Source organism: Neofelis nebulosa, chromosome 5 (assembly GCF_028018385.1).
Source record: "Neofelis nebulosa isolate mNeoNeb1 chromosome 5, mNeoNeb1.pri, whole genome shotgun sequence".
Taxonomy (NCBI): Eukaryota; Metazoa; Chordata; class Mammalia; order Carnivora; family Felidae; genus Neofelis; species Neofelis nebulosa.
Window position 1 is genome coordinate 85,136,949 of NC_080786.1, and position 64,435 is coordinate 85,201,383.

A 64,435-nucleotide genomic window follows, 5' to 3' on the forward strand; every position below is an offset into this window, starting at 1 on the left:
AAAAAAAAAAAAAAAAAAAATCATCAAAATACAAAGAGTGTGGCATGAGCCGAGCCCTTCCAATGCATAATTAGTTCTAGATGAAGGATTTTCAAATAGGGTAGGGTAAGGTAGGGGAAAGACATCATCATCTTTTTAGGGGGGTTTTCAAACCACACAGGCCACCCACACGCCCAGTTCCGGAGATTCTGGCACATGCCTCAGTGGCTCTCAAACATGAGTAGCATTGGAGTCACAGAGGGTTTGGTAAAACACAAACCGCTCCGCCCACCTCCAGAGTTTCTGATTTAGTAATTCTGAGATCGGGATCAAGAATGCGCATTTCTTTTCTTTCTTTCTTTCTTTCTTTCTTTCTTTCTTTCTTTCTTTCTTCCTTTCTTTCTTTCTTTTTTTTTATGTTTAGTTTTGAGAGACCGCAAGTGGGGGAGGGATAGAGAGAGGGGGACAGAGGATCCGAAGTGGGCTGTGCGCTGACAGGCTGACAGCAGTGAGCCCGACACGGGGCTCGAACTCACGGACTGTGAGATCACGACCTGAGCCGAAGTCTGACTCTTAACCAACTGAGCCACCCAGGCGCCCCAAGAATGTGCCATTTCTAACAAGTCCCCGGGGGGATGCCGATGGCACCGATCCCCGGTCCGGGACCATGCTAAAATTCCTCAGATGTTTTGAGGTAGAAAATGGTGAAGAACCATCGGTTTCAAAAAGAAACCATCTGCTTCTGTTTATTGCAAAGGAACAAGATCAAACTTCCCTATCACTTCTCTTGCTGCTGAGAGATCCGCACACACAAAAAATATTGGGGGACAATGGCTTTGAGATGAGCATATGACCAAGACACTAGCTCCGTCAGGGCCAGTGGCTCTCTTCGTTGCAGACCACGGTCAGGCTGGAAAGTTCCCGCTGGTCAGGGGCTGAAACAAGGCTGGGAATCACCAGCTGCTTTTTTAGCCGGAGCCTGGATGTGAGAATAGGGTGGAAGGAGGCCAGGAAGCTTGGCCTGTCCTGTGGCCATGGTCGGGGGCCTCTTAGGGGTCAGTCCTCAAGCCCTAGGGGAAAGCAAGGTGGACGCCCCTCGCAGACAGCCAGTCCCCTGCAGAGCTACCCTGGTCCCTGCAATAACTTTCCCCTTGGAGATGAACGCCACATTCTCAGAATTCAGAGGGGACTTCGTGGCAACCGAACTTACAGCTTTTAAGCCTAAGTCATGCCCTTGACCCCAAGGGTAGCAGTCACGATGATAGAGAAAGGAAGATGGCCTGGGGTTCCATGGAAGGAAAACCACAATCTGGGAGAAGAATTTTTTAGAACTTGCTTTCATCTCCTCTTATGGGCTCATCACATAGGAGGTTGTATTGCCTCATCACAATATGGAGGGGGAATGGATTTCTCCACTTCCTCCAGGGCTGGGAACCACATGGCAGAGCCTCTGGGGCCTAGCGCAGCACCTCGAATACGCTGGGTCCTCGGTGAAAGATAAACGAATAAATCCTTTAAATTTGGTTTACTAGTCAATGCCTCCCCAAAGGGGGCAAAAATACCATCACAGGGCAGAGCTGTGGGGGCCTGTGAGCTGTGTTCAGCTCAGGGGGACTCAGCTCAGTCTAACAAGGAACCCCACAGTCATGGGGCAAAGATTCCTTCTCCCGATTCTGTTGGCTCTCCCGACTCCATTGTAAACATTCAGTAATTGGAGTAATTGAGGCTATCACCCACAGACGGTCACCCTGAGCATTCAGAAACTGTCCTGTTATTCTTCCAAAGAGTTAATGACCTTCAGACCTTGAAAAGACCCTCTACTTTGGCTGGTTATCAAAATTACCGACAGAGGAACTGATTCCAGGAAACTGAGTCTTCTCCGTGGCGGTGTGTATGTTGGGGGCGAGGGGGAGAAGTAGGCAGGGGAAGAAGGGCTTGTATTCACATCCACTCACATACATGCATGGCCACGGACACCAACAGCAAACAAAACTTAGTTATTAGCTGTTCAACCAGATGATTCATTTTCTGCTCAGTGCGGCGGGGGAACGGGGCACAGGAAGGAAAGTTGGCCACATGTGGAGTTAGTGACTCCCTGGAGATAAGCCTTTAGTAGCTTGTGTTTCGTCTTTTTTTGCATCTAACTTGAAGTGCCCTTCAGTAAGGAAGGCATGATATACGTGCCAGATGATTTTACCAGTGCTCTTCGGATTTCCCACATACCAGGGGCGCCTGGGTGGCTCAGTTGGTTATGCGTCCGACTGCGGCTCAGGTCACACGATCTCACGTTCCGTGAGTTCAAGCCCTGCGTCAGGCTCTGCATTGACAGCTCAGAGCCTGGAGCCTGGTTTGGATTCTGTGTCTCCCCCCCTCTCTGTGCGCCCCCTTCACACACACTCTCTCTCTCTCTCTTAAAAAGAAATAAATGTTAAAAAAAATGAAAAAAAAAAGAATTTCCCACATTCCATTGTACCCCAAGATCCTTCCACTTCCCAGACTAGTCTTAGTGGTGTCCTAAATGCTGGCCAAGATCATGATAGAAAATATTCATGCATTTAGCATAAAACTGTTGCTGACACACTGGTCCACTGTATCACCCTCCAGGAGCCCCTGAAAAAATTAGAACTCAAAGACAAGATAAACTTTATCTCCCCTAAGGAGTCAATCTACTTCCTTTTTTTTTTTTTTTTCTAAATTGGCTACTAGGAGCCTCAGAGTTCACTTTCATAATAGTTTTAAGTTTTGTATTTTCACTCCCCTCCTCCTTCCTGTGGTCCTGAAAATAGGACAATTTTAATAACCTTATTGAGTGTGTGTTCTTTGTTCTAAAGCACCCAATTTTTTTCATGTTTTATTTTTGGCTAAATTCAAGGTATCAGTCATCTTAGTGTAAGGCAGAGATAAATGCAAGATCCTACTCTCAGAGAAGAAACCAGCTGCATAAATGACGATTTTCCATAAACAAAAATCCCTGAAAACGATGAAGGGGTCAAAGTGGGGCACAAGCCGATGCTACACCAATAATCTTGTGCAAGGGGGCTATTCCTTCTCCAGACCACTATTTTCTTGCAATTTTCCATGAAGCTTGAGTTTTAGTCTCACACTGGCCTCAGAAGAAGATATTGGTTTTACTAAGACTCGTAGGAAAAGACTGTATCACGCTTAACTGAAATCCTTCTGCATAGGAGAGCTTGTTTAACATCCATTAGACACCTACTGTTTTCAGAATCCTGCCCAAGTTCTAGAAAAGGGAGCATCAGGAGGACAAAGAAAACAGTATAGGTTTTCTCCCACTTGCGGTCACCAGTGTTGATAAACGCCTCTGGAAGCAGGTTTGCCGGCAGCATTTCCTACTGAGAGGGCTGGTCAGCTCCTGGTTGGGTGTCCGAAGGCTTTAGATTCTCCTGTTTGCCCAGGCTTTTAGAAAATTGTCATGTGATTGGACTGGCCTGGTCCCTCAGGACTCCTGCTCTGCACGGCCCAGGTCACACCATTGGCCTGGCCTCAAAAGCATGCTGCGAACTCCCAGAAGGCTGGCGTGAAGCATCACCATACCGTACAGTCCTGATTCTCTCCTCTAATCCTCCCCAGCCTTCTTTCCTGGAGCTGCCGTGTTGGGGGTTCTGGCACCAGTGGCCATGTGAGCTGTGCTGGCTGGCCCCTTTCCCTGACTTTTTTTTTTTAAATATAAATTTTAAAATGTGACTTTGAGATGAAAGCAAGAATGCCAAAGGAGGCCGATGCTTTCTTGTGTTCAATTACAGCCCTGGGGAGTACCCCACAGAAGGAGCCGCTCAGAGCTCCAGCCAAGATGAAATCTGCTTTTCCAATAAGCACTTCAAACAGCGAAGGAGGTTTTTGGCTACATTCAGCACCTGGGAAGCCAACAGTTAATGGGGCTGGGCACTGAGGCCGGGCTCCCAGCCATCAGGGGAGATCTGAGGTTGCCTTTACCGCCGCTTTCACAGCAACTGAAGTTACAAGGCACTTGTCTGCTTCCCCCAGACGAGAGCACGAACCCCACCTTTGGACCTCATTGAGCAGATCTTCCAAGATTAAAGATTTCAGTACCCCAGTTAATTACTCTCCATACAATTTTTCTACGTTATTTTCTCAGGCCAAATTCTTTTATAATAAGTTCTAGGCATGGAATGGGCCACATTAGAAATGCAGATAATAATACAATAAGGAAATTGATGGCAGTGGAGATGACTGGTGAGGGAATGGATGGGCGGATGGATGGATGGATGGACTGATGGGTGGGTGGATGGATGGATGGATGGGTGGATGGATGGATGGATGGATGGATGGTTGGACTGATGGATGGGTAGATGGATGGATGGATGGACTGATGGGTGGGTGGATGGATGGGTGGATGGATGGATGGATGGTTGGACTGATGGATGGGTAGATGGATGGATGGATGGACTGATGGGTGGGTGGATGGATGGATGGATGGACTGATGGGTTGGTGGATGGATAGATGGATGGATGGATGGATGGATGGACAGACAGATGGATGGACTGATGGATACACAGACTGGCTGGTGGCAAAGTTGAAGCAGCATAGTGACATAAGTAGGGGAACCTTCAGCAGCTCCATTTCATAAACCTGGAAGTTGAAACTCCTTAAAGTGAATGACCTGCCCAAGCTCACCACAGTCAAGCCCAGTCTAGACCCCAAGTCTTCCAAGTCACACCCTTCTCATGACACCGGCCTGTAGCTTCAAGAAGCTGGGTTGCCCCTCGACTTGACAAAATCAACATCTTGCCCTGCACTAAGGGCTCTCCAGACCCGCTCATGGTCAGGGGTGTGTTTTGACTGCTTGAGTTACTAAATATTAGCCAATTATCAAGTCAGGATCCTGGAGTTTAGCGGCACTCTTTTTTGTTTGTTTTTAATGTTTATTTATTTTTGGAGACAGAGAGACAGAGTGGGGGAGGGGCAGAGAGAGAGGGAGACACAGAATCCAAAGCAGGCTCCAGGCTCCGAGCTGTCAGCACAGAGCCCGACGCGGGGCTCGAGCCCACGAAGCGCGGGATCATGACCTGGGCTGAAGTCAGACGCTCAACCGACTGAGCCACCCAGGCGCCCCTCCAGCTGCACTCTTAAACTCCTAAAGTCACACATAGATTTGGGCCAATATTTCCTGAACTGTTAGGTCAGAGTCTTTTGCATGGAGAAAAAGCACCAGGGTGCCAAGCAGGAATTTCCCAGTTTTGGTGTGCCTAAGTGACTTGTCAAAAAGTACATATTCCCAGACCCCACTCCTGGAGGCTCTGAGTGAGCCGGTAGGTCTAAGTAGGTACAGGAAACACGGGGTCAAGAGTAAAACACTGGCCTCTCAAGTCTTGGTTCAATGCCACCTTCTCAGTAAAGCCTATCCTGACCATTACATTTAAAACCACAACCCATACACCACCTCCCTGGTCCCCATCCCCTCCCCTGCTCCTTCTCCTCACAACACTACACCCTCCGTCACGCCATTGCTGGAGACTGCACGTTTGCGTCCTCCCCACAAATTCATATGTTGAAGTCCTAACTCCAAATGCGATGGTATTTGGAGGGAGGGCCTCTGGGAGGTGATTAAGTTGAGGCGAGGTTATGAGGGTGGAGCCCCCATGATGGGATTAGTGCCTTTATAAGAAGGAGGGAGACCAGAGCTCTCTCCCCGCCCTGTGAGGACACAGCAAGAAGGAAGACATCTGCAAACTAGGAAGACAGTCCTTATCAGAACCCCAAATCTGCTTGCACCTTGATCTTAGACCTCTCAGCCTCCAAAACAGTGAGAAATAAGGGTTCGTTAAGCGACCCAGTGTACAAGATTTTGTTACGGCAGCCCAAGCTAAGACAACTGTATAACAGATTTGTTTCTTATAATTATTTTGGTCTCCCCAGTAACGCAAGTTCCACAAAGGGAGGACCGGTCTTGTTTCCTGCTGAATCTCACGAGCCTGGATCAGTGCCTGGGTCGGTCCTATCCGTTTAACAGAACTGACTGAATGAAGAAGGGATTCCAACGCAGGGGGCCCGCGACAACTCCTGAGAAACCCTGGTCAAGGAAGAGCATGCTTTGGTATTGGCCAGACAAGAGTTCGGATGCCAACTGTATCCGCCTCCATATCACTTCAGGCAGTGTAAGCCCCCGGAGCATGTGTTCTCTCATCTGTAAATGGAGACAATACCCAAATCTTAGGGTCATAACACAAGGATCCAGTGAGATAACGGGGCTCAGAGCAGTGCTCCGTGCATTCCTTCCTTCCTTCATCCTCCTCTTCTGGGTGGAATTTTGCATTCAATGTCCTCTGAGCAGAAAAGGTGCTTGAAGCCTCCCAGGTGGGAGGGAAGTGCATTCTGCTTCGCATCAGGTGGAGAGAGGCAGGGAGGAAGAGTTCGTAGAGGTCACTGTTGGAGGGAGGTGATAAGTCATCCCTGCTGGCTTCCTCTGCAGCTCAGAGGACACGTGTTCACCGCCCTCCGTCCCCCATCCCTTCCCACCGGCAGAAGTGAACAAGCAGTGTCTGGGGGAAGCGGGCAATAAATCACTAGCTGGGATCAGCGCCCCCAAAAGCAGCACCATTCAAGATCCCAGGCAGAGAGAGCATGTGCTGGAGACAGCAGTGTGGACACCCTGAGCAGGCATTCCTCGGGAAACAGCCTGGCCCATTTTCCTGGGGGCCCTTGGAACATGTCCCAGACTCTGCCAGCCCCACCTGGAAGGACTTAAACTAGAGCATGGCAGATTCGGGAGAGGTGGGGACAAGGGTTTCCTGATAGTGATCCTGGAATCGGTGGCTAAGGTCTATAGAATCTCTTTTCTCTGGGTTTTCGTGAAGCAGAGAGAGGATTTGCAGGCAGGCATACCGGAAACAGGAAATGTCTGTGCACGTGCACATGCACATGAACACAGATACATTCATTACAGACCCCAAAGGGAGGAAAAGAGGCAGCCCGCATAGGGTGGGGTCAGGGCCTCTTTCCACATGGGAAACAGGACAGTGGTGGGACACATGACTCAGAGTCCAGAGCCTGTGTCTAAGCGCTGGCTCTAACTGTTCAGGGACCTGGGCCAGCCCCCTCCTGCCACACCCACATTTCTCACCCATATGCCATGAACACGGATCTCCGTGATCCTTTCCATGCTGATGGCACAGGAGTCCCTGATGCCGGATGGGCTGCTGGGGCAGCAGGGACACAAGTCCAAATGCACCAGTGTCTAGATATCCTTGCCCCCCACCCCCACCCCAGACCCATCTGAGATCCAATTCAAGGCTCAGGCCCTCACTATCAGAGGCTACACTGGAAGGAGCAGGATGTGTACTCCCCTGGCCTTCTGTCCCTCTTGAAGGCCATTGCGGGGCAGGCTAAATTCCCCGAGTCCTGGGGAGGCTGTTTCCACCCACACCCCTGCTGGATCGGTGACTCAGTGTTGCCCTAAGTTCAGGCTAAGCCCAGAAATGACATCTGCTTTGACAAGAGGTCACTCATCTGGATTCAAGGAGAAACTAGATTTCTTCAAATTAAACCCAATTGGTTCCCTTTGGATCCCAGCCACCACTCCCTCAACACTGCCTTAAAATGTCATACCCGGGACCTAGTAGGAGCTCGGAGGGGCCTTGGCAGGGGCTTCTGAGGAATTAGCTTGAAAAGGGCTCTGCCAAGAACCAGTTGTGTGACCTTGAGCAACTCCCTTCCCCTCTGTGGGCCTCTGTTCCCCTCTGAGCTGGCTGGCTCTCCGCCATTGGCCCAGTGTTGACACCTTCCGCCAACGTCCCTCACCAACGTCCAAGCAGCCACCCTCCTGTGGGGCTGCAGGGACACCCACCTCACTGGCTGGTCATGGCCGGGGGTGGATGCTGTGGGACTCAAATGAGAGAAACTAGGAACAGGTACTTGAAGGCAAGGCCAGAGGGAGAAATGAAGCCTGCTTCCTGCTTCCCAGAATTACCTCTTCCCCTCTGAGAAGGAGCTGTCAAAGCCATAACGGTCATGAGGCATCATCCAGACCAGAGGTAGTCAAGCTGTTTTTACCCACATAGTCTTTCTCCAGATGAAATCTCACACCAGTGAGCCCAGACACCAAACAGATTTGAGGGGGTGGGGGGACGTGCAGAAGCAGGGATGAAATGGAACGTTTATGATAAAAAGCAACACTGGCGTGGACGCTGGGAAAAGCAACTCCAGGGAAAGGAAGAGAGTCTTCAGCCAGTGAGGGAAGTTAGGACAGCATCACTGTACCTGCCTGGGCTCTCATCTCCAGAATAAATTCCCGCCTCTGCTTGAAGGGGTACTTCTTTTTTTTTTTTTTCTTTTTAATTACATCAACAGTCAGAACTCACCCAGCTCCCACCCACCAAGAGAGCCGATGTTGCTTACAAATGGCACTGCCTTATCTGTCATACGAAACCGTGGCAATTTGGCCCCATCTATGCCACTCCTGCGTACGAAAACACAGTAGCCTGGAATATCTGATCCACACAGCTCAGATAAGACAGAAAAGGGAAGGGCAGGCAGTAAGGAAGGAACTGAGCAGAGGAGAGTCAAGGAAAAGAAAAACTCCTAAGAAAGGTTTGAGTTGGTTCCTGTCGCTGACCTGGCAAATCCAAGGACTTGGGCCTGGGGGATTTCCTGGGACCTTCGGATCCCTGACAAGGCACAGAGCTGCTGGGGAAGATGGGGAAGGGCACTGGGTCTCAGTCCGAGTCGTCGTCGGAGGGGCGTGAACAAAGGCTCAGTACCCAGAGTGAGCCCGGCATCCTGCTTGGAGGAGGCGCGCAGTACGTGTGGCTGCGTCAAGCAACTTGTCTCGTGGGGCCGCAAAGGCCGCATCTCCGCTGCACGGAGCACTTCACTGACGCCAAGCGCAGCGGGGCCACGGCCTGCACTAACGAGGTACAGATGCCCGGGAGAGGACGGCCTCCGCGAGGAGCCGCTCCCGTGGGCGCCGACCCCCCAGCCCTGGCTCTGCCCCTGCCGCTGGCGGGGAGGAGTCTGAGCCTCCCGCCGCCTCCCAGGCGGTGCGACAGCGCACTCTAGTGGCCACGGCTCAGGGAGCGTGTCTAGGAGCCCCGCAGGCCTAGGCGTGGAGCCTGACACCTCTCATACCTTCTAAGGTTCATCGGCCTCGCATTAGAGTCGCTTGGAAAGCTTTCAAAAATCTTAATGCCCAAAAGGCACCACATCCCAATTAGAACCCCTGGAAGCGGGACCTAGGCGCCAGTATTTGTAAAAACTCTAAGGGGGTGGGTCAGAGGCTAAAGGCAACCACTCTCAGTTTTTGACACAGGAACTCTATAAATCTATATGGACAAAAATAACTACATAAAAAAAATTTAAGGGGTCCCTGGGTGGCTCAGTCAGTTAAGCGTCCTGCACTTGATCTCAGCTCAGGTCGTGCTCTCCCGTTGCATCAGGTCAAGCCCTCATCCCGGCACTGTTAGTGTGGAGCCTGCTAGCAAAATCCTCCCCAAAATCTCTGGATCAGAGAGCTGGATGGAATGTTCCAGATTATCTGATCCAATTCTCTTGAATGACGGATGGGGGAAAACTGAGACCCAAAGAAGGGAAAGAACTCGTCCAGGGTCAATCATCCTGGGCACCTCAAATTTCATACATGCATAAACATCCCCTCCTTCTCCCCAAGAGGTCGCACTTGTGAGTTCTGATCTTTATCCACAAGTCAGGCACCTCATGAACTTGAGGAGGCCTGTGGAGGTCCACAGCCTTCTTGTCCTGTCTGCTTGGGGTGCACTGAGGCAGCAAGTGGAGACACAGGAAAACTGCAACAGAGCACAGTGGGAGGTGGCCTGTACAAGGTGACCCAGGAGAGGACAGGGTAGATAGAGATTTGAGTGTCAGCCCGATTTTTTGTTCACGATTCTCCTTCTGAATTGTCAAGGAAAAGACATAAGAGGCCGATCTTACACGTACCTATCTTGTAGACAAATGTGCACACGCTGAGCAGCCTGTCTCCAGAGCGGGCTGAACGGCCAGCTCTGGCCAAAGTGCACAGTGGGTTTCCATCTTTAGATATAACTCATGCAGGCAGTCTGAGGGGCACACAGAGCCTGGGTGGAGACTAGACAAACACACAAATAAATGACAATGAAATAGACATCACAAGACTGGAGGTTTTGATGTCCATGGGAGTGTTAGGAAGGATGGCTTTTGGAACAGGTGGACACTGGGAATGCACAACGTGGGTCAGAGAAATCCAAGAGGGCTTCCTGGAGGCTGTGTGGCCCTCACAACTGGGGCGTGATGGAGCTTGGACGTGATCCCTAGCCTGTCCAAATTTGGACCTCGCACTTCTAATCGCTCCTCTACTCTGTCCTCCAAAGGTGCAGAGACGAGACCCACCTCGTGGCCTGTCTGGAACCCGTACACACGATGTCTGGCTGGAAAAGGTCCAGGCCGAACAGAGAGGGAGGAGCGGGAGGTGGGGCTTGGATATAAAGTTGATGAGTTTGAGCTTTATCCAGGATCCCACTGGAATCTGGCCTGTGATGCAGGAAAGCGACCTTGGTAAAAAGTTCCGGGAAGGCTGAGGCTCTTCAGAGCCCAGCATATTGCTGATGCCTACAGCTCCAGCTTTAGGGGGCTTTACGAGATTATAAAATTTCATTCCCCAGAATCTGGGGGGAGTGCAAACAATCAATTGCAATTGTTGAGTAAAACTGGGTGGGTACTTGTTGTCCTCTGGTGGTCTTTTACATTCCCGGCTACAGCACGCTGTTCTCAGCTTCACAGAAAACAAAGAGACTGAAATTAAACATTAACCAGGATCATTGAGAATGTCAGGGAATGGTAAGCCCTGGGGTTAGGAGAAGAACACCTGACTCTCTGGTGGCTGTCGTCCCAACAGGAAAGGGACCTGGGGGCAGGCCCCATCTGCAGGGTGCAGGGGGGCGGGAAGCACACTAGCCCTTCAGACAGAGGGAATCTAATACAGAGGACCAGTCACACAGCAATGTAAAAGCTAAGAAGCCGAACAGGGTGTGGAGGCAGCACAGAGGTTAGCCATGGTGAGAAGCCACCAGCATCATCTAGGGCAAGAAGGACGAAAGAGGGAGGCTTGCACCGGGAGCCAGGAGCCGGGAACCACCGGGCCCTGCACAAACCAAAGCAGGCCTGTGCAGTGCAGTGCGGGCTGAGGCCACGTGGAGGAAGCCTAGCGCAGGGACAAGGGACGGAATGGCCTGGCTTCTCTCCTCGCCCACCCTCCCACCTCGCGCCTGCTATTGGCCAAGCCTACTTGAAAGCCCAGAGATCAGGACGCCTGGGAAATGTGTCCCCAGCACAGAAAGCAAGTAGAGAAGGCCAGGACTCTGCGTGAAAGCGGCAGGCCAGTGCCTAGCAAGGGCAGAACAGAGTAGGCAGCTGAGGGGAGGACAGTGGGAACACAGGGAGCATGAGGCGCCTCCCCGAAAGGACAGCTAGTCCACACTGAAGACATGGACTGGGAGGGCTAGCAGATGTGGACGGGTCAGCATGGCTCTGTTGGAGGTTTCCCTGGCTGAGGCAACATCTGACTCACAGCTAGGCCACACTGTCCCAGAGCCGAGCCTCACGGGTGGGGCCGGGCAAGGTGCTGTCTGGTGACTCAGTGATATCAGGGACACCAGACGGTGCTGTGGAAACGGGGCTGTCCTGGAGAGGCTGCTAGGCTCATGGCAGTGGCCAGTCCTGACAGCAACTAGCCGTGCAACTTTGGGCAAGTGAACAGTGCCTTCTGGGCCAAGGTTTCCCATATGTGAAGAGCGTACCCTCCTGCCTCTCCCCCCAGTGGGAGACTGGAAACCATACAGAGGCACTCTGTGAACAGTGAGGCTCTAGCTACTGCAGGAAGACCCAGAGTGCCAAGCAGATGCCAGACCTGGCCAGGGCTCAATGATGCCACCGAGGCACTGGGGAGAAGGGCTGGGTTGAATCTGACGCACTCCTGGGGCCTCCTGGGACTACTTACACCCGCAGAGAGGCTGGTGCCATCGGCCTGCTGCCGACTGCTGGACTCGAAGCCTAGCTTCTGGTGAGTTTTAACTGCCCGGCCACGCCTCTGGCCTTTCTGTTATGACGAGCCACCCTATTCTAAATGACTGAGAAAGCAGAGTGGCAGGTGAGGCCCCAAGGAGAGACAGACTGTCTGGTCCCTATGAGGCCTGTGACCCCATCCCTGGTAGCAGGGAGGCAAGCAAGCTAAGAGTAAGTACCCTTGACACCACGGATGCCGGTGGGCGTGCAGGCAGGATCCGGGCCACCGGAGGGCCAGGGAAGGGCGTGAGAGACGGGGCACAGGAACAGCGCGGCACACGGGCGCATCTGTGTGTCTGCACCATGGCTGGCTGTATCACAAGGGCAGAGAGACGGCGACAGTCAGTGTTCTCACTCGACAAGGTAAACCTACACTTGTTTTGTTTTGTTTTGTTTTGCTGGACAACGAATCAAAGTGTTGAAACGCTGACCTAAAAAATGTAATGTGCGCTCACCTTCACACCCCTCACACAGATGGGGATGACTGAGCCCTGCTCACAGGGAGGGCCGGTCCTTCCCGAAGGCCCGGCCTCGAGAGCTCTGCCCAAGCACTCACGTTATCCCAGCGCAGCACGACACGTCGTGTCCCCACAGCCACGCCACTCACCTGGGATGGCTGGGGATGGGGGGCAGAGCAGAGGACACTGAACGGGGGCCTTTCAGCAGCAGGCGTTGACCCACGGACACGTCCCCCACATAAAGTTCAAACTCTTCCTTTCCTGATACAGCGGGGGGTGAATTCCTCACCCCCTGCCCTTAGCGCCCCGCTCACAGCCACTGGCAAGCATGGGGCCCACTCTGGCTCCAGAGAATGCAGGGCGGGAAGGGGTCTTTGAGGTCCTCTTGGGTTGGAGGCCTTGCCCCGGTCCCTGAAATGGTGTACAATACCCTGTGCACCATTTCCTGAGAGAGGGGCCACAGCTTCTGTCAGGTTCTGAGAAGAGTTGGCAGACCCGGGGGGGGGGGGGGGGGTCATGAACTCCAGGTTAAGCCCCCCTCCCCACTCCACAGCCTCGTCCCCTGCCGTCCCCGCCTCACACAAGTGGCTTCAGCACCATGGAACTGCTTGCAGTTACCAAAGTCTCCATGCTTCGTCAACATCCTGGTGCCTAGTGGTGCTGCCTCGCTACCTGGAGCCCCTCTCCGCCCCCCTCACCACACATCTTAGCTTTACTAGTCGTTAAGACTCAGTGCGAGCGTCTGCCCCTCCCCCCTCTCCCATACAGCACGGCACCCGGTATTTTCCGAAGATGGCCACTCCCATGCACTTGTCCCATCCCACGGGACCTCCTGGCAGTGTGACTGACATTGGTCCTGTGGAGAGGTGGGTCTCAGGCCCTCCCCTTGGGTCTGGGTCTGTCTGGTGAGAGCTCTGACCCATCGAGTGTAGGGGAAGTGAGGCCTTGTGACTTCCAAGGCTAGGTCAGAAGAGGTCAGCACTTCCACTTGGTTCTTACTCATATTCGTGTTCATTCTCTGTCTCTGTCTGTCTCTCTCTCTCAACACCTGCTCTTGGACCCCAGCCACCATGCTCAGGAGGCCCCCGGGCCAACAGGTCACAACAGGTGTGCCTTCAGGTTATCCCATGATGGCGCCGAGACAAAATGTTCCGCCATGCCTGTCTGCGTGCTGACCCGCGGAAACCAAGAGAGGTAATGAATAATTGCTGTTGCTTGAAACCACTCTGTTTTAGGGTAATTTGCTGTGCAGCAGTTGATAAAAGTACTTCTCTGGAGGCCCATGACGCCTGGGCTTCTCTCTGCCAGCACATTTTATCCATGAGCCGTAACTGTTGGCAGACAGCTCTGGCTCCTCGCTAGACCCTGAGGACCCAGGGCCCAGACCACCCGCCATCCCCACATCCCGGGCCAGCCTCCCTTCTGGGGCCCCAAGGGCACTCAGCAAACCTCTGCCCAACGAAACCCAGGAACTAGCAGGAAGATGATTCGTTGTATCAAAAATGAACTCCTAGGGGCGCCTGGGTGGCTCAGTCGGTTGGGCGTCCGACTTCGGCTCAGGTCATGATCTCACGGTCCGTGAGTTCGAGCCCCGCGTCAGGCTCTGTGCTGACTGCTCAGAGCCTGGAGCCTGTTTCAGATTCTGTGCCTCCCTCTCTCTCTGACCCTCCCCTGTTCATGCTCTGTCTGTCTCTGTCTCAAAAATAAATAAACGTTAAAAAAAAAATTAAAGGGGCGCCTGGGTGGCGCAGTCGGTTGAGCGTCCGACTTCAGCCAGGTCACGATCTCGCGGTCCGTGAGTTCAAGCCCCGCGTCAGGCTCTGGGCTGATGGCTCGGAGCCTGGAGCCTGTTTCCGATTCTGTGTCTCCCTCTCTCTCTGCCCCTCCCCCGTTCATGCTATGTCTCTCTCTGTCCCAAAAATAAAAAAAAATAAAAAAAAAAGTTGAAAAAAAAAAAAAATTAAAAAAAAAAATGAACTCCTAGCTGAGTTACTCCTCTAAAGGTGGCAGATACGTGATTTGTATTCACTTTTTTTAAAAGTTTTTACTTATTTACTTTGAGAGAGACAGGGAGCAGGGAAGGGGCAGAGAAAGAGGGAGAGACAGAATCCCAGAATCCCACTGACAGTGCAGAGCCCGACGCGGGGCTCAAATTCGTAAACCATGAGATTATGACCCGAGCTGAGATCAAGAGTCGGACACTAAACCGACTGAGCCATCCAGGTGCCCCGGGAGATATGTGTTTTTTAGATGAATTAAGTATCAGAGAGAATATATTCATTTAAACCTTGAACGCCTCACGAACTGGTCACACTAGCCTTGGTCTCCTACGGCTTGCAGACATTCATCTGTGGAGTAAACAGATGAAGGACATAGAGGGACCGATGGCCGCCATGTCCCTCCAGCCTAAATGACCTCAGGGAACCACCAAGTTGTATTTACAGCTCACTGGATTCCACAGTGTCCTTCTTCTCATGGAGCCTCACTTTCTCCCTCCCCGCTGCTGCCCCGGGGACTCTATAAGACCCCCAGAGAGAACCCCCCACTCCCCGAGGCTGTACCCCACAGGGAGCCACCCCGAACACAGAACACCGCTCTGCAGTCACAGACCAAACCATTCTCCACGGCTGGACCCGCACTTCCTTCCCGGAAAGGCCCCCCACTCAGAGCCATCTCACGAGGACACGGACCTCAGTGTGGGGAGGTTTTTCTCCTGTCTCATTCCACCTGATTGCCACACGGCCATGGGGGCAGATCCTTAGGAATGACAAGGCCCGTGTTGTAAAGGGAACGGGTCCCACTGGCACTCCAGCCCAGACTTGTGCCTGCACACCTGGCCCCATGCTGGCCACCGTCAGCCGGGCTGCTGCTAAACCACCGTGCTGAGCCCGGCTGCATGGGCCTGGGTGGCTGAATCAGCCACAGACACCTGACCGGCTTGGCTCAGCCCTCAGCACCCGGAACATTTCTAGGCCTCTTGACTTGCAGCGTCAGTTAAGCACAGGAAAAAAAAAAAAAAAGAAAGAAAGAAAGCTCGGGTAAATCAAATAGGATGAGAACCGGCACTATGGCTACCAAAAGATATACGCACGCGCAGAGCAAAACCAAACAAACCGAGAAGACAAACACACAAAAACCTTCAGCGTACGTTCCCCAAGCCAATGACAAAGAACTGGTTTTGGGTGACTTACTATTTGGGGCTGTTGGAGCTCCCTTGCCCGGGACCAAGAGTACCAGTCCATTTATCTGTGCTCTAGTTCACCAATGTCTGCTTCTATAAATATTTAGGGGGTCCCAGCATGTGTCGCACATGCACACGCACACACACCTCCCTCTGGATAAAGAGGTCTCTGGGTTGAGATGCATTCTGGAATCTTTCCTCCCACACCTACCGGGTCTGGTCACTGTCTTTGAGGCCTACATTCCTCACGTTGAGGGATGAGCAGGCAGAAGGCCGCAGGCCGTGCACCAGCCGGGTCAGGTTACGGGGAGCTGTCAACCTGGTTTCTGACACCCTAGCAGGGCCATAAATAACCACAGTGGAACTGCAGTGGGCTGCCGGGGCCTCCCCTGCAAAGCACGGCCGTCCATCAATCTCCCCTAATGACTGCTTGGCATTCAGGCTTCCGCCTCGACCCGACCCCGGCCCCAGGCATTTTTTGGGGGTGCAGCGGCCCTTCCCAGACACAGACTGGGTCAGCCAGGAGCACACTGCTTTGAGCCGTCCCCGTGCCCTACCAGTATACTTTATGGATGCCGGAGACAGGCAGGAAAACCCTCATCGCTCAAAACGCCACCCCTTCCTGGATGGGCTCCAGAAAGCAGACCCACAGCCGCATCCACGAGGTGGATCTGGTCACGGTGGATCCTACACCACAGATGACCCCACACGGCAACCACAGCCACCCCGCTCCATATAACAGCTACTACTCCAGGCAGAAATCTGGCCTTTGTGTTCTCCGCTACATGGGTGGGCAAAAGCCAGATGACAGCGGAGCTCCACTGTTTACTCTCCTTTGGCCCTGGTCTCAAGTGGCAGTTACCTTTTATTCTTTCATTCGTACCTTTTGTTCTTAAACCTGGTTTGTCTCGACTATCTCAACACCCTCAACACCACCTAAAATCACATACCCCGCCCTACTTCCTCTCTGCCTCTCTCTCTCTCTCTCTCTCTCTCTCTCCCCCTCTGCGGAATTCTTGTGATGGAATTTATGTAAGTAAAATGCTCGTGTGATTCTACCCTACCACCGAAGAAAACAATCTGACTGTCTCATCAGCAGACTTATAGCAGAGTTTTAATCGTATGCTTCTAGAAAAAAAAAAGATGCTAAAATGTGTACCCTTCGTCAGTGCATATGTGCCATAACGTTAAGCCTCAGTGACCAACCACGCCATTTGTCAGTGTAGAAGGGGAGAGGTCTTACAGAGTCTAACCCCCTCACTTATATATGGGAAACCAAAGCTCTTAAAGTTACAGGGTTGGATAGAGGACTCGCGTCTCCTAGGGTCTGGTGCATTTGGGGACAGGAATAGCCAAAATCAGTTCCTCCCAGAGTTCTTGGTAAAGCCCCACCCTGCACCGGGCTCAGAGTAAAGCCTAACTGTATTGGGCACCGGCAAAGCTCCTCCAGATCCCCGGGGCCCCTTTTTCTCGTTCTGTGTGCTCTTCCTCGGCCTCTGGGTATTTTCACTCCTCACCTGAGCTCCTGTGCCTCTTTGGAGAGCTGTCCCCAGGCTGCTGGGGCTGCTTCGCATCCTGGGGAGCAGGTGGGATGCGGGGGACTTGTCCTTAGCAGTGGCTGACTGATGAGGGGTAGAAAGCCCAGCTCCTTGCCTTGGGTTGGGGCAAACTGAGAAACAATTTGCACTCCAGAGCTTTCCTGCTGGATTGGGCGGGAGGCTGACTCTCCACCTGAAATCACATGCTGCATGGCTTCCTGTCCTTGTCCTGCTTCTCTCACTGGGATCATTTCCTTTCAAGAAATCACTGGGGCACCTGAGGGGCTCAGTTGGTTAAGCGTCCAACTCTTGGGGCACCTGGGTGGCTCAGATGAACGTCCGACTTCAGCTCAGGTCACGATCTCGCGGTTCGTGAGTTCGAGCCCCACATCGGGCTCTGTGCTAATAGCTCAAAGCCTGGAGCCTGCTTTGGATTCTGTGTCTCCCTCTCTCTCTGACCGTCCCCCCCTCATGCTCTGTCTCTGTCTCTGTCTCTCTCTCTCAAAAATAAATAAACATTAAAAAAATGTTTTAAAAAAAAGCATCCAACTCTTGATCATGGCTCAGGCCACGGTCTCACAGTTTGTGGGATCAAGCCCCATGCCAGGCTCAGGGTAGAGCCTGTTTCAGATTCTCTCTCTTTCCCTCTCTCTCTGCCCCTCCCCAGCTCGCACTCTTGCTCACACACTCTCTTAAAATAAGTAAAATAAACTTAAAAATAAAAAATAAAAAAGAAATCACCTACATCTGGACCCTCATCTCAACGTCTATTTCCGGGGAGCCTGACCTAAGACGTCGGGAAACATTTGTGGAATGAATGAAGGGATGGACCCTCATACCAGCCCAGGAGAGGGGCAAATGAAACATAATGTGTGACTAGGGGAAGGTGTCACACTAGGGAAGCAGCCCTGGCCCAAAGACGGTGTGCAGAGGGCTGAAGCCAGGATTAATGACAAGTGCCCAGGTGTCTGCACTTACAGCCGCTCACGTAGGTACTGCACCCACAGCACCCCCGTGACCATACCCACGAGCACGGGTTCTTCCACACTCCCAGGGACGCCCCGTGAGCCCACAGCCCGCTTGCATTGCCACTCTGGGTTGGCTCATCTGGATAACTGAGTACTCGCGCTGTTGATGGATACCGCATCCAATGTTTACACCGCTTGGAGTTCACAGCTGCTGCTGTAGACAGAGGGTGCTTGCGGCAGGTGCCTCCAGCCCGCCCATTCTCAGCGACAGCTTGGGCGCGTGGGAGCTGCCCGCCTCAAAACTGGCTGTCGCTGTCTCTCTGCCCCTTGGCCTTCCCCAGGGCCACTTCCAGAAGTGGGGATGAAGGGAAGCTGGGGGTAGGTGCGGGGCGAGTAAGGGCAGCTCCGGGACCTTCTGGGTGCTTCTCAGGCAGGTCCTTAGGGACTTGAGCCCCATGGGCAACAGCAGCGTCCACAGAACATCCTTGTGTGGTTTGTCCTTCTGTAATGGTGCTGCTTCCTGGGATTCCCTCCCTATCAAACTACATCCAAGTTCTTGCCCCAAGTTCTGCCTTCATGAGCACGCAAACCAAAACAATATTCTTCCTAATGTCCACTTTTCCCGGGCAGCTCAGGGTCATGGCCACCCACCTCAGCTCATTATTTACCCCCAGCTCTGTGCTGGAGTGATGTGTTGCCTCGGGAGCTCGGGAGGTGCCCTCCGCTAAACAGCCTGGGCTGGTGCTCTTTGGGAGTTTGTGTCTGATTTTTGCCATGTTTCCACCTCTTTCTTTGTTGCAAGTCTCCAGCAGGACCTCCACCCTCCTCCCAGTTTGTGATTTTTGCCTTTAATCTACCACAGTCTGGAAGCCATATGACCAAACTTGATAGATTTGTGTCTGACATAAAAGTGAACGGACTCTGAGTGGAGGAATGTTCCTTTGAGCAACGCACAAGCTTTCATCTAAGGCACTGGAAACTTCTTTTCGCTGCTTGGGAGATGTTTTTATTTTTTTCCTGGTTTGGAGTTCTAACTTGGAGAGTGTAGTAGTTGGGAAGTGAAATTTTACATGAATGACTCCTCCTATTTCAATTTAAATACGGGATGTGTTTGTGGGCAAACGCAGTGGGTCTAATAATACTTATCACAAAGGCCCTACGGCTTTTGGCTTGCCATTTATTAGGATATGCTCATCTCATAGATCCAATTTTCAAAACTCTAGGAGACTTCACCAGTTCGCCAGCTTCACAGATGTCAAAACAATATCGTACACAAAGAATAGTGGCTGACACACAGATTTGAGAACAAAAATGAATTCAGTCCAGGGATTGAATACAGATCTCCCCGTCTGGTCTCCAACTCTAAGCCAGAGGCCACTTCTCCTCTCCCGAGAAGTCACATATTTGCTCTCGTGGGTGGGAAAAGAGACGTGCACATCAGCTGTGGCCCAGGAGTCTAGCTGCCCCCCCACCCCCACCCCGCAAAGCTGAGAGTTTCGACTCTAGCCCGGGCCCTGTTCCCGGGGGACCCACCATCCCCCAGGCCAGGTGGGCAGACCCGGGAGGGCAGGGGCAGAAGGTTGGACCCTCCACACACCCATCTGAAGAGAACATGTGTGCACAAAGCCCCTGGTTACTGTCCCTAATCTTTTCTCTCCCTCCACACCCGACTTCAATCTCTATTCCCATTTACAAAGCCTCTCTGGTAAAGTGGAAATGAGCGGTGCTCTCCCATAGCGAGGGAAGGGGGAGCCACAGGCAGGGACCCACCTCCTAAGGGGAAAAGTGCCGGGAAATAATCCAAATCAGTAAAGACTGTGACGGTTCATTTCATGGGTCACCTTGACTGGGCTTGAGAACGTCCAGAGAGCTGGTAAAACATTCCTTCTGGGTGTGTCTTGTGAGGGTGTTTCCAGAAGAGGGGCCGGAATAGAACAAAAGGGTGGAGGAAGGGACAATTATAATCAGATCCTGTAGAGAATTTAAAAATTAAGTGTCCTAACAGCAATCAATTAGAAATAAAAGGTAGTTTAGGATAAAAGAATATTCATTTCCATATGCAAATGCCTCAGTAAGACCTCACTAGAGATCTGATGAAGCAGTCAGCAGCTTTCGCCTACTAGATACTGAGCAAAGGATCAATTTAAGAGAACTTGCTTTCTGTTTGTATTTGTCTTCTTGAAAATACGGGGTAAGCCTCGCCAAGGGGGTAAGATTTTCCAAAATGCTGAACACCTCTGATAAAATTGCAAAGAAAAAGCCGTCTTCCCAGCACGTATATGCTAAGGTGCCGTCCTGGAAAACCAGAAGTGTCCCATCAGGGAGGACAACTTTGTGTCCACCTGTGAAAGGGTCAATGACGGGCGGAGACCCCTACAGGATTTCACCCACAGCAGTGCCTGGCAGCCCGCTGGCAAGTCGTGGGCGAAGCGTGACCACTCCCTGTCGCGCGGGGCTGTCCCACGGTGCGGGACACGCAGCATCACTGGGGCAAACGAGAACGCCCCAGCGTGTCCGGACGCCACCGGACGCCCCTCGGGCGCGGGCACCAAGCGGCCTGGCCCTTGCCCAGAGTTGCAGGAGACAGACGCCTCGGCAGCTCCGTCCGCCTGCCCAGGAGCGGCCCCCGCGCCACCGAGTCAATGTACCCCTCTGTCTCTCGCAGGGGACCGCGCAGCGCCCGCGCCGCTTCGTTAGGCCCCGCGAGGAGAGCCGTTCCTCCAGTGTGCCACAAGGGGGCGCCCTGGGACGCCGAATCGGCCCGTGTTCCGTTCGTGAAATGTGGAAAAGTCTGCAGATGGGGACGTGGAGGCAGGTTGAAAACACAGGGTGGGAAAGAACTTGTTGGGCTTACACTGTGCTAAACTGTCTGATCTTTGGCATTGCTGTCCAGCTTTCCAGAGTCCCCCGCAAGTATGCACAGTTTGTCAATGGCTTCTCCGGTCCTCCCAAACAATACAATTTCCACATGCAGACAGCAATTTTAATGGCCTCCCAGAAACACCAGTGGAAACAGGTTGGCCAGTTCTTGCCTCCTGCCACACCCACCACACTTCTCTAGAAATAATAATAACAGATAGCATTCCTGGGAGCCCACGTGTCATTGCTCTGGCCACCTTACATGAATGCACTTATTTTCTCTTCACCAATGATAGCACTGTGCCGGTGATAAACAGGATGGATGAGGAAACCGAGGCACAGAGAGCTACGGTAACTTGCCCAAGAGTACACTGCGAGCAAGTGGCAGGGAACCACTGAACTGTGGAAGGTTCAAGACATCAGGGTGAGGGGCCCCGCCTGTTGGAAGGAGGTGCTTTGGGACGATTTAGCCTTTCCTGTACTTCAGGAAAACAAGGCACCATGCATCCAGCTTGTTTGTTCAAAATCTACCAGGGGCAGGAGGATGGTGAAATAAAAAAAACACCAACGAGAAAAAAAAAACCCTATGAAATATTTTTACATGCAGCTTTGGGGCTTGTTTCATTCCTGAATTCATCCGGAGCATCACAGGAGGTGGGTCTGACTGCCTCGAGTGTAGCTACAAATAGCTGTGAGACCCAGGACAGGACAAAATCAAGCCCGAGTTTTCAACCTTTGGCTGAGCATTAGGGTCCCTGCAGGAACTAAAAATGAAACAGGTACCTGGGTCAGCCCGAGGCCACCTGAATCAGAATCTCTGGAAGTGGGGCCCAGGTACCCGCTGTTGGGGTTTGCTTAACCTCCCCAGGTGATTCTGAGGTTCAATCCACATTGAGAACCAAACTCCTTTGTATAGCTGAGGAAAGGCCCAGAGAGGCTCCATGATGTGCCAGAGGCTGAAGGTTAAGGAAGTGGGGGGAGTCAAGTATCCTGATTTCTATCCCAGAACCCATCAAAAGCTTTACTGCTGCCTCAGACTGGGACGGCTCCACAAGGGACAGACAGCAGGGCATGAGGACGGTTGGGGGGTGTGGCACACTCGGAGCCTCTTCTCTGCTTCCCCCCGGCTGAGCTGGAGGGAAAGCTCACACCTCCTGCTTCCCGGCAAGGTCCTGTGGTCAGTGGTCAGGACTCCTACCACTGCAGACTCAGCCCTGGTCTCCCTCTGGCCCTGAGGAGAACCATCCGCTCCCCACCACCTCTGCCCCACTGTTTTCCCAACATTCATCATGTGGTTGGGTCGCCAGATAAAACACTGGATACCGAGTTAAATTTGGATTCCAGATAAACTACCAGTTGTTGTGTAGTATAAGTATGTCCCACGCAACATGTATAGGTTTGTTTATTTGCAGAATCCAACAGTCCTACACGAAAGAACACGGTGCATCTGGGGTCAGTCACATAGCCAGGAGGGGGAGCAAGCAGCTTGCCCAGACCGCACAGCCCCTGGCCGCCAGCCAGTGCTCTTTCCCCAGCATCATTCAGCACAGACAGAAGTGATTATACTTTAATTGAATAAAGAGTTTTAGTTTGGAGGAAAATATAATTAAGAGAAATGTCCGCTTGATTATTTTGTTCCTTTATCTCTGGCCATCAACGCATGACAGTTTGGACCCTGGGCTGTAGCTCATTCATTGGATGGAGGTTTGTGAAGCACCAGATATGCTAGGTGTGACGATGCTTTACCCAAATAATGTCACCCCCTGATGGCCGCCAGCAGTCTAACGCAGCCAGGCCTCCAGCCTGGGCTGTGCCAGCAGCCTGGGGCTGGTGTTACACGGCTGTCAGACACCCAGGGCCTCAGTCTTTCTGGGATGGCAGGGTTCCCCAGCCTTGGAGGACCGATTGGGATTATGAAACCAAATGCTTCTGGGAACTGAACCCGGTAAATTTGGGAGAGAGTCTGTTCCTCCGGCAAATCTGCTGAACTCTATCTTCCATCACCTTAGAATCTATTGTGATTTTGATCTGAGCCTCAGGAAGTGTGGGGTTTTTTTAATTTAATTTTTTTTAAGTTTATTTATTTGTGTTGAAAGAGAGAAGGCATGAGAAGCCCCTGAGAAGGGGCAGAGAGAGAGGGAGAGAAAAAATCCCAAGCAAGCTCTGCACTGTCAGCACAGAGCCCGATGCAGGACTCGATCCCACAAACTGTGAGATCATGACCAGAGCCGAAATCCAGAGTTGGACGCTTAACTGACTGAGACACCCAGGTGCCCCAGGAAGCACGCTTTTTTTTTTTTTTTTTTTTAACATTTATTTGTTTTTGAGACAGAGAGAGACAGAGCATGAACGGGGGAGGGGCAGAGAGAGAGGGAGACACAGAATCGGAAGCAGGCTCCAGGCTCGGAGCCATCAGCCCAGAGCCTGATGCGGAGCTCAAACTCACGGACCATGAGATCGTGACCTGAGCTGAAGTCGGACGCTCAACCAACTGAGCCACCCAGGCGCCCCGGAAGCACGTTTTTTAAAAGGGCATCCCTGGACATGAAGGAGGAATTCCACTTCCTTGTCTGCAACTGACCTCTTGCTCCTCCCGTCCCCCAAATCTGTTCCTGTCCTTGGTTAATGGTTTCGCTGTCCTCCCCGCCACCCAGGAGAGAAAGCTGGGAGTCACTCCACTCACATGCCCCCTCGTCTGATCTCTCCCACCAGACCTCAAGTGAGTTCCTGGAGGGCCTGCCATACGTCAGATTCATTTCTCCCTCCCCCACCGAGCGGTTCTCTCAGACCCATCCGCACTACACACAGAGAACCAGGTAAGACGCTGCACTGTGGTTCCCTGGGCTGGGAATGGGGGAGGGAGAAATGGCGAGAGGGGTACTCATGGGCATCCACCAACTGGTAGGCCATGGAGATCAAGGCCGAGCAGAGACTGGAGAACACGCTCAGCCCCTGGCCTTGGCAATCTGCTCCATGGGAATCCGGGAGGAACTGGGGACAGGGTTTGGTCTACACATGTTTGTGGCTGCATGATTGTACATGGGAAGTATAATATCTCGTCAGGGGGCCAGAAAGACGGGAGCCCGGGATGAAGATTTAGGTCATCATGCATCGGACCCCAGGGACATGCATGAGATTCCCCAGGGAGGCTGACCATCAGGGCAGCAGCATGGAAGAGGTGGCCGGGGGGCTGAAGAGTGGCCAGGGCTATAAGCAAACCAGAGAAGCACTGCGATGAACGAGTGGCCCACGGCGTCAGATGCCATCAGAAAGCTAAGAACCGAAGCACCTCCGTGCCAGGCCACCCAGTTCATGCCCCCTCCTCCCTTCCTCCTCAAGGAGCAGCCCCGTCGTCTGCTGGACGTGAGGGGCAGCGGGCTTGGTGTGGGGAGAGCCAGACAGCTCGTGTCTGCTCTCCTGAGGCACCATTCATCCTGGTTTCTCCCGGCCATGCTGCCAGAGGTGGCCTCTAATGACACAAGTGCCCCGCACAGCAGTCACGCTTCTGCCCCTAAACCTTCCGGTCACTCCTGCTTCTATCACCTCCTTTGTTTTCCTCAGTGTCAATGAAAAACAAATTTCCAGGGAGAGAGATGGAAAGGGACATCTGGCCTTTGGACATCTGGATGTCCAAAGAGGGTAGCTTCTGTGCTGTGGACGTGGACTGGAGGTTCCGGAACCTCAGGGCAGGATGAGAGTGAGATGGGTATTAGAGGATCAAGAAACACCAGGGAGAATGTTCTTTTATTCTCCAGACCATGGTGCAGCTTTAACGGCTGCTTTGCAAAGCTTGAGGAAGGCAGAGGCAGGTCTCAGTAGGTCTCTCAGCCTCTGAGCTGGGGTGGTAATCATGGAAGAGGAGGAGGAGGACGAGGGGACCCTGGCTGGTGGAGCTGGCCGCGTGGCCTCTTCTCCCTTGGAGATGTAGCTCCGTCCCTCTGAAAAAGCAAAGCACCAGCTCCCCCTCCGCCCCCACCTCCCACCTGGTCAGGCCCCGGGGTCATCCATGCAGGCTCCAGGCTTGGTGACCCTATACTTAGTCTCCCCCGGGCCGAGCCTCGATAGACACAGTGAGCCTCACGGAGCCGCAGCTCGACCTCAGGTCCCACTCCTGACTGGCATTGTGAGTCAGTCCTGGGGAGCCCGACCCCTGCCTCGGGGACAGCTGGATGTTCAGCCAGCGACACCGGGTCTCGTCGCAAGCGAGCACCACGGTGCCCTCGGGGTTGCTGTAGGTGCACCGGCTCCCAGCTGCCCTCTCCTCCGCTACCAGATCCCAGCTTTCCCCGGGCTCCCTGTCCTCCATCCTCGGGGCCTGGATGCCCAAGCGGTCCCGGGTGACGGGACACACCAGCTGTTCCTCCTTTAGGGCGGGCAACACCTGGCCCTTCAGGTAGGCGGGGCCCGCACAGTAGGTCTGGATGTTGAAGAGCCGGTCGCTGTACTGGTTCAGCCAGCTGAAGAGGTAAGCCAGGTGGCAGTCGCACTGCCAGGGGTTGCCGTGCAGGGCCAGGTTGAACAGGTTGTAGTTGGTGTCAAAGATGCCCTCGGGGAGCGTGGTCAGCAGGTTCCTGGAGAGACTGAGCAGCTCAAGCTTGGACAGGTTCTGGAAGACGGCTGGGTGCAAGGCTGTCAGGTTGTTGCTGCCCAGGTAGAGCTTGACCAGCCCCTCCAGGTCTCTGAAGACGCCGGCGGGGAGACAGGCGATGGCGTTGTGCGAGAGCGTGAGGGAACCGAGGCTGGACAGGTTGGCAAAGGTGCCCTCGCCGACAGCCTCCAGCTGGTTGTAGGACAGAGACAGGCTGACCAGGGCGGGGGTGTGAGCGAAGAGGCCGGCGGGCAGCGTCCGCAGCGCGTTCCCCTGCAAGTTCAGGAAGGTCAGGCGGCCCAGGGAGGAGAAGACGGAGCCGGGCAGGTGCCTGATGGTGTTGTGCTGCAGCCACAGCTTCTCCAGACGGAACAGCCCCGAAAACACCGTGGGCGGCAGCTCGGAGATGGAGTTGCCGTCCAGGAAGAGCTCCTGGAGGCAGCCCAGTTTGTCAAACACGCCCTGGGGCAGGCTGGAGAGCGCGTTGCTGCTGAGCCTCAGGGTCTGCAGGCTGCCGAGGGGGTCGAACAGCTCCTCGGGCAGCCGGGCCAGCAGGTTCTGAGCAAGGTTGAGGGTCTTCAGACAGGCCAGGGGCCAGAAGAGCCTCCCGGGCAGGCTCTGGAGCCGGTTGCCTTGCAGCTGGAGAGACTCCAGGGCGCCCATTTGGTGGAAGAGGCCATCGGGCAGGGCCTCCAGCATGTTGAAGTTGAGGGTGAACTTGCCCAGCGAGGTCAGGTTGGAGAAGGTGTCGGTGCTGAGGTTGGAGAAGACGCTGCCAGTGATCTCCAGGTCCTGGAGCCTGGGCAGCCCCCCAAAGGCGTCCGGCCCCAAGTGGCGGAGCTGCGTGTTGAGGAAGACCACCTTGGTCAGGTTGGGGCTGCCGCTGAAGGCCCCAGCTCCCACCGTGGCGAACGAGGTCTCTACGAAGATGACGTCTGTGGCGTGTGGTGGGAGGTCTGGCGGGATGGCAGCCAGCCCCTCATCAGAGCAGAACACCTCCCCGATGAAACAGTCACACCCCTCCGGGCAGGGCTGGGCGTGCCTGGCCAGGAGCAGGAGGCAGGCCCAGGGTAGCCAGGCTCTGGGCAGCATCTCCTGACCCCAATGGGAAGAGAAAACAGAAGTGACGCCTTAAGGGCAGGGCAGCATGGTGGCCAGCACACCGCTGGGTCAGCCAGAAGACCCGGGGGTGGGGGCAGGGACGGGGATCAGCTGTCAGGGAGGCCACCCGTTGGGGCAGCCGTTTGTGTTTTCAGTGGTTGTTCCCATACTGCCTCTGGCAGCCTCGTGAGGTCAGCAGGACCAGCATTCTGACCTCCTGACAATGCGGGTGTCATGTGGCCTTTGCCCAGTCACCCTGCAGGTTAGTGGCAGGACAGCGACCCAGGCCTCTGGGACTTCCCATGCTCTTTCCAGATGAAAGAAAGGGCAGAAATGGGATAAAAAGGCATGAAAGACAGGGTGTAAGGAGAGCATGGGTATTTTTGCCCATGGAATTTTTTAAGGTCATGGGTCAAATATGGGCAGATTATTAGTGAGTTGGAAATCTTTAAACCGTAACTCTTCCTGAGCTTTCAGACCTCAGCACATTTCGGACCCTAATTATGAGGAGATTTCACCATCTGCTCCTGTGCATCCGCCGAGGGTGAGAGCAGCAGAAGGGACAAGACAAGTTCTTACCTCGAATGATCCGTGCTCCTCACTATGGCTGCCCAGTGCTCTCCTGCCCACCTGCCTGTGCCCCCCACCTCGGAGCCCCTGGAACTCTCCAACATTGTGTGGACAAAGAGGGTCCCAGCTGCAGGGATTCCACAGACCAGTAAGTTTCTGTTTTCAAGGGAAGAGGACTGAGTTTTTAGTTAACTAAAAAAAAAATTTTAATGCCAGCATCCAACCACAGGATTGGATTGGCGCTGCGGGTCATAAGTGTGTTTTAGGGTTCAGTCTGTTTTGTATGTGAACTATCAGCCAACATGTAAACATGGAGGAATCTCACATTAAAAGTCCAGATTTCAGGGGGCCCCTGGGTGGCTCAGTCGGTTAAGCATCTGACTTCAGCCCGGGTCGTGATCTCGCAGTTCGTGGGTTCGAGCCCCGCGTCAGGCTCTGTGCTGACAGCTCAGAGCCTGGAGCCTGCTTCAGGTTCTGTGTCTCCCTCTCTCTCTCTGCCCCTCCCCTGCTCACGCTCTTTCTCTCCTTCAAAAATAAATAAACATTAAAAAAGATTTTTTTTTTTAAAGTCCAGATTTCAGGATGATTTAGGGGCTGTGGGCTCACATTCCTACATGACAAGACCGACTGGGGCTTTGTTGCCCCATTAGGGGGTGTGCAACCCGCCCCCCCTCCAGGTTGCTAAGCCCCCCACCCATCGTTTCCATGGCTTGTAGTGGCCCAAGCTCCATGAGTTTGAATACAAGCTCCATCACATTCTAGCTGTGGGACCGTGGGCGTCTTACTTCATCTGTAGTGCCTACCATGTCAGGGGAATTGCGAGAACTCAATCAGAACAAATAAGCAAAATTTTAGGCCAGTGTCTAACATGGAATGAGAAATTAATAAAGTATGTTATGGTTCAAGGTTACAAGCCACCTTGCATCATTACTCATCATTACATCATTACTCTTTTAAACACCGAAAGAGTGGGAAGAGCAGAATGCCCTTTAGACAGAATACATTTGACTTTACCAAAAAAGACAGAAAAGAAGTTAGGAAGGGAGAGAGGAAGGAAGAAAAGAGACAAGGGAGAAGGAAGAAATACAGAAACAACCTGTCCCCAGTAAGCACTCACAATTGGCTTGGTTTTGGAGAATCTGGACCCCAACGGCCTCTTTGCTGGCTGCTTCTCTGCTGCCCTCTGCTGGCTGCCTCTTCCATCCCAAGATTCCACTTCTGGCCAAAGGGCTCCGTTTGCAAACACAGTGTTTACAAAAGCCCCCTATACCCTCCCCCCATTCAGACACTCAATAACTCAGTTTTTCCAGGAACTTTTCTGCCGAATCAATAGAGAAGGGACCATTTGTCCCGCAGAAAGTGCATACCTCCCTTGAGGCTCCTCTGATGCTTGCATAGACACTGAGTCGGCCACAGGAGGTGGCCGGGAAGGACACATAGTAACTGCGCCTGCCTGCCACTCAGGCACAGGCGGGAAAGTAACAAGCGTCAGACAAGCGTGTGCCCCCTGGTGCTACAAGGCTTAGACCAGCGGTTACAGAGTTCAGCTTGAGCACAAGACTTTATTCTCTTGAGGTCGTACGTATAGGATACGGATAAGAAGCAGAGGTTCTGGAGAAGGATGAGGCAGCCACTGCCCCACCCCCACCCAGGCTGCCCCTAGGGATCCTGACAGAAGACTTCCTTGAGCCCAGGAATGAGGTGCCTGGTGGTTGCTTCTCCATCTTGACAGCTAGCTGGGCCCTCCAGAACGGTGGCCTTTCATGGCTGTCCTTTTTTGTGAGATGAGGCTGCTCATCTCTGTGCTCAGCGTCCAGCACGGTGCTGACTTACTGTGGACTTGGTTAGGGTTTGTGGCCCCAAACGCTTCATCACTGGTATCAGCAGCGTGGGAGGTAGATTTGCCCTTCCCTAGCATGGTTCAAGCCCAAGTGAATGACCATCAGCCAGGCCGTGAGAGCAGACTCGAAAGCTTCCCCTCCAGAGAGTAAGAGAGGAGAACAATTTTTATGTTAAACGTGCCATAATGCATAAAAACGCATACTGCGCCAGTATCCTTCCTTGCAAACCCCTTTAGTCTTTGGTTCTCAAAGGCAGTTTCCAGAAAGACTTCCACTAGTATGGACATGAAGGCCCTGGAGTGAATATATACAAGGGACCTCACGTGCTGTCTGTCCCCAGATCCCTAAGGGCATGCACTCCCGTGACATAATCAGCATAGTGAAAATGGACCTGGGAAGGCAGCCCACATGAGCCGTGGCCCCTGGGTACCTGAAGCATGATTTCAAATGTGGGCACCGGGGGGTCTGGGGGGCTCAGTCGGTTACGTATCTAAGTGTTGATTTCGGCTCAGGTCATGATCTCGTGGTCATGAGATCGAGCCCAGCATCAGGCTCTATGCTGGGCATGGAGCTTGTCTGAGATTCTCTCTCCCTCTGCCCTTCATCTGCTTTCACGCACACTCTCTCCCCTCCTTTTCTAAAAAATAAAAAATAATAATAAAATATAAAATAAAATAATAAAATAAAATAAAATAAAATAGGGGCATAGCCTCCGGATGGCTATGTCCCTATGGTTTTGCAAACTTCTCACCCCTTGGAGGTGTCATGGTGGGAAGAGGGCCAGAACAGGGCCTCTGAAGTTCAGGAAAGAAAGAGCCCCGGTCTGGGGGGGGTTGGAGGAAGCAGGGGATGGCACTCACAGTGAAGGTGTGGAACACTGACCACTTCCAAACGATCCACTCTCAGCCCGAGACTCATTGTCACCACTCTAGAATGGCTAAGAGTTTGTGCTCTGGAGTCAGACAGCATGGGTTCAAATCCTGTCTCCATCCCTCATTAGCTGTGTGGCCTTGGCTGAATTACTTAACCTCTCTGTGCTTCAAGGTCCTAATCTTCAAACCAGCAAGCTTCAATACTACCTTCCTCATGGAGTTGTTCTGAGGATTGAATGAGAAAATGTGTTGAAAGCTACAAACTCAGAGCCCTGCCCACAGTGAGTGTTCAGCAACAGAGCATTAATGACTCTGATTATTCTGAGTTCAGGCCAGTCCCAGCTTTGTTCTGAAGTGGTCACAGAAGTTAGCTATGGAAAACCTGATGGATCGTCCAACCACTCCATTTATGGACCAGCAAGATGCCTCTCTGTAGCACTTTTTCTGGCTCTTTCCTCCCAGCCAAGGGAAACATGTAATTGCTTTGTCCTTGGTTTAGAAGAGCACAGATTTTGATGGCTCTGGCTAGGATGCCCTGGACTTGGGCCCCTTCTTCAACTGCCCTTAAGAGCAGGTCACCAGGGGCTCTGGAGATGGGAAGTGCCCCTGCCTAGGCACCATGGAGCCTGGTACCAGAAGGGACTGTGGGGCGGCAGCCAGAAGATTCCTGCTTCTCATCCGAGAAACCACCTCTGCATTGATGCAGAGACCAGCCAATGCCCACAAAAACTGTTCCATGCCTTTAGCAAGCCAAGGAAGTCTGGCTTTGGTGGGGGCAGGGAGGGCGGTTCACTGCTCGCAGATGAACTTTTTCCTCTTCTCAAGTTGCTTTTGGGTTGATACATTTCTGTGTGTGCCACAAGCCAGTCTCTCATCCACCACAAAGCCAACCCTCACTCTTTCCAGAGGGTGATGGGAGCCCAGAGCCCCAGCCCCAAACCCCCAGCGGCTACTGCTATACTCAGAGATGTCGACACTGGTGTCTGCATGGCCAACAGGGCTGCCTTCTGCCTCTTAGGCCCCAGGGCATCTGAGAGCAGCAAGAGGGGCTTCAGAGGTTGGAGCCACCGACTGCTTCATCCTGGTCCCCAGGGAAAGCCTGCCACTTCCTGGATCCCAGCCTCCTTTTCTGGGCTCCTGCCTCCACCCCAGCCAGCCGGCCCTCCCCACCCTGCTGTCCACTGTGTCCCAGGCAGGGGAGTAGCCCCTCGGGGACAGTTTCGGCACTCGTAAATTGAGAACAGTCACGATAGTAACACTACTACCTAAATTAAGGCTTTGTTACAGTTAGTGTGGTAATCGCGTAAGAGAACTGGTAATGACGTAAGGTAAGTGACATGATGATATAAGAAATATACATTTGTGGTTCGAGCCCTGGGTTGGCCTCTGTGCTGACAGCTCTGAACCTGGAGCCTGCTTCAGACGCCGTGTCTCTGTCTCACTCTGCCCCTTCCCCACTTGTGTTCTTTCTTTCTCTCTCTCTCAAAAAAAAAAAAAAAAAATACACATAAAAAAATTGGGGGCACCTGGGTGGCTCAGTCAGTTGAGCGTCTGACTTCAGCTCAGGTCATGATCTCATGGGTTTGTGAGTTCAAGCCCTGTGTCAGGCTCTGTGCTAACAACTCAGAGCCTGGAGCCTGCTTCGGATTCCGTGTCTCCCTCTCTCTCTCTCTCTGCCCCTGCCCTACTCTCACTCTGTCTCTCTCTCTCTGTCTCTCAAAATTAAATAAAAATTAAAAAACAAAAAAGAAATATACATTTGCTCTCTTTATCCTGGTTCTTGACACAGCTCCAAAAACCCTTGAAGCTTCCTGAGAGATAATAGGGGGCTTCTTTTGTTATTCAGAATCAGCGCCTTTCAACCCACATCTTTATGTCAATGAAATGACTCTCCGTGGGCCCTTAGATAAAGTTCAGATTGTACACCAAGTATTTGCTGGGGTAATCTTTGAAAAATAGAACTGTGGGTGATTTTACTTTTTTCCTTTTGCTTTATCATGTATGTTTTACATTCTAAAAATATAACAAACCAGTGGCTTTTGATATAAGGTCAAAAGTTATAAAAATTCAGGTTATCCTGTAAAACACACAGCACAGTTCCAAACACATAATGGGCTCCCTTGATTTCTCTCCCTCCTTGCAATTACACTGCAAAAGCCTGGAAGAGCCCGTGTCCCAGCTGCCATGGTGTTCTTGAAGATAGCCAGCCTTGTGAAATCAGACAAGTTGTGAACTGAGCACGGGGTTTCCTCGAACGCTTTCCACAGGGTGCCACCTCTAACTCCTGCTTCTACAGCCCTTTTCATTTTAGAATGCCCCCAAGACTCCCCATCCTGCCTGCACCCCCAGACCGTGCAAGTCACACCTCCTGCAGGAAGCCCTCCTTGACTGCATCTCCTGGGGATCCCACAGGCCATTCCCGTCCTCAGTGGAACGCTTGGGTTCCTCTGCTCTAAATTCTGATCACTTGCAGCCATCTGACTGTGAGCCTCAGGGGGCTGGGCTTCTGTCCTCTGCAGCGGGTCCAACCTGACGGAGCGCCCCCAGCACCGAGCTGAGCCCGGGCGAGGTGCTGTGTGCTGAATTGAACCACAAGTGTCTGTGGCTTGTGGCACCCTGTACATCACGCCTTATGTTCCTTCTGCTTAGTGGAGTTGGGGGGCACTTGAGCTCTGCCGGGGCTGTGACCTGGGTTCAAATTCTGACACTGCTACCTACAAGCTGTGTGGGCTTGGCCAGGTCATCCAGCCTCCATTTTCCCCTGCATGATTATAACCCCGTCCCTCAGGGTTAAAATTAGTATTCAATGCGTAAGTTAGATAGTAAATATAAAGCATTTAACACAGTACCTGGGCAACAGTAAATGTTCAATAAAAGGTAGATACATACGTATTTTATTCCTAGAGGGACTATAGACTTTATCAACTAAGCCAGGACTAAAACAGGAGCTAAGGATAATTATGCCAGGGTGACATTAACAAGGCATAGGCGAGGCTGGAACCAGACAAACCTGGGCATGTGGTTGTCTGCTTATCCCCACGGTTCACTATGTGCCCCCAGAGCACAGGGACTGGGTCACTTTGATCTCAGGAAAGCCTTGCCTCAGGCCAACACCTGACCACCCAGCTGAGCACTTCAGGGGCTTCTCCTCCCATGGGCATGGATAGTGCAGCCTGCCTGGAGTTGGGGACATGCTCTGAAACCTGGGAGAGTGGCCTTCCCCTCTTGTGCCCCACAGCCGGGACTGAGGCCAGATTCTTCCCATGTCCCCACAGATCCCAGGAGACCTACCGTGAGGGGCTGAGCAGGTGCACACCGGCCACCCTGGCTCTTCCGGTGGAGCAGAAGGGTCTGGTGTGGTCTGTGATCAGTATGAACCCAGCAGTGGCAGCACAGATCAAAGTTCCAGGCAGTGGTTCCTCCCCTCACGTGGCCTAAGTGTTCCCGGAATGTCACCAGGGTCACAGGACAGGAGAATAGAATCTGGCACAAGGCCTCTAAAGATTACAAAATAACCCTGAACTGTTTCCATGGACAGATCCACACTGAGGCCAAAATCTGGCTAAGATCCCAGGCCTGGCACCTGCAGGAGGACCCCAGGGCATCCACTAGGCCCTAGAAAGTTTCCAATAGGCCTATCCCGAGGTGAGGACTAGGACCGGGGGTCCACGCCTACATCCTCTCCTGGTGAAGGGCCAGGCCAGTGATGGGAGCCTGACCTCAGCCAAACAGCCAGCCACAGACATCTGCTGGGCTATCAATGACAGGAGACACTCTAAGAGGGCTGTGGGCTGGTTCCTTGGTTTGTCTGTTTGTTTCATAAACCAACTTTCTAAAGCCTTTCTGGGTTAAAAAGGGAGAAGATAGAAGGCGGTGGATTGGGGCCCAATATGGAGAGGCATGCTTTCACCACAGGGCTAGCCAAGGATGAAAGACATGGCCTTGGGAGGCAGTGGTTTTCCTGTTTAGAAAAGTTCATCCAGGGGCTACAGAATGAGGCAAACTGTGTGTGGGAGGAGGGGGAGGAGGGGGGAGGGGGGAGGGGGGAGGGGGCAGGAGGGGGGTGGGGGGTGTATATGAGCATATATATGTTTTTTTATTTTTTTAATGTTTATTTATTTTTAAAGGAGAGAGATGCAACATGAGCAGGGGAGGGGCAGAGAGAGAGGGAGACACAGAATCCGAAACAGACTCCAGGCTCTGAGCTGTCAGCACAGAGACCGATGCGGGGCTCGAACTCATGAACTGTGAGATCACGACCTGAGCCGAAGTCGGATGCTTAACCGACTGAGCCACCCAGACGCCCCAAGCATGTATATGTTTTAAGGGATGCAGGGTGAAGGCATGACCCAGATAAGCAATCTCAGATGATTTTCAATGTCCAGTCTACCATTCAAAGCAGACTGTTGACTTTAAAATTCGTTGCATGGTATTAATATTTATCTCACTCCTTTTCAAATATTAACTAATATTTCATCAGCCAAACCACAAAGGTCTGATAAAATGTAGCAAGAAAACATTTTTCAATAGAGACATATTACAAATCCACACTTTGGCAGAGGAAAATGGGAGCGTGTCAGAGGGGAGAAAACCTGTGGACCTCCATAGCTCCCACCCTTCATAGCACCCGCCCTCCAAAGCACCCCCTCTCCATAGCTCCCACCCTCCAAGGCACCCGCCCTTCATAGCACCCACCTTCGTAGCACCCAGGCTGACAGAGGCAAGATGGCACATTGGAAGAATGGCCAGAGGCCAAGGGGTGAATGAAGGGGAGACACCTCTGGAGAAGACTCACAGCCAGGCTAGGGGAACAGTCCAATCTGCCCTGTGCTCTGAATAGGTTCTTATCACACTGACACTCATCTGCAGAAAGAGAGTTTGTCTATTTGTCAATATCATGGTGAACAAGAGAAATTGGGTATCAGTGGATCCGGGTTTGAATCCTGGCTCTTCACCTAATTAACCAGACTTCACACAAGTTATTTTATCTCTATAAGTCTTTGCATTCCCATCTGTGCAATGGGTGTGGTAGAGGGCTGATGTGTGTGTGTGAAGGGGAGATTTGCATTAGGAACTCTAGGGACCTTCTGGGAAATTGGATAAAGACTCTAACCCCTTTTTCCATTACCCAGAACTCCAGAAACTTGTCTAAGAGGCCAGGTCCAGTGGTGAAGGAAGGACAACAAGCGTTGCCCCAACCATTGAAGCACAACAAGCACACTATTGACCCCCATTCAGGTCCAGCTTCCTGGGACAAACGTACACCTGGCAGAAGGGATCTAAGAGCTAAAAAGGGCCTGGGAAAATACAGTTTGAAGCTCCTTTATTGGGCATAGCAGCGGGATAAAGGAACAACAGAGTCATTCCTCTCTGAAGCACTATGCCAGCCACTATGGCAGCCCCTGCAATCTGGAGACCTGAACGAGTTTTGGGGACACCTGGACATGTTGGAGGGAGCTAGTGTCTTCTAACAGCCTGTGACTCACCGAGCCTGGTGCTCACACTGATAGGAGTCCTGAGGTGTGCAGGAGAGTCCTGTCCGCCTGAGTCTGCGTGTGTGCGTGTGCGTGTGCATGGTCAATGAAGGCTGAGTGGACTTCGTGGCCTCTCTGGTGACATAGAAGAACCTCCAGTCTGGAGGTCTGGGGACCCGCTGCAGTCCAAGCTCAGCTAAGTTCACTAGGTGACTATGGGAAACTCATTTCCCCCTTGGATCTCACTTTCTTCAGGTTGAACCTATTCTTAAGACTCCTTCCAGCCACAGTGGCCTATAGATAGCATTTGTTACTCCATTTTTGTTCCCCCTCACTTTCGAAAGGCCTTTTCCCAGCTCGGAACCTACTCTCTGTCAGGGGCTGTCTGGGTCAGCCTTGCACGCATGTGACAGGAGTAGAATCAACAGGTGTGAGATTCCTTAGCCAAGACGTCCATAGAGAGCACAGGCATCCTGTGTATACCATTTATTGTTGATTCTGTACACCACGGTTGTTACGGGCAGCGTCCAGCGAAGTTGGACCCCCAACCCTGCCCACCAGGGCTCACACTCTATAAAACCCTGGGGGCCTAGAAATCTCTAAACGCATCACCAAGCACCTGGGATTATTTGCAGTGATTCTCTAAGCGAGGCGAATATGATCTACTTTTGAATGCAGCATAAAGGCAACAGGTTGGTGAGAAGGAGCTCTCCGTAGGTGAGGGAGAGATCCAGGCTGGGAGGAGTCTGGCCTGGAGAAGCACCCGCCCGGCCCCCCTCTCCGAACCCCAGTGATGGCTTCTTCCTCGAGCCCACCACCACCTCCCCAGCACCCTGGATTCGGTTCTGACTCTACGATCTGTGGGCTGAGCTCGGAGTGGTTTGTAGCTAAAGGCTGGGATACAGCCAACGTCTGGTTACCGGCTCTAGTTACCTAGTTATCTCTAGCTGTCTGCTCTCCATAAGCTTCCTGAGTTTGGAAACAGATTCCTGAAACTGCTCCGCACTGACATCTGAAGGGTTGTGAACTTGTGTTGTTGCCCATGAAGAGTCCTGAGAGCTGAGCTGCGCCCTTAACTCCTAAAGAGGAAGAGAGCACACACACAGCCCCAACAGTTTCCATGAGAGGGGCCTTTTTTCTGTAAGGGACGGGTGAACTTCATGTTTTCCTGTATTGACCAGGCTTCTGGTCCACACACTACCACATGAGGTTCCCATGCCTGGGACTATAAGAAGCAACAGGAAAGTGACTCCCATTTTCTCGACTGATGAAAGTGCAGGACAGGCCACAAGGTCTCGTACAAAGTTTGAGGACAGAAGGGAAACCCACAGCCCACTGAATAACGTTGCGGAAGAAAGTGATTTTAGACCCATTTCAAAGGGATAACGGTAGTATCTATGCACAAGGGTGCTGTGAAGTTTAAAAAGAAAATGCTCGTTAAGTGCTTTAAAGGGTATCTACGCACTTAAGTAAGCATCGTCGCTAAACAGTGGTTCTAACTGGCTTTTATTATCTTTCCTGCAACATTAACATTAATGGAAGCTGCTAGTACCGGCAAGGTGAAAAATTAAAGTGAACTCTGTGCCCTACCTCAGCCTTGGGGGACAAAGCAGCTCGCTCCAGCGCTGAGAAGTGAGCAAATGCAATGTCTTGTTGGAAAGGAAACTCCACCCAGCTTTTCTGGTAGCTTCCTGACCAGACAACATGGTGCAGAGAGGCCAAGATGCCTGCCGAAGAATTGGAGGCCCAGTGGCTCCATCCAAGCCACTCTGATGAAAGAAAGGGACAAGCAAGCCAGAGGGTCAGGTAAAGGGGACACACTGGATGAAGATGACTCCTTCCTCACCTCCCTGCCATCTCTGGCCCACTTGCACCCTTGTACAACGAGACACCGGAGGCGGTGCCACACCATGCTTCCTGTCTGGAGGAAAGCAGGCAGCTTCCCCTGATGGCCCCAGGATCGAATAGGGCAGCACCATCAGTGGAATGATGCCCATGCCCCAAGCTCTGGGCTCACTTCCTTTCATGCTCTGGCAAGTGTCAGTACCTGTCCACTAGTTGCTATAAATATTTTGAAAACATTTTGGAGGCCCAGATTTACCTTGGAGAGAAGATGTTTTTTGCCTTTGACAAGCCCTGTCTCTCCCAGATTCTCTGGGACAGAGAGTATAACACTACTAAGTGTACTAGTTAGCACATCCCTTCATGGACCCTTTTTGTTGGGAACCTGGTAGCACCGTGCTGCTAAGGCCTCGCGGGATTTCCCATTCATCTTGTGCTACAGAGGAAACTAGTAAGAGCCAGTCAGGGTTTCCGAATCGTGATAGCATTGGCTGCAGCTCTTTCCTGGGCAGACATAGGCACCCGAAATTCTCCATTTCACTGTTTTTACCTCTCAACTGATAGACCAGTTGTCCAGACGAAGATGTGAGTTGCCCTGAGCAAAATTTCTTTACCAGTGTGAATGTGTGTGGAGCAGGAAGGGTGACAAAGGCAGGCATTTATGTGACTATTATAACCCCGGACCAAACAACTCCACTCTCATAACCAGGCCACAGGCACAAGGAGTCCCAGAGAGCCCCCTGACCCAGCGTGACCTCTCTGTATGCCCTGATGTTGCCTGCTGTATGTGATGAACATCCGTGTCTAGCTGACTGATGGGGGATTTTACCACACTAACAGGATTGCCGGGTTCCATTACACTTGGCTTTTCAATTAAAGGATCTCATCTCTGAACTATTTCACTTCCCTCAAATGGGGAGTGAAAATTAAAAACAGATATAAGGCATAGCATGCCCATAAAAGGACCAGGCAGAGGGGCCTCCGATCAGCAGCAGACAACTTGCTGGCAGAGAAAGGTCTTCTGCAGTCGAGATACCTCTAACCTGGCCATCCTGGGTGCCTTGGGGCATGGGGATCTAATAACATCTGCTGTCTAGGCCAGAATGTACCCACATCCTCTCCGCCACCCCTGGCAGCTGGGCCTTTGCAAGGGCTGGCTGGCAAGGACAGTGAGGGGCTGGCTTGGCCATGGGGACCCATCTCCAAAAGCCTCTATTCTCCAGTTAAAGCCCAGGATTGAAGATACTAGTGATACTCTGTTTCTTGATGTGGATGCTGATTACATGGGTATGAACTGTTTGTGAAGATCCATCCAACACTACATGATCACACTCCCACGTTTCTGTACGTATGCTACACTTCAATAAAAAGTTAAAAGAGAAAAACCCTAGGGGTGAACATAAGGGCCCCCTGGTACCTGGGTGCTTTCTCCATCCAGTACCAATAAGCAGATTTTAAATGTTTTTAGGGGGCAGACATTCTACATGATCTTATTCCCCAAGGGACCAACATTTTCAAAGCAAAGTCTGCAGTTCAGAAATATTCTCCATGAGGCTGACTTATTGCACTGGTGCCCTTCTTCCTTTTCCAGATAACGATCCCGTGAGAGATGTTGACAGCGGCCCTCTCCACAGGAACTGAGCGACATGGTCCCTCCTTGTCTCTTTCACAGCATCCGAAAGCCAGGGTGCTTGGCCACTCTCAGGAAGCCAGTTGAGTGGGTGGAAGCCGTCTTTGAGGACAGAACTCACCCTGCCTTCAGGAGCAGAACATTGAGGGAGACCTTTCATTTCAGGGGACAGGGGACAGCCATGCCACAGGTGGGGGGGAAGCGAAGGAAGGGGAATCAACTTACATCATACTTGGGAGAGGAGCTGCCCCCCCCCCCGGGGAGAACTATTCCCACAAAGTGAGCAGACATGAGAACGGAGTCTACAGAGGCCAGCAGGGCTGTGGACACAGGGAAGCTTGTTCTTGGAGGAGAGCTGGTGAGGCTGTGGAGAGGGGCTTTCTCGAGTGAATTAGACATGAGTTAGAAACCCCAGGGGGGTTTTGCCATGGCCAGTTCGATCTCCCTGGTGGTTAAGAAGGCCCTGCAAGAGCTGATTCTCCTGTAGTTCTCTCTAGGAGAACCAGGCAGGTCAGGAAAAAGTGGGGGGGGGGGGGCCTTTCTCTTGGGGAGCAGAGAGGAAGCAGGGGATGGCTCTGTGGACCCAGAGGTGGAGGTGGAACAATGAAACTCCCAGATCTTCCAGTGGTCCCACTGTCCCCCAGCTCCGCCTCCAGCCCGCCTCTTCAACACTCGTTGGGTGCCTTCATCTGCATCAGGACCGCATGGCTCCTCTTCCTGCAGCAGCAACAGCAGATGCAGGCAGCCAGGGAACAGGCCAGGGCAATGATGCCAATGACAATGGCGGCAATGGCCAGCCCGCTCTGGGCCTGGGTCATGCCCCACGTACCACGGTCTTCGGTGACCTCAACGGTGGTCAGGTCAGTGTAGTCCTCCACGGAGCTGGTGAACTCAGTAGTGGAGGAGATGGGGGTGGTGTCGGGGTAGCTGGGTGTGTCCGGGTACTGTGGTGTTTCCGGGTAGCTGGGCACCTCGGGGATCACTGGGACCTGGACACTGGGGACAGCAGCACTGACGCTGACGATGATGAGGGACTGGCCTCGGACACTGGGTGGGCTGAAACATACCGGGAGAGTATCTGTCCCCAACCTGGGCTTGTTGAGCAGAAGCCAATTGCGGAGTGGTAGGATGTCTGAGTCGCATCTCCAGGGGTTGTCATAGAGCCTCAGCTCACACAGGTGCCCCAGGTGATCGAAGATGCCCATGGGCAGGTTCTCCAGCTGGTTGTTCTGCAGCTGGATGGTCATGAGGCCATTGACATTGGCAAAGATATTCCCTGGGAGCTGTCTGAGGCGGTTGTTCTGCAAGGAGATGTTCTGTAGATTGACCAACATGCGGAAGACATTCCCATCCAGCTCTTGCAGCGCATTGGTGTGGAGGGACAGCTCCCGCAGCTCCACCAGCCCATTGAAGGCGTCTGGGGAGATGTAGTTGATCTGGTTACGACTGAGAATCAGGACCTGCAGCTGGCGGAGGTTGCTGAAGACGTTGTCAGGCAGAGAAGTGATGTGGTTGTCGTAGAGCCAAAGCTCACGCAGGTTGTGCATGGGCCCAAAGATCCCCGGAGAGAGCTCCTTCAGGGAATTCCCAAAAAGCGTGAGACGGTTGAGCTGGGGCAGCTGCATGAAGATGCCAGGGGGCAACTGGGAGATGTGGTTGTTGGACAGATAGAGCTTCTGGAGGTTACGGTTGTTGTGGAAGAGGCCAGGGGAGAGCATACCAATCTGGTTCTGCTGCAGGGCCAGCTCCTGGAGGTTTCCACACCCATCAAAAGTGCCCATGGGGATTTCTGAGAGCCTGTTCTCATACAGTCGGAGGACCTGGAGGTTGCCCAGGCGCTGGAAGACCCTGGGCGAGAGATGGGTGAGGCTATTCTTGCCGAGATTGAGCTTGGTGAGGCCCACCAGGTGGTCGAAGACACCATCAGGGATATATTCCAGGTGGTTGCCATGCAACTGCAGCTCCTTGAGGTTGCTGAACTGGGAGAAGTGTGCCGGCTGGATCTGCACCAGCTGGTTGCTGGACAGAAGGAGCGACTCGAGGTTGTCCAGGCCCTGGAAGAGGCCAATAGGCAGCACCTGAAGCTTGTTGTTGGCAAGGCTGAGGTAACGCAGCGAGCCCAGGCTACGGAAGGCACCAGGCACGATGTGGGACAGCTCGTTCTTCTCAATCCTCAGGGCAATGAGGGCTGAGACGTTGAGGAATGGGGACTCGTTGAGTTCGGTGATGTGCGTGTTGAGGATCTGCAGGCTCATGGCGTTCCAGGGCAGGGGAGTGGGCACTGCCACGATGCGTGCCCCAGTGCACTCCACCTGGGAGGCCCTGGAGCAGGTACACTCAGTTGGGCAGCCATAGTAGGCCAGCCCTGCACTCCAGGCTTGGCAGCCCACCAGCAAAAGAAGGTAATGTTTCAGCGACATAGCCTCTGTAAGGGGAGAGAGCACACGTGAGTCAGGGTCATCTCACCAACACTGCTGTTAGTTTTAAGCCCACGTCAACCTTTGGTGCCAAACACCGGCTTGCCTTTGAACCCCACAACCACATGCCCTGCCATATGCTACTTACGGTCCGGTCAGCAAGCCCCTTCACCTTTCCCACATGCCAAGCAATTCCCCCACCCGGAGTGCTCTTTGTCCTCATCTAAATCTTCCCCATACTTCCAAGTCTAGCTCAAATGTGGTCGCCTCTAGGAAGCTTTCCCCAGATTCTGTGAGTCAGCATTAGTTGCCCTCCCACGCAGGTGGTCTTCCCAGTGTCCATTATGGCCATGCCACAGCTGGCCTCGTTCGGAATTCGTTGCGTCCCCGTCTCTGTCCTTCTCTAGTCAATAAGTTTTTCAAGGGCAGGGATGTTCATCATTCATCCCCAGAGATTCCTTCAGGCAGGAACAGTATCTTGTCTGGGTTGTACCCTGGATCCAGCCCCCTGGATCAGACGCATCCTTGTATCCCTCACAGCGCAACTAACTTGCTGGTTGAACATGACCTCCTCGGGAGGAGCAGATAGGAAATGAGACCTGGCAGAAGATGCTAAGACCATAAACATGGACCTCTTCTGGGAAAGCAGCAGCAGCCAACAAAGGTAGGATGCGCTGCTGATCTGGCAGAAAGGACGAGAGGGCGAGTTCAGCTTTTCCTCTGCCTGGCACTTCCCGGCACTGCCCTGCCCCATCACCACCACTGACAACCTGGCCCTTCGGTACCCCTTCCCGGCTTTAATTCAAACCCTTCCCAGTGAAAGGAAATTATCTATGCCACTTCCTGTCTCTCTGGAAGGAGCCAATGCCTGGGGTCTACCTTCTGGGTACTAGTTGCAGTTTCCACAAAGAAATTTTGAGTGGCCTTGAGTCAGTCCCAGAAAACTTGGGATGCACTTTGAGCTGAAAGGTGGTAGGGCCATATGCTCCCACAGGGCATGGTGCTGATCTGGAAATGGAGCCCAAACCCATGAAAGGTTTGATATTTGAGGTCAGAGGTGATATTTAAGATCAGAGGTCAGAAGTGATACATATACAGATATGTGTATATATATATATATATATATATATATATATATATAATTAGATATATAACGTATACAATATGGTGGAGCCATGAGCTGTGGGCACTGAGCCCTACGTAGAGTTAAGAACCACTAACTAGCTGTTTGACCTGAAAGGAAACTTGAAACCTTCAAGCTCAGCTTTCTCGTGTGTTAAATTGGGAGGATAGCCTCTGCCCCTTCTTGAGGCTGCTGGGAGGAGCAAACAGAAGAATGAATGTGGGGGTGTCCTGCACAGTGTTGTGCAAATGCGTGCGGTTGTTCAAGGTCATCCACGACTTGGACTCTATAGACTCATGGAGGCAGGAAGGCCTCAAAGTGTTTTTAATCTTGGAAGTCTTACTCAAGGGGATTAGAGATTTCTGAGTATGTGTAAAGCAGTATCTGTAACTTCCAACTGAGGTTCAAAGGGGTCTCTAACTTCCAAAGGGCGAAGAACGGCTGATCATACATCCCCACTATTTTCTGGGGATGAAGGAAGCAGGGAAACTGAGGCTCAGAGCTTAAATCCGGGACCTCCAGATTCTTGGGTGAGTGCTTTGAGTGTTAATGCAATGCAATGCAGGTCAGAGCAAGGAATCTGAAATGATGGCATGTGAGGCATAAACTGGCTGGGTGGGGAAGGTATTTCTCTAGCCTCTCTTCCTGAACTCATGGAGTCCAAAGTCTGGCCCATAACTCAGAATAATCCAGGCTTCCCAACCTGGCCTTAACTCCGTGCACCCTTTTCCTGCCCTCTCAACAAGCCTACTCTGAGGACAGAACCCAAGTTTATCTCTCCCCACCCAGACCTTGATTTTTCATTTATTCACGGCCCATCCAAGCCCCGACCTGTTGTATTTTTGCATCAAGGACTTGAGTAACTATGTAACGTGTTGGAGAAAAGAAAGAAAGAAAAACTTGGCCACCAGAGTCTAGATGCAGAGGAATGGGGTCCGATGAAGCTATAGACACATCCAGAAGCACAAATTTGTATAGACAAAAGAAGGTCCAGAACTTAAGAGTAGAAAATGAACAGCCTAAACATGGGGCACAGGAAAAGTGACTCAACATCCACCCCAGGGGAAAGACTTAAGACTTTTTACAGAGAAAGAAGACTGGCCAGAAAAACTAATGTCGATCTTAGCCTGCATTAACAGAAGTATTAAGTGTGGAACAAAGAAAGTGATGGTCTTCTTCTACATGGCCCTCATCAGGCCACACCTGTGCTTCTGTGCCCCAGCTTCAAGAAGGCCAATAACAAACTGGTCCCTTGAAGGCCCTGTAGAGAGGGGTAAGAGGACGGTGAGGGGACCTAGAAATGAGAACCTCTGAGCACCTGTTGAAGGAACTGTGGATAGATATCTGGAAGAAGATAGGAGGAGGCTATAAGCACTTGCCAAGAACACATGAAGGACTGCCCTGGGACACAGAAGGCAGCCTTACTGTAGCTCCAGAGGTCAAAAGTGGTGTGCAGAAACTGTAGGGGAGCACATTTCAGCTCACCACTGTCTGAATCAGAATGGACAACCCATGGAGTTAGTAAGCTCCCCATCACTGGAAGTGTTCAAGCAGAGGCAGACCAACTCTCTGGAAAGGATGCTGGAGGGGAGATTCCTACAGCTGGGAGGGTATTGAACTGGATGACAGCTGATGTCCTGTCTATCCCCCAAGATTTTGGGATTCTAAGGCTGAGTCCAGAGCAAGGATGTGAGATCCATATACCCAGCTAATTGTGCCTGTGCTCCCAAGGGTCTGTGTGGACAGGTGTGGGTGTTGGCCCATCTCCTTGGTACATGTGTGTGTGAAAGACTTACCCCCTGGACTGACTTAACAAAATGGGGCGCCTGGGTGGCTCAGTTGGTTAAGCGTCCGACTTCAGCTCAGGTCAGGTACTCACAGTCTGTGGGTTCGAGCCCCACGTCGGGCTCTGTGCCAACAGCTCAGGGCCTGGAGCCTGCTAGGATTCTGTGTCTCCCTCTCTTTCTGCCCCTCCCCCCCTCATGCTCTGCCTCTGTCTCTCTCTCAAAAATAAATAAACATTTAAAAATTAAAAAAAAAAAAAAAAAGGAGAAGCTCTAAATGCTCCTGGTAATGCGATGTGCTTCATTTATTTTTAATGTCTACTTCTATGCTCACCATGCTTCAAAATGGTGCCGTGGTCCCAATGTCGGGGACTAACTTAAGTGCCCACAACCTGGCAAGTCCAAGGCAGTCCCTGTCAGATTTCCCCATCTGTAAGTGAGGGTGTGGGATGAGATGCCCTCTGAGGAAGCCATCTCAGACCTTCCCTGAGTCTGCATTCCCCAGCTGGGGCGGGGGGAGGTGGGGAGGGCGTCATGCCAGTCTCAGGGAGGGCCCAGGGCCAGGGGAGGGTGCCTCACGGCTTGAGAGGAAGAGAGAAAAGATAATTCCCTTATGGGAACAGAGCCACTGTTGTTTGAAATGGACCACACTCAGCTTGACAAACATTGCAAGAATTTGCAGATTTTCCTTCTTATAAATCCTTATGTCTGTGGAGTCCGCCCCAGCGCCACACGCAGCGGCTTCCTGTTTTCCAGCACTTGTTCCCGCCACAAGGCACCGACTGCTCCAAAGGACCTCCAGAGGGCCCACCTCCAACCCAGCTACAGAGCCCTCAGGGGATGGAGGGGCCACAGGCACAGGGCCGGCCAGCCAGCGAGTGCTGCGGCCGTGCTCAGGAGCCCGGCACACAGCAGCCTAATAGCACACGCTGCCCGGTGCCGCTTGGCAGCCGTGACAAATGCCAGTTAAAGACCCACAAAGCTACCCTAATTATACCCTCCTCCCCCAGGCGGCCGAAGGCGTCCTCAGTCACTGCAGCGACTCAGCCCAGCCCCTGTCCTAGGAGGAGGGACAGCCCGGGGTCTGTCGCCGGCCCAGGAATTCAGTAAGCCAAGCAGACGGACAGGCAGCTCACCAGGACACCCTGACGCGGTCCCTCCCCAGGAGCAGAAGCACTTGGCCCAGGCACTTTGTGAGTCTCTTCAGCAAGAACTGCCTGTGACTCATGAGTGAACACATAATTAGCGTTGAAGCCCTGGGCTTTGTTGGTTGGTGGGTTGGCACTTTTTTGGTTTATTACCATCATTCACATCCCCTAAACATGAGGTTCCCTGGGAGGAGATGCCTTCTTATTGCAATGCCACGGAGCAAACTTCTGGAAAAAGCCTGGGAGACAGATGTGCGACGCTGGTCTTGATGTTAAACTGGAGTGTGAGTTTGGGTACATTCTCCAGGCCTCCTGTAAAGACTTCCAAGGGCCCTTGATAGCTCTGATATCTTCTGACTGGAGACAGAAAGGAAATCTGGCCTGAAGCCCCACCATTCACCTGCCCTCCCTTCCATAGACCATGCAGGTTACCCTGAACGGCTGGCAACGCTACCTGGCCTAGCCCCTTCATGCCAAGACTGAGGAACTCATACCCATCTTTTCAGGTCTACCTTGTTGCAGAAGTTTCCCAGGCAGGGCAACCCCGCTTCTTAATCAGTGCATCTTCAAATAGCCAAGAGCCATTTCATGGGATTGTGGAGCCTCTGGTCCTGACCCCCTCCAGTGCACCTGGGGAAACTGAGGACCCGAGAGAAGATCTCCTTCCCTGGTCTGTGCCCTCTCCCCACAGAGGTCTTCCCCTAAGCATGGCCTCACCTGCAGTGACATGTTGCCCCATCCAGCCGAGGGAGATGTCAGGCTTGGAGCTGTTGAGGGGTTGTCTTCCCCCACCCCCAGCAACTCTGCCACCCCCTCCAGCCAGTATCAGCCTCTATCAAGTTGCTCATCAGTGCTTGGTCAACGGGCTTAAAGCCACTGATTGAGAGGCTCAGTGCATCCAGACATCCCCATCGCACTAAACGGGGGGTAACCACCCTACACCCCAAATCAGTAGATAAAAATCACCTGGAAGATCCTGGGATGCTTGTTGAATAGAAGTAACATTGCAGCTGTGGGGATTAAATGAATCCTACCCACAAAGCACTGAGAGGCGTCTTTGGCACAGAATGAGTACCCAATAAATGTCACTGATAGTTACTGTTCGTTCTGCTGTTGAGTAAAACCAGGATCTCGCGAGACTCCACCCACAGAGATCCTGATTCCTAGGCCTGGGTGGGCCCCAGACTCTCCAGTGTTTAACAAATTCCCCAAGGGACACTGATGTAGGTGTCCATGGTCTATACTCAGAAGCACTCATTGGGGTCTAGCCCAGCTCAGATACATACTCCTGACCTGTGTCATTTCCTGCCAAGAACAGAGAGACTGAACTCAGGATCAAGGAGGCTGAAGGCCAAATCACAGACCTCGCCCAGAGACCTCTACCAATATTCCCTTCCCTGGCCCTTTCGTCACCGCTGTCAGAAATCTGAGATTTGTGCTAATTTGAATGTAGCAGTAGAGGCTATTTCCAAAAGCAGCACTTAGAGCCCAGGGCATCGGAGGTGCAAGGGCCTTTTGACTATCCTGTCAAACCATCTGGTCATTTTGTAGATGGGAAAACTAAGGGGCCCAGAGGAGGAACGGACTTGTTCAAGGTCACACAGTCAGTTGAAGATTCCTGACATCCAGATCAAGACTCTGCCTAACTGTAGAGCTTGGTGAGCCCCTGAACCTTATCACAAGGCTTCAGGACCTTATCCACCATGTGTCTGGCAGTGCCTGAAAGGGGGGAAGAGGTGGTTTTACGCCCTCTGTCCTAAAATGATCTCAGGCTCACATGCAATCCACCCTCCAGCTGCCCAGCATTATTAACCAAGATCAAATACCCCTCCCTACTCCCAGCCTGCATTGTTTGAGGGATGTCCTTCCTAAAGGCTGCTCTGATGCTCATGTTGGCTCAATTTCACCTGAGTGGCCTGGAAGAGCAGAGGGCAGGGACAGAAGGGGTTGCCAGAAGGGATTAATCCCATAATCTGAACACACAGCCCCCTCAGGGTTTTACCCAAATTAGGAATGCTCTACCCCAAACACAAAGCATGCTGGAGCCCCAAGGGAACACCAGCCACCCCCTCATCCCCCACCTGACTCAATTGTTGACCCCATCTCTCCTGGTCCTTCAAAGCCAAAACATTCTTCACTTGTTTAAAAATGAACATGAGTAAGAAAAAGCAAGTCCTTTCCAGCCCCAGGGTTAGGGGAGGTAGGGCTTCCTGCAGAGGCCAAAGCAGGCCTGTAATTAGCTCACAGGAAGGGGCAGGAGATACTAACAAAGTTGCCAGCAGAGCAGGGGAGAAGCTCCCACTCGACTGACGCTTTTATGAAAGAAGCCACCGGCTACAGCCCCCTGCTCGGGGTGACACCCAGGGGACCCAAAACAGACAGAAATGGATGAACCTCTTAACAAAGCATCTTGGAAAAAGTTTCTAAATCCTATGTCCCAAAAGCCCCAGAGAGGCAGTGAAACCAGAAGTTATAGTCATTCGTTCGTGGTCGGGATTTAGGGAAGCAATTTGCCATGTGTAATCACAGCCTCGGGAGCATGTGCTGGCAGGACCGAGTGGGGACAGCTTCTCCCCCATCTCTCCTTATTTCTTGGCATCTGGAACTACTCCCATCCGCAGCCCAGCACCCCCGGCATTTACGGAGCAAGCCCAGGTAGCCTCCAGTGCCCTGACTTTCTGCAGGGTCTGTTCACAACGCTCCCCCCTGGCCCTGACCTCTCTCCCAGGCCTGTCTCATCACTGCCAAGCCCACCCACAGACTCAAGACCACAGGCAAATGGGACTGTCCGGTCCTGACTGTACCCCAGATGTCCCATCAGTGCAGTGAAAGAAGTGACAGCCGTTAGAGAATTTCTAAATTATGGAGACGGTGGCACCAGCATATCTGGGAGTCGCTGGAGATCCAGTGATATAATCCCAGAAGGTGCTGGCACCTTCAGTCTGAGTGACACCTTAATCCAAGAGCATCGCGGCCTGCCCTGAGGTAATACATCTGGCCCTGGAGGTAGACTGGCTCTCTCACACTTCAGCACAGGGGGGAAGCTCTAGAAAAGTTCTGCTTTTCCACAGTTGGTTCCGTGGCCCCACTCCTGCCTCTACATTTGAGCAGAGGTGCGGGTAAGGGTGCCTCAGTCACAGGATTTTACATGCATACCCAGCCCCGACTCCCAGCTCAGAGCCAGCAGCCCCGGCCACCCCCAGACACATCTGGCTGGCGAGAGGGCAAGGCTGCCGGCCGCCTAAGCCGCACACAAACTTAGACCCCGAAACGATGCTCAGTCCACAGCCGAAATCCAAATTGGAGATCCGAACTGGGCGGGCACTTCTGCTGAAGCCACTTTTGTAGCAATGATAAGGCCGGGAAAAGAGGACAGATCTGTCTTCTGGGAAACCCTCCACTGGTCCTGGACAGACCCACACGCCAGGCAGGCCACTGGCGGCCACCACAGTAAGTGCTGGGGGAAAGGACGCGGGTTCAAAATAACCTGAACCTTGGAAAAAGAGAACCTCTTCCCCTAATAGCACAGTCCCAGTGATAATTTAGTTAACTTTCGGGGCATCTGAAAACTACCTGGGCAGCACCGCAGACGGACCTCATGGGGCGGTAAGGGTAAGTGGGGCAGGGGGCCTGTGGCCCCAGGCTCGCGGGGGTTGGCCCCCTCCGGAGAGCATCCCCAGGCACCCCGCCAGCCTCTCCCCGGGACGCCGGCCGGCCAGACGCGAGGTGGGGAACAGAGCCGGGGCGCTGGCCGGCAGGAGGGAGGGAGGGAGGGCGCGGCGGCCGGCCTGCCCACTTACCAGCAGCTCGGCGCCCGCCCGCCGTCGACCAGAGGGAGCCCGAGAGCAGGACGCGGCCGGCTCAAGGCGGCAGCATGAGTGCGGCGGGCCCGGCACTCCCCGTATTTAAACGGTCCGGGCGTGAGTCACCGCCCGGGGCAGTGTCGGCGCGGTGGCGGGGAGGGGCCGGGGCCGGCGGGCGGCCCAGCCGTGGGCACAGCCTCTTCGGAGATGCAGGGTGCGGGGGCTTCTCCTGCATGATTTAGTTGTGTGGTTTTTTTTTTTTTCTTTTCTTTCTTTCTTTCTTTTTTCTTTTCTTTTTTTTTTTTTTTAACAGAACACGTTCTCCTCCTGCCTCCAATGCTCCATTGGGACTTAGTCGCTGCCTTGGCCATTTCGGCTTTGGAAAAGCTCCGTGGCTGTAGAAAAGCATTGATTTTTTTCCCTTTTTCTTTGAAATTCGGAAGTAATTTCAAATTTACGGATAATTTGCAAGAATAATACAAGGAACACTCTTCTGTGCCTAACCCAATTTGCTTATCTGTTAACATGGTGGGAAAAGCATTTAACTTCCAAAGAGAGATAAAGTACCCTCCAACCGTGTCCCCCCCTAAAAACAAAGTTTCGTTTTCCTTCTGATATCATCCTCTGCTCCCTGGCTGCCGCCCCGCAGAGATAGGGGCATGCGGTCGAGGGGCATATTTAAGAATGAGAGGCTCCCTGTGACCTTCACCTCTGCATTGGAGCCCACTCCAGGCTGCCCTAGTGGGGGACAAGAAACCATTTCTGTTCTTGGTATCACCAAGAGGACCTGGGGAAGAAGAGAAAGAAGTCATAGTTTATGGGGTGAGGAGGCAGCCAAACCCTAGCATCTTCTCCAAGATGCAGTCTCAATAAGGCAGGAACTGCGCTGGGCTGAGCCACGTGCCCTTCCCTGGCTCAGTTTACCTTTTCAGCCCAGTGGGGAGAGTGATATTTACACACAATGCCTCATGGAATGCCAGGGGCCTTAATTAATGTTTGCACTGTGCTTTGAGATGGGCGATGAAAGGAAGATATAAAACTGCATAGTGTTATTACCGAAATAGTCACTTGGGTGGCTTGCGATGGTCAAGCCCTACAGCCTGAATCATGTCACATTCCTCCTCACTGGTGGCACCATGATTCAGAGCCAGAAACAAAAAGCACCCTGTCCATTAAGTGACATGAGCCCAAGAGGGGCAGGCACCGCTTAGAGGGATCTCCCCACAGCTCCCAGCCCTGGTTCTTCAACGACCAACCTCCCTTCCAAATAACATTCTGTGCGGAGAACCCCCTCCCTCTTACTACCCAGGCACCTTCACCTCCCCACACTGGAGCCGTCGACCGCCTTTTTGTAGAACCTGGAAGAATAAAAATATCCCCTCTTTACCTTCTTTCCTTCCTGATTCTAACATTCAGCCACTCTGCACTGGCTGCCGAGGTCCGCACAGGGATGAATCAGATACTTTTCTTGCCCGTGAAGAGCTGAGAGAAGGACAGACATTTATGAAGCACCTACTGTGAACCATAGAGCCCACAGGCACCTTATTACATCTCTACAGTATTTTATCTATACCAGGTTTCTAAATGTTGCCACTACTGAGATTTGGGGCCAGAGGATTCTTTACTGTGGGGAGCTGTCCCAGGTACATGCATTCCTCAAAGATATTGTGGGTTCAGTTTCAGGCCACCACAATAAAGCCAGTATCACAGTAAAGCGAGTCAAATGAATTTTTTAGTTTCCTAGAACGTATGAAGTTGCATTTACACTCTACTGTAGTCTATTAAGTGAAGAATAGCATCATGTGTAAAACAATGTACATACCTTAATTTCAAAATACTTCATTGCTAAAAAATGCTAACCATAGGGGCATCTGGGTGGCTCAGTCGGTTAACTTCGGCTCAGGTCATGATCTTGCGATCTGTGAGTTCAAGCCCCGAACCGGGCTCTGCGCTGACAGCTCCGAGCCTGGAGCCTGCTTCAGATTCTGTGTCTCATTCTCTCCCTGCCCCTCCCCCACTGTGCTCTGTCTCTCAAAAATAAATAAATGTAGAAAAGATTTTTTTTCAAAATGCTAACCATCATCCAAGCTCTCAGCAAGTCATAATGTTTTTGCTGATAGGAACCTATGCCTCAGTGTGGGAGGCTGCTGATTTGTCAGGGTGGTGGCTGCTGAAAACTGTGGCCTCTGGTGACTTCTTAAGACAAAGCAACAACGGAGTTTGCCACTTCCTTTCACGAAAAATTTCTCTGGAACACGTGGTGCTGTTTGATAGCAGTTTACCCACAGAACTTCCTTTAAGATCGGAGTCAGACCTCTCAAACCCTGCCACTGCTTTATCAACTAAGTTTATGTAATATTCTCAATCCTCTGTTATCATTTCAACCATCTTCACAGCATCTTCACCAGAAGTCTCTTCCATCTCAAGGAACCACCCTCTTTGCTCATCCCTAAGAAGCCATCCATTCAAATCTTATCCATTCAAATCTTATCCATTCTCATCCATTCAAATCTTATCAAGAGGTTGCAGCAATCAGTCCCATCTTCAGTCTCCACTTCTGATTCTGGTTCTCTGGCTATTTCTACCACATCGGCAGTTCCTTCCTGCACTGGAATCTTGAGCCCTCAAAGTCATCCATGAGGGTTGGAATCAACTTCTTCCAAACTCCCGTTTATGTTGATATTTTGACTTCCTTCTATGAATCATGAATGTTCTTCATGGCATCTAGAACGGTGAAGCCTTGCCAGAAGGTTTTCAGTGTACTTGGCCCAGATCCATCAGAGGAATCACTATCTATGACGGCTAGAGCTTTCTGAGATATATTTCTTTAGGACTAAGACTTGAAAGTAGAAATGACTCCTTGACCCGTGAGCTGCAGAATGGATGTCGGTCTAGCAAACATGAAAACCTCATTTCCCCTCTCCAACAGAGCTCTTGGGTGACCAGGTGCTTTGTCCATGAGCAGTCATATTTTTAAAAGAATCTTTTTTTTCCTGAGCAGTAGGTCTCAACAGTGGGCTTAAATTATTCAGTTAACACGTTGTAAACAGATGTGCTGTCATCCAGGTGCTGTTATTACATTTACAGAGCTCAGGGAGAGCAGATTTAGCATAATTCTTAAAGGCCTTAGGATTTTCAGCATGGTAACTGAGCACTGGCTTCAACTTCAAGTCACCAAACAAAAGAGTCAGCTTGTGCTTTCAAGTTCTGAGGCCAGGCATTGACTTCTCCTCTCTAGCTATGAAAGTCCTAGATGGCATCTTCTTTCAAGAGAAGGTTATTTCATCCACATTGAGCATCTGTTGCTTAGTGCAGCCACTTTCATTAATTATCCAAGCTAGATCTTCTGGAAAACTTCCTGCTTCACCTTGCACGTTTATATCATGGAGACGGCTTCTTTCTTTAAACCTCATGAGCCAACCTCTGCTAGCTTCAATCTTTAATTGTGCAGCTTCCTCTCTTCTCTCAGCTTCATAGGATTGAAGAGAGTTAGGGCCATGCTCTGGATTAGGCTTTGGCTTAAGGTAATATTGTGGCTGGTTTGATCTTCTATCCAGACCACTCAGACATTCGCCATATCAGCAATAAGGCTGTTTTGCTTTTTTTTTTTTTTTTTTTTTTTTTTTTTTATCATTCATGTGCTCACTGGAGTAGCACTTTTAATTTTCCTTCAAGAACTTTCCTTTGCATTCACAACTTGGCTAACTCTTTGGCACTAGAGGCCAAGCTTTCAGCCTGTCTCAGCTTTCGGCATGCCTTCCTTATGAAGCTTAATCATTTCTAGCTTTTGATTTAAAGCAAGAGACGTGTGGTTCTTCCTTTCACTTGAACACTTAGAGGCCAATGTGAGGGCAATTAATTGTCCTAATTTCAATATTGCTATGGGTCAGGGAATTAGGAGGCCCAAAAAGAGGAAGACAGATGGGGGGGAGCAGCTAGTCAGTGAAGCAGTCAGAACACATACATTTATGGATTAAGTCCACCATGCTATGTGGGTGTGGTTTGTGGATCCCCAAAATAATTACTATAGTAGATTAAAGATGACGGATCAGAGATCACCACAACAAATATAATAATGATGAAAAAGTTAAAATATTGCAAAAATTACCAAAACACGACACAGAGACATGAAGTGAGCAAATGTTATTGGAAAAATGGCACCCATAGACTCGTTTGATGCAGGGTTGCCACAAATCTTGAATTTGTAAAAAAAAAAAAAAAAAAAGTGCAAAAATGTGAGATGTGCCTGTACCGTAGGATGCTTAAAGTATCCCTGGGCTCAGCCCACTAGATACCATTAGCGTCCCTCCCAAGTTGAGACAACCAAAAATGCATGTTGCCAGAGCATGCACACCCACCCACCCACACACGCACAGAGCTGAGAGCCACTGATCTACCAATAATCCTGTGAGTGGGAGTAACTGTCCCTAAGAAAACTAAGGCTCAGGGCAGTTAACTAACTTCCCTGAGTCACACTCTAAGTGACAGAGCCAAAATTCAAACCCTGGATGTGCGTTGTATGCTTTCCCTCCCACTGTGTGCTTACACACACTTAACTCTTGCAGATAGGAGTGTGGCCGTGTTTAAATTAGAGTAAGGATTTCAAGAAGTCGAGGGACGTGAGGTCCTCAGCATAAGTTGGATAAATGTGGATGCATTTGAGTTTCGTGAAGAAGGTGGCCTTCAAAGATGAGCAGGATCTGGAAATATGAGAGCAGTGAGTTAAGGAAAACCATTAAATCAGAGCAAGGAGAGGGGGCTCTCCAAAAACTCTGAGCCTAGGCTTTGTGCCAGTTCTTCCTGGAGAGGGCTGGGACGCCTCCCTGAGGAACATGAGGTCCTTTACAGGCAGTAGGGAGACACCGAGGGTTTGGGAGGAGAGTAGAGGCACAGAGCCACACTGCAGGAAGCATAGTATGGCAGGAGTTTCAGATTTAGTGGAGGACCCTTGGCTGTCCACAGGGCATCCAGTTTCCAAAGCACTCCTACCATCCTCTCTGGTCTTCATGACAGGACATGGATTTCAAGACAGTAAGCAGCCCATGCAGGAAGGACCAGTTCTCCAGACTGGGGATCCAGCTACAGGACCTATGAGCTTTAGCTCACCAAGAACCCCTCTTTCATGGAGCAGCACGTTCTTTGCTACTGAGAAAGCAAAATGGCCCCAGTTAGCCCCCAGAAGTGAGATCTCCTGGTGAAAGTAAGAGCCTGATTCACCACCCACAGGCCCTATAAACCTCAGGGCTCACTTTCCAGGCCCCCCTCCCCTCCCCTAGAACCAGAAGGGCCGGGGTTGCCTTAGGGCTTCAAAGAAGTCTATCCCTCCCACCCATGCATGTTTCCCAAGTCTAGTTAATATGCATAGAACCCAGGGAACTGAGGTCATGAAAGCCCTTCACAGCAACCTCAAGAGACAGAGTTATAGCTCTGCTTGGTCCACCTCCGGGAGGGGAAAGTCAGGACTGCACAATGAAGTCCCTGGGGGGGGGGGGGGGGGCGGGATTTGGCAAGATAAAAAAGGTGGAGAACGCTCAGGGCTCCTAAGGATGTGGGTACTGTTGATGGGAATACAAATTGGTAGAGCAGCAGCTATCAAAATTCAAAATGTGTAAACCCATCCACCACGGTCAGTGCAACACCACACACGATCGTATGTGTGCACAAAGCTACATGCCCAAGAACATGCAGCGCAGAATTGTTTGCAACAATAGGTTGTGTTAACGGTGTCAATGTCCTTCCATAAGACAATGATTCCGTGTATCATAAAAACCCATACCAAGTACCCAATTTAAAAAGATTGGATACATCTTCATTTGCCAGAGAAGAAAAATATACTTCATGTATTAAGAGATTAATAATATATTAATATATAATAGTATATATTAATATTAATATATACTGCGCCTGGGTGGCTCAGTCGGTTAAGCGTCCGACTTCAACTCAGGTCATGATCTCTCGGTCCGTGAGTTCGAGCCCCGCGTCGGGCTCTGTGCTGACAGCTCAGAGCCTGGAGCCTGTTTCAGATTCTGTGTCTCCCTCTCTCTGACCCTCCCCTGTTCATGCTCTGTCTCTCCCTGTCTCAAAAATAAATTAAAAAAACATTAAAAAAAGAGATTAATATATATACATTATTAAAATTATTATAATTAATGTACATTATATTACTTATATTATAATTAATATTATATATATATTTTTATATATTGCACTTCCTGGTTTTAGGGGGAAACACATATATGTATAACTCCTCAGTTATATTTCAATATATGGGAAACATAATGAGGAAAACAATGTCACTATTTGCCCATCATGATCACGCAAGATGCCAGAAGATGGTACAGAACATCAGTTTTCCTACTGAATGGCTCATGGAATCAGCCTCAAATGAGCACCCAAGGCTCTTGTCTTTGCCTGTCCCCCACCCCTCTTCTTCCCCAGGTCACTCTGCTCTGCTCCCACCTGCTGGTCCCCAGGGGCAGGGGGTGGTGCCCAGCCATGCTGGAATCAGAGAAGGCCACGGGGCCCCACCTGGTTTCCAGCTCATTCCCAAAGCCCTGACTGTTCTTTGAAGGAAGAATTTTAGGTCGCTTCTCAGAGCAGTGACTCTCAAAGACCAACAGCCATCTCTCTCGCTCGTGTGGACAGCTTCTCACAACGGGACTGAAAAACTACGCTGCCAGCCAAGTCTCTGTCGGTTTTCTCAGTTTTATAAAACAGCTTTCATAACACAGATGAGGAGGAACCAGAAAGAACAGTGCAGGTGAGATAAAGTTTCATCCAGTTTTATATCTATGTGTATGTGTGTGTGTGTATTCACACGCGTGCATGCACACATACAGACACACGCGTATGTACACACATGTATGTGCGTGCGTGCGTGTGTTCAGTGCATGTAAACGCGCACGTCTGTGTATGCACACGTGTGTGCACGTGTGCACGCGTGTGTTTGTGTGCACATAGACGTGTGTGTGCACACGTGTGCACATATGTGATCTCTGTCTATAGCTATGTATAAATGCTTAGGAAAGGACAAGGACGTGGAAGGACACACAGAACTGCTGCAGTAGCAGAGGGAGTGATGGATAAGGATTTTTTATAACTGTGTGTTGTCTTACGTTACATTTAAATAGAAACACATTCCTGAATTGCATCTCATGGACAATTAGAACAACTATTTTAAAAGATAATTAAAAATTTTATTCTTTTGTTTTTCTGAAGTTTAGTTATTTATTTTGAAAGAGAGAGAAAGAAAGAGACAGCACAAGCAGGGGAGGAACAGAGAAAGAGAGGGAGAGAGAGAATCCCACTCTGTCAGCACAGAGCCTGACACAGGGCTTGAACTCACAAACTGTGAGGTCATGCCTGAGCCGAAATCAAGAGTTGACGCTGAACTGACTGCGCCACCCAGGCGCCCCTAAAGTTCTACACTTTTAAACATTTCTTTTTATTACACCGAAACCCACCTCCTGGAACCTCCACCAGTGGATTCCCTTCCCCTCTTCAGGCCCCATAGTGCCTGCCCTGGCCTGGGGGCCATCGCCTCAGATGTTTGAGACCCATGAACAGGCTCACCCCCTTCCAAAGCCTCCGTGCCATCTGCCCCTTTGGACACACCACACATAGTCCCTTCCCTCAACTGTCCTGGTTGCTCGCCACGGGGCTTTGCATTCACTCAGCAAACGGAGCATTCAGTAAGTGGCAGGCCCTGGCTGAGTGCCAGTATACAGGGGTGAATTTGTTCTAGGAGGCACTCAAATACAGGAACAGTCATATTCAGGTGGAAGGTATACGTAGGTTGGGGCCAACAAGGGAGCCACTGAGCCTTCCTGGACCATGGGAGGAAGGCTTCCCCAAGGAGGAGGCCCTTGGACTAAACCCAGTAGGATGAGTGGGCATTTGGGCCTCTGAGAACAAATAGCATTTGCAAAGTCTCAAAGGTTCTAAAGACCATGGCACATCCAGCATGTGGCAAACAGTCCAGGATAAGTGGAGAGCAGGGTGCACGTGAGGCCTTAGGAGAAACACCATCCTGGGAAGAAGGCAAGACCCAACGTATGAGGGGCCTCACCAAATGGGACTCAGTCTGTAGGTGGCCACGGAGGGCCACAGAAGGGTTTGGCCAGGGACAGATGTAGTCAGATGGGTGTAGGGCAGTGGTTGCAACAGGGGTGATTCTTCCCCATCCCGTGGAACAGTTGGCAGTATCTGGAGACATTTGGGGTTGTCACAACTTGAGAATGCAAGTGGCGTCTAGTGAGTACAGCCAAGAGATGAGGCTAGACATCCTCCAGGGGACAGGACAGCCTCCTGCAGCCAAGCATTATTTGGACTGAGATGTCAATGGTGCTGAGGTTGAGAAGCACAGATATGGAAGGTGGATAGTTTTAGCAGCAGCATAAAGGATGGATCACTGAGGGGTTGTGGGTTGGAGAGGGTAAGAAGACCTGAGAAAAAATTATAGCAACAGCTCGGATGCGAGGCAATGAAAACCTGAACGAAGACAGGGCAGTGAGAATGGAGAAAAGAGACTGAATCAGGAGGTGATAATAAGGAGTGAACTGGTACAACACGGTGATGGATTGGTTATGGTGGGAAGTGAGGTGATACAGTGGGGCTGTTACAATACAGGTTAGGCCACCATAACAAAGTGAGTCAAACATAGCAAGAGCTTAAGCAAGACGGATGTTTATTTCCCATCAAGCCTGGAATGGTGGCTTGACTATATCAGGGACCAAGACCCCATCCATCCAATTGCTCAGCCATCTTCAATCCATGCCCATGATGGTTGCTCTAGCTCCTGCTTTCATGTTCATATTCTAGCCAAGGGAAAGGCAGGAGAGAGGAAGCATCTCAGTCCTTCTCTTTAAAGGCATGACCTAAAAGCTACACACATCACTTCCGCTCATATTCCATTGGCCAGAACTTAGTCATGCGGCTGCCCCTATCTGCAAGGGAAATGTAGTCTTGAGTTGAGCACCATATATAAATGAACACTTTTAGGGGCGCCTGGTGGCTCAGTCGATTGAGCATCTGACTCTTGATTTCAGCACAGGTCATGATCCCAGGGTTGTGGGATGGAGTCCCACATCAGGCTCCACGCTGAGCGTGGGCTGCTTAAGAGTCTCTCTTAGCCTCTCTCTCTGACCCTCCCCTGCTCTCTCTCTCTCTCTCTCTCTCTCTCAAAATAAAATAAAACTTAATTAATTAAAACTTTTATAACAGTAGAAGAGGAGGGAAACAGCCATTGGTAGGCTATTAGCAGTCCATGCCATGGGTGATAAAAGAAAAAGCCATGAAAGGGACAGCCAGGTTTTTGACATGAGGGACCCAGTAGATGGTGGGTAACATTAAGAGGACTCGTGAACATGGAAGTGGTAAGAAGCAAGGGGGCAGACTCATTTTGAACAGGCTGCCTTTGAGCCCTGTGGGACCACAATGTGGACTGTCCCACGGAGCCTGAAATCAGGGTCTGAGCTCAGGGCAAGGGTCTGGGTGGGAACAGAACTCTAAGAAACCACAGAACCATAAAGGGGAGATAGTCTAGCAATGGTACTTAATCTGGAGTCCATAAGCCCCAGCCATTAAAGCAGCCTCCCTACACCTAAAGTACTGACAGGAAGTTGCAGCCTATGAATTTCCTGAAATTGTCTGTAAGTTATGTGGAAATGTGCTGTATGCTTTTCCAGGAAGGCAGCTCATGACTTTCATCAGATTCTCAAGGATCTGGATGCAGAAGAAGAGGGTTCAGAATGGCAGCCTGGGTATCTCCCCCGTCTTATTACTGAGGCAGGTAGAGGAAGAAGAGCGAACCAAAGGGACCAGGAAAGAGCAATGAAGGTGGTCTTAGGAGCAGCAAGACAGAGGGTTTGGATGGGCAGCAGGGAGCAGGGTTTAAGAAGAATGGGTGGTAAATCAGTGAGGCCCATGGATGTCGGGAAGCCTGTGACAAAGACAGTCAGTGGTTTCGAGGGAGCGGAAGGAGCAGGTGGAGGAGACACATCCCAGAGGGAAAGATTGGAGGGAAGGCCAGGCCCGGCTTTTAGGATGGCAGCAGATTAAACATGGCAGAGGTTGAATGGAAATGTCCAGCAGAGAAGGAGGTAATGAGAAGAGCAGAGATAGAGCAAACGATATCTTCTTCTGGAAACAGGCTCCTAGCACCAACTTTACCACTCGGGTGTGGTCCCAGCAGCAGAAACAGAAGTGCTCGCTGTCACAGAAAGGGCTCAGACTTGTAGGGTGCTTTCCACCTCTGCCTGGCAGTGATCGGGACCTTGGCGAGTTAATCCACCTCTCTGAGCCTCTTTGTCCCCGTGTGTGAACTCAGATAACCACCCGCCTGATGTGAATAATGAAAGGACTAGAAGAAAAACCATGTGTGGAAATGCCCAACTCAGGTTCTGGTCGCAGCAGATGCCCAGTAAGTGGGAGGGCCTTTCTCCCTTCCCAGTCCTTCCCTTCTGATAGGATTGTTGCTTTTTAGCTCACATCAAAAGGGCAGTCTTTGAGGAAAGGACCTTATAATCTTTCTACTTGTCCCAAAGGGGCAGATTTCGGTCTATTTCAAGTACTGCACGCCAACGTCTTGTGGAAGAATGAAGCCAGAAACACTGACAATATATAGAATAATACCAACGGGGCCAACAAGCAGACAGTCACCTTCTTAAAATCCCCAGTGACAGCTGCCAGACTCATCTCCACCCATAGCTGGTTATTAGTGATGTTTCTGCAAAGACGAGTGTCATGAGATTGTCCTCGGTCCCCCGCATTCTGTTCCCGACGATGATGATGATGATGTGTTCAGAGTCATGAGTGTTCCAAGGAGGCTATTTGGTCGGAGGCTGTCAGGCCTGGAAGCAGTGGGTGGAGGAGAGAGGATTTCACACGTGGAAGAGCAACCTTCAAACAAACAACTCAATTAAAACACCGGCAAAGGACCTGAGCAGACATTTCAACAAGGAAGATACACCGATGGCCAACAAGCACATGAGGAGATGCTCAGCATCACTAGTCATCAGAGAAACGCAAACCCAAAACCACAGTGAGGTACCACCTCACACCCACAAGGATGGCTGCTATCCAAAAAATGGAAAATAATAAAGGGTTGGAAAGGATGTGGAGAAACTGGAGCCCTGGTACATCACTGCTGGGAATGTAAAACGATGTCGCTGCTATGGGAAATGGGATGGCTGTTCCTCAAGAATTGAAACACAGAACTACCCTAAGATCCGGCGATTCTTCTAAGGGTGCACCCAAAAGACTGAAAAGCGGGTGGTAGCACTCCAACGTGACTACGCTTAATGCCACCAAACCGCGCAAAAAAATGGTCACAGTGGTAAATTTTATGTTCTGTAGATTTTATCACACACGCGCGCGCACGCGCACACACGCGAAACGATCCTCAGATTGAATTATGCTGGACAGAGTCGAAGACCATTGTTGAACTCGTGAAACGTTTTTCTGGGAAATGAAAACTTAGGCCTTCGTGCAAACGTTATCAAAAATAGAGAACACGCAAAGCCAATCTAAGCTGGTTCCTGGTTGACCTGCATGTGGACAGGTCGCCGAATGCACCCCTCTGCTCTGGCCTGAACTCAGCTCTCCTGGCCCAGCGGCTGTGTCCCCAGCCTTTGAGGAAGGCTGGCCTGCCTTTGGATGATGTGCATGTGAGCCATCATTCCCTCCCCTATAATTTTGTCTTTTATATTTTTTTCCACATTTTCCGTATATGACTTAACCGTTTTTATAATGAAGTGAACATTCCTTAAATGCTCCATATTTTAAAGACCCCGCCCTCCATGCCAGCCCTTGTGAGCAAGGGCACAGTGTTTCTCAGAAGGGACCTCCGCTGCCCAGCATTAGCCCCCGGCGTGCAATGCTCTCTTCTCCCAGGTGAGTCACGAAGGACAGAGGACGGAAAGGTTTGCTCAGCCAGGATAGGGCAAGGAAGGCATGGCGGGGTGGACACAGGCCTTTGAGGGTGAATGAAAGGGTTTGAAGGGGGTAGGTGGGCATTTTAGGCGAGGGCCCAAAGAATAGATGCTATGTTTGTAGGGAGTGAGTTTTGACAGAGAGCTGGATTATGAAGCCCTTCTAAGCTGGGCTGAGAAACTTGAACTTTTCTCCATAGGTGACAGCGAACCGGGAAGGGTGGTGGTCATTATTGTTTCATTTATTTTATCAAGACCCAGCCTGCCCGGTCCAAGAAGCCCCAGGGTCTGCCTTCTCATCCCATCAGCCTCCAGAACAGCCTGAGCCCAGCCACGGGGTGTCCCGGAACGTACAGATGGACTCAGGTTAAGTTTGCCAAGTGTCTTCTTAAACACTGTTTTTCAAAAAGAGCCCATCCATCCCTTTCCTTCAAAGGGATTCCGAGAGTTTGAGGCCAGACAGCTGACAGATGGGGGTTGGAAAGAGTCGGGGCTGGCTGCAGGAGGAAGGGAAAAGTTCTCTTTGGCCTAAAGCAATTCCAGTTACATTTACTGGCATATTTTAATATGAGACTTCCAAATTTTATGCCACAGTAAAACAGAGCAGCCTTTGAAATGATTAAACTAGCAACTTCATAGTCCTCATGGCTGGAGCGTCACCACACCTAATTAAAGGTCAGAGACGGGCGCTGGAGGAGCTGTTGTGTTTTCCTTAATTATTACATGAACGAACAGGTCTGTTTTGAAGGACATACATGACTGAAGTTTGCACAGAAACACAGGGGCACGTGGGCTCAATCCAGGGAGCCCTAGCCTCCCCCTGCTCCCCCACTTTGAGAAACCTGCCTTGCTCATCTCCCTACAAATTCTTCTCAGTGCACAATCCAAAAAGGAACAGGAGAAGGTCACTTAGCCAGATTCAAGGTTCAAGAAAGACATGGAAGGCTAGGAGCTCAGAACACGGACCTCAGCAAGTCCTTTCCCCCTTTGGGTGCCAGTTTTCACATCCGTAAAGTGGGACCGGGCGTTACACTAGATAACCACTTATGGCAGCCTGTTATTCTATGGAAAAAAAAAAATCCTATCTTTTCGGCTCATCTCATCTGATAAAGGAGAAGGGAAGGGAGGGAGGGAGGCAGAAATTGTTCAGAGTTCCTATTTGCATCCACCTTGACTAACCGCAAGCTTTCCTAACTCCTTGCACTGCCTACCACACGCGGTGCCCAGACCAAACAGCTGTTTAATAAATGCTAATTGAGACCCTCTTTCCATCCTTCTCCCATGGCGCCGGTACAGAGAGTGAACCAAGATGGTGGATCTGGAGTCGAAGAAGGTAAAAGCAGGTCTTGAACAAGGGAGAGGTTTCCCTTAGGAGGTTTAGGGGACTGTGGACAAGAATTTCCAGTGAGGTCTGAGTCCTGGGGATGGAAATAGTCTCCAGGGGCCTGGAGAATGTTTGCACAGAGTCCTGGGGTTGGCCCTGGTCTCCTCAAGCTGGGTGGGAGCCAGAAGTTCTTGCAGAGTAGGAGGTGGTTTGCTTGGATCCAGGTAAGGCTATGGGCAATCGCTGGCTCTTGTTCCGAGCCTCACAGCCTTCTGGAACTCAGTTCCATAGTAAGTCCTGAAGATAGCCTTTCAAACTGGAGCCCCTTTGGATGGCTTGCGCAAGCTGAGGCATCTACATAATTCTGTCTCCTCTCTTGCTTTGAAAATCTCTAAGCCCAGCCTGGGTTGGATTCCAGGCCATTTATCCGATCCCATACTTTGAAAGGTCACAGTAGCTACAGTTCAGAAAGTCAGACTCCCTCATAGACATTTTCGTCTCAGGCCTTTGCCTCTCCCCACCCCTCAACATCCCCTTTTCTGAAGGGCTTGTCAAGAAAAAGAATAAATCCAGTAGAGTTTTCCAAATAAAATTGGTATCAGAAGGAATAGAGTTCTTCCTTGGTTCGAACAATTGCTTAAAACTGTGTCATCCAGAAACATTTTTGCCACCTTAGAGTGGTCAGGATTCTCACACCATTACTGACCCAAAACCACAGGGTTTTTTTTGAGAGGGGAGAAAGAGGATGGGGATTGAAAGGACCCTAGATTTCATCTAGTTTAACTATGTACTTTTCTAGAAAAGGCAACTGATTCCAGAAAAGTCTCAGACAGTGGTTGGGATTAGAATCCAGTATTCCCTGTCTTACCCCACACTTTCTTACTATTACTCTCTGTTCTTCAGAAGAACAACATGTTACTTTTTAAGACTGCCTTCTGGTCAACCTTAGCATAAGAAATAAGACAGATAAAATAGCTGTTGCTCCTAATAAATGAAGCTATGTTATTGCTCCAAAGGGGAAAACACTGCCACGTGATCGTAATGAGTCTAGGTCCCATGTGAGAGCCACCACCTAGATCCTTGGAATGACAGACTGTCTTCTCTGGCATTGGCCATTTCCATGCTGGCAAATTAAGGGAAGTGATTAGGCTTCGTTTCTGACAGGAGAGGAGTTTGAAGACAGGAGTGCCATGATGGTGCTTATTATAACTGGGAACCTACAATGAGGCAGATAATGGTTAACAGGATGGAGGGGAGGCCCAGATGACAAGTGAAAAGAAGGAGAGAGCTGGCATCTGGGCTGAATAAGGATGTGCCCTGGGCTCTCCCCCTGCTCTGATCCACCCACCCCCTCTTTCCTGGGGGGGCATTTCCTCACATTTAGGGCAGAATCATGGTTCTCAGACTGGTGACTCTGGGTAGATCCATTGCCTGGTCATGCCAAAGAACTGTATGTCCACCCACCCACCCATCCATCTATTTGGGTATTCTTTCTTATCTTATCCTGCCTGGCTCCAAAAAAGATTTGAGGTAACTCAAATAAAACATAGCAAAAAAGGGGCGCCTGGGTGGCTCAGTCGGTTAAGCATCTGACTTTGGTTCAGGTCATGATCTCACTGCTTGTGGACTCGAGCATCGCGTCAGGGTCTGTGCTGACAGCTCAGAGCCTGGAGCCCACTTCAGATTCAGCCCATTGTTTCTCAGCACATTCCTCCATGAGCCAATGGGAATTGCCATAAAATAGGAAGCAAATTCTACGGAGGGCCCAGTATGTGCGGTCCAGACCCCAGCCCTCTGCAACTCTGGTGTGTTTGGGGGACAGAGTTTAGGCTGTCAGGAGGAGTGGTGAGACACAGCACATGTCTCTTTCCACCAACTCTCCCTAAGTATCGTTCCCCTCATCGGATAGCCACTGTCGAGGGGCTGGGCTTCTCTCCAGAAAATACAGACCCACCCTTACTGGAGTTGACCTTT

The 64,435-nt window shown here is 51.3% G+C and overlaps 2 protein-coding genes across 3 annotated transcripts; both read right to left on the minus strand.

The window, feature by feature from the left end:
- Nucleotides 1-24,741: 24,741 nt before the first annotated feature.
- CPN2 (carboxypeptidase N subunit 2) lies at nt 24,742-33,407 on the minus strand. 2 transcript variants are annotated; one of them, XM_058730877.1, is made up of 2 exons: nt 33,278-33,407; nt 24,742-26,697 (listed from the first exon to the last, which is right to left on the minus strand). In XM_058730877.1, exon 2 carries the CDS (start codon nt 26,692-26,694, stop codon nt 25,051-25,053), a length of 1,644 nt encoding a protein of 547 aa, XP_058586860.1. In that variant the 5' UTR covers nt 26,695-26,697; nt 33,278-33,407; the 3' UTR covers nt 24,742-25,050. The 2 variants fall into 2 exon arrangements, with proteins under 2 accessions (XP_058586860.1, XP_058586861.1); XM_058730878.1 differs by having other exon boundaries at nt 24,742-26,694; nt 33,278-33,406.
- Nucleotides 33,408-35,931: 2,524 nt separating this feature from the next.
- Nucleotides 35,932-49,273, minus strand: LRRC15 (leucine rich repeat containing 15). Its single transcript, XM_058730879.1, has 2 exons — nt 49,205-49,273; nt 35,932-41,357 (listed from the first exon to the last, which is right to left on the minus strand). Exon 2 carries the CDS (start codon nt 41,350-41,352, stop codon nt 39,598-39,600), a length of 1,755 nt encoding a protein of 584 aa, XP_058586862.1. The 5' UTR covers nt 41,353-41,357; nt 49,205-49,273; the 3' UTR covers nt 35,932-39,597.
- Between the last annotated feature and the right edge of the window lie 15,162 nt (nt 49,274-64,435).

Coding starts and splice junctions, on each gene's coding strand:
- CPN2 (XM_058730877.1), bottom strand. CDS start 26,694: ATGCTGCCCAGAGCCTGGCTACCCTGGGCCTGCCTCCTGCTCCTGGCC.
- LRRC15 (XM_058730879.1), bottom strand. CDS start 41,352: ATGTCGCTGAAACATTACCTTCTTTTGCTGGTGGGCTGCCAAGCCTGG.